The 72089-nt window shown below is 34.1% G+C and overlaps 5 protein-coding genes across 5 annotated transcripts; 2 read left to right on the top strand and 3 right to left on the bottom strand.

The window, feature by feature from the left end:
• Window positions 1-16501: 16501 nt before the first annotated feature.
• Window positions 16502-18285, bottom strand: LOC136042621 (zinc finger protein 665-like). Its single transcript, XM_065727588.1, has one exon. The coding sequence runs from the start codon at window positions 18237-18239 to the stop codon at window positions 17007-17009; it is 1233 nt and encodes a 410-aa protein (XP_065583660.1). The 5' UTR covers window positions 18240-18285; the 3' UTR covers window positions 16502-17006.
• Window positions 18286-23291: 5006 nt separating this feature from the next.
• LOC136042619 (zinc finger protein 239-like) lies at window positions 23292-24338 on the top strand. Its single transcript, XM_065727585.1, has one exon. It carries the CDS (start codon window positions 23292-23294, stop codon window positions 24336-24338), a length of 1047 nt encoding a protein of 348 aa, XP_065583657.1.
• A 6831-nt stretch (window positions 24339-31169) lies between these two features.
• Window positions 31170-33422, bottom strand: LOC136042620 (zinc finger protein OZF-like). The gene has a single exon (XM_065727587.1). The coding sequence runs from the start codon at window positions 33396-33398 to the stop codon at window positions 31827-31829; it is 1572 nt and encodes a 523-aa protein (XP_065583659.1). The 5' UTR covers window positions 33399-33422; the 3' UTR covers window positions 31170-31826.
• Window positions 33423-46820: 13398 nt separating this feature from the next.
• Window positions 46821-48211, bottom strand: LOC136042618 (zinc finger protein 182-like). The gene has a single exon (XM_065727584.1). The coding sequence runs from the start codon at window positions 48000-48002 to the stop codon at window positions 46821-46823; it is 1182 nt and encodes a 393-aa protein (XP_065583656.1). The 5' UTR covers window positions 48003-48211.
• A 7504-nt stretch (window positions 48212-55715) lies between these two features.
• Window positions 55716-56762, top strand: LOC136042622 (zinc finger protein 239-like). The gene has a single exon (XM_065727589.1). The coding sequence runs from the start codon at window positions 55716-55718 to the stop codon at window positions 56760-56762; it is 1047 nt and encodes a 348-aa protein (XP_065583661.1).
• The last annotated feature ends 15327 nt before the right edge of the window (window positions 56763-72089 follow it).

The following is a 72089-nucleotide window of genomic DNA, read 5'->3' as shown; positions in this document are numbered from 1 at the left end:
TTGGCAATTGCGTCGTCCGGAATAGCCGCAACATTGCTGCCTGGTGGAAGAACTGCTCATTCCGCTTTGAAATTGCCTCTGAACTTGCATTCTACAGAAACTCCCACGTGCATGTAGAGGTCTCATGGTACGACCTATATAGGTATCACCACAACTGCAATTCCAAACTCACTAAACTTGGCTTTAAGGTGTTTTTTCCGTCTGGAAAGACTATTTCCTCCTTCTTGAACAAAGGCAAGGATAAGATTACTTCAAATCCACCAGGGGTATATGAGATTCCTTGCAGTTGTGGTGATACCTATATAGGTCGTACCATGAGACCTCTACATCACCGATTAAAAGAACATGCTGATTCCATTGATGCCTGCCTTAAAAAGACAAAGCTAAAGGAGGAAGATAATTTCTCTGCATTGGCCCATCATATCTTTGAAAACCCTTCCCACTCCATTAAGTTTGACCAAGCCCAACTTATTGCTATTGTCCCACAACTCTTAAAGCAGAAAATCAGAGAAGCTTTGGAAATTGCTAAAAATAAACCAGCCATCAATAAAGACAATGGTGAGTTTCATATTAGCGAAATTTGGGAACCAATCACCCATAAATTGAAAACTCACAAAAGACTCCACCCCTTTCCTAAAGGCCCAACCTCTTTAAGATCCACCAGGACAGCAGCCATCAACGCCTCTACCAAAATTCGGGCCATGGCACAACAATAACTCCAGGTTCGGCTCATAATTAGTGTTGTTCAGTGTTTTTAGTTTTATTTATTTAGTTATTTTACTTTCCGGCAAGAAATTTGAATTAACCTGATGATGACAGGCACAGGTCCTGTCGAAATTATCGTTAGAAGAAAAATCAGTAACCTGACATCCATAGCTTAGGTAAGCTTATTACCTTCTATCATCATTATGTATGAAAGTCAGGTTGGCCTCAGAGAATATATTATATATATATATATATCTATCTATATAAAAATAAGTTGTCTGTCTGTGGATGGATCAGGTGACGTCACCTGAAAAAACTGGATCAGGTGACGTCAAAACTGAAAAAACTAAAAAAAGGCAAAAACTACAAAAAAAACTAAAAACTAATAAAAAAAATAAAAAAGCTAAAAAACTAAAAAAACTAAAAAAAGGCAAAAACTACAAAAAAAACTAAAAACTAATAAAAAAGGAGAAAAACTAAAAAAACTAAAAAAAGGCAAAAACTACAAAAAAAACTAAAAACTAATAAAACAAATAAAAAAGCTAAAAAACTAAAAAAACTAAAAAACTAAAAAAAGGTAAAAAACTAAAAAAACTAAAAACTAAAAAAAACTAAAAAAAAAGGAAAAAAACTGAAAAATAAGCTAAAATAAAGGTAAAAACCAATAAAAAACTAAAAAAAAACTGAAAAAACTAAAAAAAGGCAAAAACTACAAAAAAAACTAAAAACTAATAAAAAAAGTAAAAAATCTAAAAAACTAAAAAAACTAAAAAAAACTAAAAAAAGGTAAAAAACTAAAAAAAAAAAATAAAAAAAAAATAAAAAAAAGGAAAAACTGAAAAATAAGCTAAAATAAAGGTAAAAACCAATAAAAAACTAAAAAGAAAAAAAAGAAAAAACTAAAAAAAATTTTCATCTAAAAAACTAAAAAAAACTAAAAAAGGTAGAAACTAAAAGAACTAAGAAAGAAAAAAATAAATGACGAAACTCAAAGAGAAAGCGACCAGGACAAAAGGAATGTTCGATTAGCAATCAACAAAGCACCGGGACACAGGGAGTATAAATGACGACCAGGACATAAGTAAAAAAAAAAACTATCTATATATATAAAAATAAGTTGTCTGTGGATCTGTGGATCGTGGATCAGGTGACGTCACCTGAAAAAACTGGATCAGGTGACGTCAAAACTGAAAAAACTAAAAAAAGGCAAAAACTACAAAAAAACTAAAAACTAATAAAAAAAATAAAAAAGCTAAAAAACTAAAAAAACTAAAAAAAGGCAAAAACTACAAAAAAAACTAAAAACTAATAAAAAAGCTAAAAAACTAAAAAAACTAAAAAAAGGCAAAAACTACAAAAAAAACTAAAAACTAATAAAAAAAATAAAAAAGCTAAAAAACTAAAAAACTAAAAAAACTAAAAAAAGGTAGACTAAAAAAACTAAAAACTAAAAAAAACTAAAAAAAAAGGAAAAAAACTGAAAAATAAGCTAAAATAAAGGTAAAAACCAATAAAAAACTAAAAAAAAAACTGAAAAAACTAAAAAAAGGCAAAAACTACAAAAAAACTAAAAACTAATAAAAAAAGTAAAAAAGCTAAAAAACTAAAAAACTAAAAAAACTAAAAAAACTAAAAAAAGGTAAAAAACTAAAAAAAATAAAAATAAAAAAAAACTAAAAAAAAAGAAAAAACTGAAAAATAAGCTAACATAAAGGTAAAAACCAATAAAAAACTAAAAAGAAAAAAAGGAAAAAACTAAAAAAAATTTTCATCTAAAAAACTAAAAAAAACTAAAAAAGGTAAAAACTAAAAGAACTAAAAAAGAAAAAAATAAATGACGACACTCAAAGAGAAAGCGACCAGGACACAGTCAACAAAGCACCGGGACACAGGGAGTATAAATGACGACCAGGACATAAGTAAAAAAAAAAATTAACAAAACTAAAAAGAAGGTAAAAACTACAAAAAAACTAAAAGAAAAAAAACTAAAAACTAATAAAAAAACTAAAAAATCTAAAATCTAAATAAACTAAAAAAGAAAAAAAAGGAAAAAAATAAAGGAGAAAAACAAAACTAAAAAACGAATGTATATACAGACCGGTACACCGGGATACAAATGACGACCGGGACACAGGGAATATAAATGACGACCGGGACACAGGGACACAACTACAACGGGGACACGGGGGAAACAGGGGGATATAAATGACGACCGGGACAAAAAAACTAAAAAGAAAAAAAAACTAAAAACTAATAAAAAAACTAAAAAATCTAAAAATCTAAATAAGCTAAAAAAGAAAAAAAAAGGAAAAAAATAAAGGAGAAAAACAAAACTAAAAAACGAATGTATATACAGACCGGGACACCGGGATACAAATGACGACCGGGACACAGGGAATATAAATGACGACCGGGACACAGGGACACAACTACAACGGGGACACCGGGGAAACAGGGGGATGTAAATGACGACCGGGACACCGGGACAGGGAATGGTCGATTAGCAATCACCATCAACAAAGCTCAAGGGCAATCATTAGAATCATGAGGTATAGATCTGAATACAGATTGTTTTCCCATGGACCATTATATGTTGCATGTTCAAGAGTCGGTAAACCTGACAATCTATTTATATGCAAAGACAATGGGACAGCAAAGAATGTTGTATATTCGCAAGTTTTACGTAGTTAAAACCATATATATATATATATATATATATATATATATATATATATATATATATATATATATATATATATATAATATATATATATATATATATATATATATATATATATATATATATATATATACATATATATATATATATATATATATATATATATATATATATATCTATCTATATTCACAGGTGGGACATAGGGACACAACTACAATGGCGCGTAACTATTATGGCGCGTAACGACTTACGCGCGCGGGGGGGCTTGGGGGGGCGCGAAGCGCCTCCACCAACTAGTTGTTGGGGTGGCGCGAAGCGCCACCCCAACAGCTAGTATATATATATATATATATATATATATATATATATATATATATATATATATATATATATATATATATATATATATATATATATATATATATATATATATATATATATATATATATATATATATATATATATATAATAAGTTGTCTGTGGATGTGTCTGTCAGGTGACGTCATGTTTGTGTGTTGACTAACGTCATGAAGTTAGTTGTCGTCATTTTTGTTATAACGGTGACGTCATTAAAAATATTTAAGACATTCGTTCACGTAGAAATCTATTAATGTTTAACTTTAAAATGACTGATGAACTTACAATGGCAACAGCCGAGGAAGATGCTCAAAGAGTCTATGCCAAAAAACTTAGTGCTGATAGAGAAAGTCAGAAAAGAAAGCGTGCCGAGGAATCAAAAGAACAGCAAGGAAACAGGCTTGAGGCTGATAGAAAAAGAAAGAAAGAACAGAAAGCGTGCCGAGGAACTACCAGATCAACGCGAAAGCAGACTTGCTGCTAAAAGAGAAAGTGAAAAAAGAAGGCGTGCCGAGGAACTAACAGAGCACCATGAAACCAGACTTGCTGCTAAAAGAGAAAGTGAAAAAAGAAGGTGTGCCAAGGAATCACAAGAACAGCAAGAAATCAGGCTTGCTGCTGATAGAGAAAGTAAGAAAAGAAAGCGTACCGAGGAATCAGAGCAACCTGAAAGTTATCGCCTGGCATTCAGGTACAGCCCAGTCGATGATTATAGCTTGAGTAGATGTGTTCAAATCGGGACTATTTCTGAAATTTGTCCCTATTGCAAGGCCTTGAAATTCAATGGTGAAACAATGGGAATGTGTTGCGCCGCAGAAAAAGTTAAACTTCCTATATTGGCTGCACCACCAGAGCCACTGAAGACTTTCCTTACTGGAACTACGTCAGAATCTAAGCGTTTTTGGTCACAAATCAGAAAATATAACTCATGTTTCCAAATGACGTCTTTTGGAGCCCAAATCGAAAATCCAGATCAATTTATGTCTACTTTCAAAGTAAAAGGGCAAATTTATCATAGAACAGGGTCCCTTCTACCATTCTCAGGCGAGAATCATAAATTTTTAGAATTGTACTTCATCAGTGATAGAAATTCTGAATTGAATGCACGTTGCGAAATTTCTCCCAACGTTGAAAGGACAATCGTTTCCCAATTGCAGCATCTTTTTCCACGAAAATAATAATTTAGTGCGTCTGTTCAAAACAGCCATCGATTTGATGCCTACTGATACGCATAAAATTGTTATTTCCGCTGACAAAACGCCTCCTGGCCAACAAGTGCGTAGATACAATGTTCCAACTATCGACGAAGTGGCAATCGTTAAGGTCGGTGATCAGTTTTTACCTCGAGATATTATTCTTCATAAGCGAAACGCTCAGTTGTTAAGAATTGCTGAGCCTCATCGATGCTACGATGCCCTACAATATCCTATCATTTTTTGGGATGGAGCCGACGGCTATCACTTTAATATTAAATTGATGAATCCAGCCACTAACAAAGAAATGAATAAGAAATGCAGTGCAATGCATTATTATTCCTATAGACTAATGATTTGGCAGTATGAAGAAAATTATATTTTAAAATGCCGTGAATCGTTTCACCAATTCGTCGTTGATATGTATGCTAAAATTGAATCAGAATGTTTGCTATATATCCGCCTGAATCAGACCAAGCTCCGCTCTGAACAATACATTCATTTGCGAGATGCAGTTATAAATGACGGTAATACCACAAACGTTGGAAGATTAGCAATTTTACCTTCGTCATATGCTGGCAGTCCCCGTCATATGCATGAATATGCTCAAGATGCTATTGCGTATGCTCGTCTCTATGGTCGTCTAGATTTATTTATTACATTTACTAGTACATACGGCTTTGTATATGCACAGACAATAGGAAAGCCAAGAATGATGACGACCGGAACACCGAGATATAGGGAATATAAATGACGACCAGGACACTCAAAGAGAAAGCGACCGGGACACAAGGAATGTTCGATTAGCAGTCACCATCAACAAAGTACCGGGACTCAAATTAAGACCGGGACACAGGAAATATAAATGACGACCAGAACACTCAAAGAGAAATTACAGACCGGGACACCGGAACACAAATGACGACCGGGACAAAAATGACGACCGGGAAAAAATGACGACCGGGACACAAGGAAACAACTATAACGGGGACGCCGGGGGGCACAGGGGGATATATAAATGACGACGGGGACACAGGGAATGTTCGATTAGTAATCACCATCAACATGGCTCAAGGGCAATCATTAGAATAATGTGGTATAGATCTGAACACACAAACATGACGTCACCCGACAGACCCACACACACACAGACAACTTATTTTTATATATATATATACTAGCTGTTGGGGTGGCGCTTCGCGCCACCCCAACACCTAGTTGGTGGGGGCGCTTCGCGCCCCCCCCAAGCCCCCCCGCGCGCGTAAGTCGTTACGCGCCATAATAGTTACGCGCCATTGTAGTTGTGTCCCTATGTCCCACCTGTGAATATAGATAGATATATATATATATATATATATATATATATATATATATATATATATATATGGTTTTAACTACGTAAAACTTGCGAATATACAACATTCTTTGCTGTCCCATTGTCTTTGCATATAAATAGATTGTCAGGTTTACCGACTCTTGAACATGCAACATATAATGGTCCATGGGAAAACAATCTGTATTCAGATCTATACCTCATGATTCTAATGATTGCCCTTGAGCTTTGTTGATGGTGATTGCTAATCGACCATTCCCTGTCCCGGTGTCCCGGTCGTCATTTACATCCCCCTGTTTCCCCCGGTGTCCCCGTTGTAGTTGTGTCCCTGTGTCCCGGTCGTCATTTATATTCCCTGTGTCCCGGTCGTCATTTGTATCCCGGTGTCCCGGTCTGTATATACATTCGTTTTTTAGTTTTGTTTTTCTCCTTTATTTTTTTCCTTTTTTTTTCTTTTTTAGCTTATTTAGATTTTTAGATTTTTTAGTTTTTTTATTAGTTTTTAGTTTTTTTTTCTTTTTAGTTTTTTTGTCCCGGTCGTCATTTATATCCCCCTGTTTCCCCGTTGTAGTTGTGTCCCTGTGTCCCGGTCGTCATTTATATTCCCTGTGTCCCGGTCGTCATTTGTATCTCGGTGTACCGGTCTGTATATACATTCGTTTTTTAGTTTTGTTTTTCTCCTTTATTTTTTTCCTTTTTTTTTCTTTTTTAGTTTATTTAGATTTTTAGATTTTTTAGTTTTTTTATTAGTTTTTAGTTTTTTTTTTCTTTTTAGTTTTTTTGTAGTTTTTAACTTCTTTTTAGTTTTGTTAATTTTTTTTTTTACTTATGTCCTGGTCGTCATTCATACTCCCTGTGTCCCGGTGCTTCCCGGTGCTTTGTTGATTGCTAATCGAACATTCCTTTTGTCCTGGTCGCTTTCTCTTTGAGTTTCGTCATTTATTTTTTTCTTTTTTAGTTCTTTTAGTTTTTACCTTTTTTAATTTTTTTTAGTTTTTTAGATGAAAATTTTTTTTAGTTTTTTCCTTTTTTTCTTTTTAGTTTTTTATTGGTTTTTACCTTTATTTTAGCTTATTTTTCAGTTTTTTCCTTTTTTTTAGTTTTTTACCTTTTTTTAGTTTTTTTAGTTTTTTTAGTTTTTTAGCTTTTTTACTTTTTTTATTAGTTTTTAGTTTTTTTTTGTAGTTTTTGCCTTTTTTTAGTTTTTTCAGTTTTTTTTTTTAATTTTTTATTGGTTTTTACCTTTATTTTAGCTTATTTTTCAGTTTTTTCCTTTTTTTTTAGTTTTTTTTAGTTTTTAGTTTTTTTCGTTTTTTACCTTTTTTTTAGTTTTTTTAGTTTTTTTAGTTTTTTAGCTTTTTTATTTTTTTTATTAGTTTTTAGTTTTTTTTGTAGTTTTTGCCTTTTTTTAGTTTTTTTAGTTTTTTAGCTTTTTTATTAGTTTTTAGTTTTTTTTTGTAGTTTTTGCCTTTTTTTAGTTTTTTTAGTTTTTTAGCTTTTTTATTTTTTTTATTAGTTTTTAGTTTTTTTGTAGTTTTTGCCTTTTTTAGTTTTTTCAGTTTTGACGTCACCTGATCCAGTTTTTTCAGGTGACGTCACCTGACACATCCACACACCCGCAGACAGACAACTTATTTTTATATATATAGATATATATCTATATATATAAAAATAAGTTGTGTGTCTGTGGATGGATGGATGGATGTGTCAGGTGACGTCACCTGAAAAAACTGGATTAGGTGACGTCAAAACTGAAAAAACTAAAAAAAGGCAAAAACTACAAAAAAAACTAAAAACTAATAAAAAAAATAAAAAAGCTAAAAAACTAAAAAAACTATAAAGGTAAAAACCAATAAAAAACTAAAAAAAAAACTGAAAAAACTAAAAAAAGGCAAAAACTACAAAAAAAAACTAAAAACTAATAAAAAAAGTAAAAAAGCTAAAAAACTAAAAAAACTAAAAAAACTAAAAAAAGGTAAAAAACTAAAAAAAATAAAAAATAAAAAAAAACTAAAAAAAAGGAAAAAACTGAAAAATAAGCTAAAATAAAGGTAAAAACCAATAAAAAACTAAAAAAAAAGGAAAAAACTAATAAATGACGACACTCAAAGAGAAAGCGACCAGGACAAAAGGAATGTTCGATTAGCAATCAACAAAGCACCGGGACACAGGGAGTATAAATGACGACCAGGACATAAGTAAAAAAAAAAAAACTATCTATATATATAAAAATAAGTTGTCTGTGGATCTGTGGATCGTGGATCAGGTGACGTCACCTGAAAAAACTGGATCAGGTGACGTCAAAACTGAAAAAACTAAAAAAAGGCAAAAACTACAAAAAAAACTAAAAACTAATAAAAAAAATAAAAAAGCTAAAAAACTAAAAAAACTAAAAAAAGGCAAAAACTACAAAAAAAACTAAAAACTAATAAAAAAGCTAAAAAACTAAAAAAACTAAAAAAAAGGCAAAAACTACAAAAAAACTAAAAACTAATAAAAAAAATAAAAAAGCTAAAAAACTAAAAAAACTAAAAAAACTAAAAAAAGGTAAAAAACTAAAAAAACTAAAAACTAAAAAAAAACTAAAAAAGGTAAAAACTAAAAGAACTAAAAAAGAAAAAAATAAATGACGACACTCAAAGAGAAAGCGACCAGGACAAAAGGAATGTTCGATTAGCAATCAACAAAGCACCGGGACACAGGGAGTATAAATGACGACCAGGACACAAGTAAAAAAAAAAATTAACAAAACTAAAAAGAAGGTAAAAACTACAAAAAAACTAAAAAGAAAAAAAAACTAAAAACTAATAAAAAAACTAAAAAATCTAAAAATCTAAATAAACTAAAAAAGAAAAAAAAAGGAAAAAAATAAAGGAGAAAAACAAAACTAAAAAACGAATGTATATACAGACCGGTACACCGGGATACAAATGACGACCGGGACACAGGGAATATAAATAACGACCGGGACACAGGGACACAACTACAACGGGGACACCGGGGGAAACAGGGGGATATAAATGACGACCGGGACAAAAAAACTAAAAAGAAATAAAAACTAAAAACTAATAAAAAAAACTAAAAAATCTAAAAATCTAAATAAGCTAAAAAAGAAAAAAAAAGGAAAAAAATAAAGGAGAAAAACAAAACTAAAAAACGAATGTATATACAGACCGGGACACCGGGATACAAATGATGACCGGGACCCGGGACACAGGGAATATAAATGACGACCGGGACACAGGGACACAACTACAACGGGGACACCGGGGGAAACAGGGGGATGTAAATGACGACCGGGACACCGGGACAGGGAATGGTCGATTAGCAATCACCATCAACAAAGCTCAAGGGCAATCATTAGAATCATGAGGTATAGATCTGAATACAGATTGTTTTCCCATGGACCATTATATGTTGCATGTTCAAGAGTCGGTAAACCTGACAATCTATTTATATGCAAAGACAATGGGACAGCAAAGAATGTTGTATATTCGCAAGTTTTACGTAGTTAAAACCATATATATATATATATATATCTATATTCACAGGTGGGACATAGGGACACAACTACAATGGCGCGTAACTATTATGGCGCGTAACGACTTACGCGCGCGGGGGGGCTTGGGGGGGGGGGGCGCGAAGCGCCCCCACCAACTAGGTGTTGGGGTGGCGCGAAGCGCCACCCCAACAGCTAGTATATATATATATATATATATATATATATATATATATATATATATATATATATACATATATATATTTATATATATATAGATGTATTTTCTTTTTATATTTCGTCTATATTCTTTTCTCCCCTGCTTCTTCCTGGAGATGGGGCCTTGTATGGGAAATTATGTTGATTTATTTTTCTGTTGAAAATTTGGTTTTGAATGAACAAACACTGAATATATATAAAAAAAAGTTGTTGAATCTCGTGTTTGTAATAAGTTTTTAGATCTTCTAACAGATTTTTAAAAACTTCAGGATAATCTGTCTTTTCGTCACAAAAGTATAACAAACGCTAGAAATTGTTCTATTTCTTCATTCCAGTGTTTAAAATGGCCTTAATTTTGATTTATGTCTGAATCATGACCTTAGCAAAGTCATGTACAACCGTCACCCCTGACCTTTTGAAACATATTTAAACAGATATTTCATGCCCCTCACAGAGCCACGACTTTCGCCGTTTATATGGTAATTCTATTTTTACTAAAAAGAGATATATGCTACAATTTGAAAATTATTTATAGTTCTTGTACACATTACTGCAGTTCGACTATTGTTTTATCGACTATATTTAAGATATCCATCGTAATTTTGAATGTATTCCTCGTGAAATGATTTTTAAAAGCCCTTTAGACATTTAATATCAGCCATGCACAGTGAATGGAAGTTTTGACCCCGTAAGGATTAGAATAGAATATAATATGATTTATTGGCTAAAATAGCACACAAGGTAGCATAAGCACGTCAGAGAAATTACAATAATTGACTATGGGGTTTTTTCATAGTTACAATAGCATGCACTGTTGGGCTGATTTCTATATCCAGGGTTTCTTAGCTATTCCGAGTCCAGAACAGAGCTGTCGAAGAAGAAGACATTTGTTGAAAGAAGTAACACCCTCCAGGTACTAAGCTTCAGTTGATATCTTTCAATTTCTAAGAAAGCGGAGGAAATTTCTATATAAGAGGTGCTATGGAATATTAGAGAATTACCGAAATTGCGAGATTTTAGGGAAAGAATCCTCATCCTCCAGCTACTAAGGGTCAGTTGATGCCTTCCAAGCTCTCCTTCTTTTGTTGTTTGGATTAGTATCGATTCTTTCGCATAATCTCATCATCAGAATAAAATTATGGGCCTTGCAGGTGGTGAGATTGATCTCCAGGTCCCGTATTATCAAGCAGCAATTAGTACCACTGCGCCACTACATGATTATCTTCCAAGGTCTATGAAAGTGGGTGAAACGTCTGTAGGATGTGCTATAAAAGTGCCCTATGTGCACTTTTATAGACATCCTGTAGGATGTCTATAAAAGTGCCCTATGTGCTAATACCAAAGTGTATACCATGAATTTTCCGGAAAATTAAATTGCCGGAATAGTGACATTTTGTTGAAAGAAGACACCCTCCAGGTACTAAGCTTCAGTTGATATCTTTCAATTTCTAAGAAAGCGGAGAAAATTTCTATATAATAGGTGCTATGGAATATTAGAGAACTATGTGGAAAACTGAATTGCCGAAATTGTGAGATTTTAGGGAAAGAATTCACATCCTCCAGCTACTAAGGGTCAGTTGATGCCTTCCAAGCTCTCCTTCTTTTGTTGTTTGGATTAGTATCGATTCTTTCGCATAATCTCATCATCAGAATAAAATTATGGGCCTTGCAGGTGGTGAGATTGATCTCCAGGTCCCGTATTATCAAGCAGCAATTAGTACCACTGCGCCACTACATGATTATCTTCCAAGGTCTATGAAAGTGGGTGAAACGTCTATAGGATATGCTAAGAAACATTAGTCTATAAAAGTGCCCTATGTGCTAATACCAAAGTGTATACCATGAATTTTCCGAAATCAGGCTGTTACCAGGAGGCAATCCAACCAAAAAAGCTCGGTTTTGCCTGTGATTCATTAAGTGTGTTTAATTTTCGACGCTTTGGAAATTTTTACTCAGCGTATATTGCCGAAGTTTACTTGCTTTTATCTTTAACTCAATAAACCACGGTAATTTAGCTGTGGAAGGAGCTAATTAAGTACATTTTTTATGGATAATCAGTGCTTCTGGTATTTCATTTGTGTTTTATGGGTTCTGGGCATTATAGAGATTGGTCTTCTTATGTTATGAACTGTCAAATCATCATAAACTTACTGCAACACCAAGCTGCCTAAGACCATCACAGCCGTGCAAGCTTAATCTGCACCCCAATCAATTCAAACTTTCAGCCTTTACCTCCTTTCATGGAGTCCACGATTAACACGATTTATACAAGTGCGTATATTCACTATTTAACCAAAAAGCTGTACAATTTTAAAAATCATGTACAGCAGGTGTTGTGTGTAGCGGAAAATAATGTTACGAGTCTAATCAAGGTTTTTAAATAAGAATCGTTCCACCCTCCTTTTCAAACACTCGACGTTGCATGAATTTTATTTGTGTTAAAGCTAATTGTTACACAGCGAAATCAGTATCGATTGTTGAAATCTATTAATTTCGAAAAAGATGATAGCAAGTCTATAAACTCCGGCTACTTGACCCTAAATAAAATCTAATACTACCTTAACTATTAATAACTGTACGCACTCTTCACCCGACCCAGTCTGTTCAAAGCTTCAGTTCCCCTTTCCATAAAGTAACAGTTTCTTTTAAACGGTTTCTTACGACTTCTTCCCCTTCTCATTTGGGGACGACCTGTTTTTCGTTTAGTCCAAAATTAATGGCCAAACAACGCATCTTCGTAACCTGTCAACCATCAAGCGCGGCATAGCCACGTCAACTATTTAATATAAATTGTATAACCCTAATCCATCTTATGAAGGACATGGTGACTGAAAACACTATGGTGTTTCTGAAAACCGAAAAGATTTTAGTGGTTGCTAATGAAAAAACCAAAGTTTATCCCTCTTTATAAATCATACATCAATATGATTTTACATTTTTATTGTTAAGGTCGAAGATGGCGCTGTACTATTTGTAGCAGAATTAATTCAGGCTTTGTTATTCTATAATTTCACTATGGTTGCTTCAAGCGAAAGATTTAAATGTTAAGCTTCAACATATTTCACAGTACTTTTGTCCTGTGGTGGCGCAGTGGATTTGACCTTAGCTTGGTAATACGGGACCCAGAGATCGAATCACGCTGCAGGAGTGCACTGCAGGGCCGACGTAAGGACCTTAGTAGTCAAGAAGCGTCGTTAATTCTTAAATAATAATAATCATAGTACTGTTCTTCGTCTAAGGCTGCGTCCGTTAATTCTTAAATTTTTATTGAATCTTGAATTAAGTTTTGCTCTCCTTTCAGTGATTCAAGGTAGTTGTTATTTTCCAGAATTTTGAAAGTCCTATGTTCTTAAGGATTTCTAACATAATGTGCATACTCGGCTTTAATTGTGCAAAGTGTTGAGATTGAGAATTTCTTCTTTTAAGTACAGATTAAAAAAGGAAAACTCAAGTCCCTTCCCAAAAGCCTCAATGAATTTCAACACAGGAAAACAAACAACATTTGGAAAAAATGTTACTCGGAAAAAAATGATATTTCCACTGGAAACTCAATTATTTGTAATATGCCAGGTTTAACTGGCGGAGAAAAAATCAAACGAATTTTAGATAGTCATTCCAAGGGTGCCGGCAGAAATTTATCCAGGGGGAGGGAAGGAGCGTCAGACTGACTGTATGGTATGCGACAGACCGCATCTCACACTGTAAGCTAGACAAAAAACACCTTTAAATCAAGCTTTCTAGGGCTACAATGCGAGAGAAGATGAGATGGCTAGGACATGTTCCATGAATGAAGGATGACAGATTGCCAAAGATGGTCCTTGTCAGCCAGACGAAAACCATGTTGTTGCCAAAATTGGGTCGGTGGATGTCGTAAGGAAAGATTTAAAAAGAATAAGAACTTCTAGGGAGGGTGAAAGAAGGAAGCTTGAATAGGTTGGGATGGAGTAAGAGCGTTTGCAACTGTGTTGGCCTCAGGTGGCTTGGTCTTGCAGTGACTTTGTAGTAGCAATAATAGTAGAAGCGAATTTCCTTGTCAGTCTAGATTTGGTGCTTAGAATTAGATAACCTGGTTTTAAAAAGCTAGGCCTATTTTTCTTTCCTGGAATAAGCAGTAATTTGATTTACTAATTTGAAAATACGTCGCATAAATAGATCGATGGAATTTCAACAGACTTTTTAGTATGGTACTACAAACACTAGTCTCTATTTTCTCTTTGAATTGACTACTACTTTTACTACAACTAAAAATAACTTTTGGTTGCTCCTTGGTTATACATAAGTCTCACCTTTTTCTCAATTCAATACAGTTCCAATATTCTTTAAATCATTTCGTACGACCGCTTACCACCCGAGTTTTAGACAGCTTACTTTTCATTTGACCCCAGATAAAAGGCCAAAAAGTAGAATCTTTGACAATCTGTTATTCGTCACCCGTAGAACTGGCCTAGCCGTCTTAATCTTTCTTTAAAATCTGAGATAAAGCCAGATTTTCCGTGCAACATATTGTTCAATACAGATTCATAGTGAAGGTTTCATAGTGAAGAACGAACTCAAGTCTAAAGAAACTGAACTCTGTGGCTCATTCATATTATCTTCACTTTTTTAAGTAGGATGAACCTAAATCCCGGTTGCAGCGGTAGCTAGCAATCTAGTAGGAGACGATCACGTCCCATAGTTACATTATAGAGCGAAGTGTAGTCCATACTAATACTAATTGAAATATTATAAAGAATCGTTACATAGATGATGATGCAACACACACTTATCTTTAGATAACATAGTATAAACAAATTTACTTTGCAATTCGGATTCAAACTCGGGTAAATCTGATGAAAGCCAGCCTTCCTAACTACTTCCTAACGAACATATAGGATATATTAAATATATGATTAATGAAGTTTATCTTATAGATCCGGGTTATAGCGGTAGCTAGCAACCTAGTAAGAGACGATTAAGCTTCATAGTAAAAACTAAAATAATCCATAAATCCCAAAAAAATCTGATCAAATAAGAAGTACACTATTAGTACCGCCTTTTCCAATGCCTCTTTATAGAAATTTTACCGTCTCTTGGCCTGAACAACGATGAAACTAATTGGCTTGAAAATCAAGAAAAAGTGGATGCAACCACGACAATCTGCATATGTGGGATCTTTTTTCTTTCCTTTTTTTCTCCTAAGCAACTGGGCACTGGAAAATCATAGAAAGCTGTATAATGACTGACTTTAAAGGAAACCGCTACATCTTGAACCTTTTGTAATTAAAAACAAAATAGTTTTTAAAATAGAATAAATCTTGACAAAAAAAACTACATTTTCCTGTAAAAACTTGATGAAGGATGTTATAATCATATAGCTTATAACCATGTTTGGTAACAAGTGAATACAATATTTATACAAGTTAACCATTGGACAAGATAATAATACAAGAAATGCATAATTAGAGGAATCAATTTTTTATGAAAATCATAAGAAAGAACAAACTCTAGAATATTATAACTTGCATAGGCAACATAAAAATAGTATAGGCTTGTATGGTTATATTTAGAGTCAATGTATTAAAAATTTCTTCCAACAGGGAAATTAACCCTGGTCTCCTACGTGACAAGCGAGTTTGCTTACCACAGTACCATCGGGGACTTGAAGTCAATATGTTAATAAATTGTCTCCAAGGAGAAATCGAACCCCGGTCACCCACGTGACAAGCGGGTATGCTTACCATTGTTAATCACAGACATATGAATAATGATTTATGAATAGGCCATGACAATAAATTCGCTAAGACACTAAAAAATTACACAAAAATCGGGCTGGTTAACTCCAAATGGGGATTATGTAAGTCCCATCGGTATCGTGGCTGTAGAGATAGCTGAAATCTATTGAAGAACAAACCATGGCACATATAGGGTTTATTTTAATACCTCCCTCTCTGAAGTTCTTCCTCTTACTATTCCAAATAAGAAAAAGCCATAGGCTTTTCCTGTTTGTAACAGGAAAGGGCATGTTTAAAATATTATATTAAATTCATTTTTACGGCGGTAGCTAGTAGCCTAGTCCGGGTTGCAGCGGTAGGTAGAAGCCTTGTAAGAGATGATCACCCCTTGTAGTAAAAAACAAATGTCCCACAACACCTAAAACTAGAGTCAGATAAAAAAAAAAGTACACCAATAGACCCGCCTTGCCCAATACCCCTATTTAGGAAACTAAGTGTACCTTTTCTTGAATAACAAGTAAAAAATATTGGTTTGAAAATCAAGAAAAGTGGCAACCAGGATATTCTGCATCCACGGCATTTTTTTCCGTTTTTCACCTCAGGTAGCTCGGCACTGGAAAATCATAGAGGTGTTGAATAACTCATTTGATAGGAAACTGATGTATTTTAATACCTTTCAGAATTAAAAAAAATATATTTAAAAAAAATTGCATTTTAATGTAATTTAATGCGTTTTAATGTACAAGGAATTACTTTCAACGAGTCCTAGTTGAACTTCGTTGAAGTAAGGATGCTAGGGCTGTTTTTAAAAAGTTTTTAACATTATTAGTTTTAATTTTCGCATTTTAATGTAAGTTTATTCATATATACATAGTTTTTGTCTCTCTTTCTCGTATTGTGCTGAAGACAGCCCTTGGACATAGGGCCGAAATATTCACAGAATTGATTTTCACTGTCTTGAAAATATTTTCCCTATTGTTTCGACTTTTTATTTGTTTGGTTCTCATGTACATGACAAATTTAACCTTGACATTAAAACTGCGCTTGCATACATCACACTTGAATGACTTTTAACAAGTGTGGGTTCTCATGCCTATGACAAGAACATTCTTCTAGTTAGAACTGTGCTTACATACATCACACTTGAATGGATTTTCCCAAGTGTGAGTTCTCATGCGTATGGCAAGAGTGGGTTCTCATGTGTATGGCAAGATTGCTCTTCTGATTAAAACTGCGCTTGCATGCATCACACTTGAATGACTTTTCACCGAGGTGGGTTCTCATGTGTATGGCAAGATTCTTGTCCCAATTAAAACTGCTTACCTATTTCAGAGTTGAATGGCTTTTCACCGGTGTGTGTTCTCATGTGTATAGAAAGATAAGCCTTCTGATTAAATCTGTGCTTGCATACATCACACTTGAATGGCTTTTCCCCGGTGTGTGTTCTCGTGTGGTTGGCAAGATGAATCTTCTGATTAAAACTGTGCTTGCATACATCACACTTGAATGGCTTTTCCCCAGTGTGGATTCTCATATGTATGGCAAGATTACTCTTCTGATTAAAACTGTGCTTGCATACATCACACTTGAATGGCTTTTCACCGGTGTGGATTCTCATGTGTATTGCAAGATTACCCTTGACATTGACACTGTGCTTACATACGTTACACTTGAATGAATTTTCCCCGGTGTGTGTTCTCATGTGTATGGCAAGTGTACTCTTCTGATTAAAACTGTGCTTGCATACATCACACTTGAAGGGCTTTTCCCCGGTGTGTGTTCTCATGTGGTTGGCAAGATGAATCTTCTGATTAAAACTGTGCTTGCATACATCACACTTGAATGGCTTTTCCCCAGTGTGGATTCTCATATGTATGGCAAGATTACTCTTCTGATTAAAACTGTGCTTGCATACATCACACTTGAATGGCTTTTCACCGGTGTGGATTCTCATGTGTATTGCAAGATTACCCTTGACATTGACACTGTGCTTACATACGTTACACTTGAATGACTTTTCCCCGGTGTGGGTTCTCATGTGTATGGCAAGAGCATGCTTCCAATTAGAGCTGTACTTACATATGTCACACTTGAATGGCTTTTCCCCGGTGTGGATTCTCATGTGTTTGGCAAGATTACCCTTCAGATTAAAACTTTTCTTGCATACATCACACTTGAATGGCTTTTCCCCGGTGTGGATTCTCATGTGTATGGCAAGCGTACTCTTCTGTTTAAAACTGCGCTTGCATACATCACACTTGAATGGCTTTTCACCTGTGTGGGTTTTCATGTGTACGGCAAGAGCACTCTTCCAATTAGAGCTGTACTTACATATGCTACACTTGAATGGGTTTTCCCCGGTGTGGATTCTCATGTGTATGTTAAGATTACCCTTCTGATTAAAAGTTTTCTTGCATACATCACACTTGAATGGCTTTTCCCCGGTGTGGGTTCTCATGTGTATGGCATGAGCATTCTTCCAATTAGAGCTGTACTTACATATGTCACACTTGAATGGCTTTTCCCCGGTGTGGATTCTCATGTGTTTGGCAAGATTACCCTTCAGATTAAAACTTTTCTTGCATACATCACACTTGAATGGCTTTTCCTCGGTGTGGATCGTCTGGTGTTTACTAGTTTGAAGTGTCAGGTGTCTCATAAGATTATTGTTTATAGATCGTTTCTCATCATTTTGAAAAGATATTTCATTCTTCTGATTTTCCGCGTTCTCTTCTTTTTGTCTGGTGGTTTCTTCAGCTGATGAGACTATTGTATTCGATAGTTCAGCTTCAGTACAGTTCGTTTTTAACAGATTGGACTGATGGGTTTCTTTTGCGAAATTGATCGCATGATCAGAGGCTCCTTTATTCATTGAATTCATCTTTGACACTCAAACTTTGACTTGTATCTTTTTTTTCCAGCTTCAAACTAAAGCTGAGATGTAATGGCAAGCATGAATTAACATAAAAAAATGTCTGGTCAAACTGAGCCGTTGTACTAAACTGTTTTAGATTTTATGACAAACAGAAATAATTCTTTACTTTAAGGATTTTGATTATACATTGGTAAAAGCAAGAAAAGAAAAATACACAGTTGCTTGTTTAAAGAGAATTGATATGTTTGTTATATATTGAATTATTATATTGTTTCCAAGTCCCCGTTTTCTTTTTTTTAAGGAATGAGCTACACCTCTTATTAAGACACCTTATTATTATTCATATTGTAGACACTTTATTAAGACTCTTATTCCACACCTTTTATGAAAGAATGAGAAATAATTTAGAAAATGAAAAATAAAATAATAAATTTTTCGATATTAAAGGCAAACTGAAGGATAATCTTAAAGTATAAGCCCATTTAAAATAAGATTTTACTTATACCGAGATTTCATTAGCACTAATTAAGACGAATCAGAATTTTCGTAGAATTTTCCAATTGGCTGAAGAATACTGAGTGGTTCAAATTAGTTCAAGCCCATATCTCTATAATAATAAAATCTTATTATGAATAGCCTCAAGTACGAATTTCGTTGCTCTACTGTTTTTCTTTGGGGATTTTATACAAGTTTCATTAGAACCATGTATGACGTAAATAGAAAAACAAAAATGTTATGACATCACCTCTTATGACATCGCTTATCCGGGTTGCAGCGGTAGCTAGCAACCTAGCAAGAGACGATCAGGTCCAACTTTCACAGTAAAGAACGAACTAACTTATAAAAAGTTTACATTGAAGGACAAACTATAGCCCCAAGTGACTGAAGTATTATGCATTACTAGCAACCTAACTTACTTAGCTTCCTGATTGTCGGACGTTCGTCTCTTACTATTAAATTAAATTAAACTAACAAAAGGCCATAGTCTTTTCCTGTTTGTAATTCACTGCGTTGGCGGTAACCTTGTAAGAGACGATTACGCTCTATAGTAAGAAAAACATTAGCCTTAAGCTCCTATTACATCAAGGATCAAAATATTTCATTATACATGGGTACTATATAAGTGTCATTGGGTAAATCTGAAGTACGTACTTTGTTCACAAAGTAGCTACAAAGACCTTTGTGATATTTCCCCCTCCCTAAGAACTAGGATTCTTGCCACGCCAATGATTGTACGGCAGGGTTTACGATTTTCAGTGACAATAGTTTTTTGTGCCATCATCATTTTTGTATTCACTATGGAAAAATCTAATTACATTGGTTAGAGAAGGAGCAGTGAATAGGTTAGGAGTTAGTTGTTTTGACTAAATCGTTATAGAAGGGTTTCTTGCTCTTTTTCGCATGTTAAAAAAATATAATTGTACTTAGAAACTGCTGTTCGATTGAATCTGAGCAAAGATTACTATTTAGTTACGTAATAAACAGGTATACAATAGCATCACTCAACAATCAGATATGCTATACAATAGCATACAGGTGTAGTATAGTGTTGTGTAAGACCCAGGTATGTGTAATAACGTCTTGAGGGGTCAGTAGCCCCAATAGTATATTCCGTATCTATCGGTTTTAAAGCCTTATGCCGTCACTGCTGACTTTCTGTATTCTAGTGTGTGTTCTCTCTCTCTTTTGTTAATGTAATAGTTATTGTATTTCAAATCGCATTTTAGGCCCAAAAGAACTTGGGTCAAGTCTTATTGGGTCAAAAAACCTTTAGCAGGACTTATTAAACATTTCACAATATTAATAGATTGATTGATTTGTGTATTAGATACTAGCTTTCATTGTCGATTGTAAATATAATAAAATTAGTTCTAATGAAATTGACGATGTGATTTCCGCTGAAATTCCTTTTGAAAATGTCGATAAGGGCTTATATGATTTGTGGTTAAAAATTTGATACGTGGACCTTGCGGTGCACTGAATGAAAAATCACCATACATGGCCAAAGGAAGGTGCACAAAGAAATATACTCGACTTTTAGTACCCAACAAAATTACTGGCAATGATGGTTACCCACAATATAGAAGATCTACTGAAAATGGTGGTAAAACAGCAATAATAAAGAAGCATCACGGTACCACCATCGAAGTATATATTCAGTGGGTTGTTCCATATTCACCTTTATTGTCAAAAACATTTAATATACACATAAATGTTAGATACTGTAACTCCGTAAAGGCAATCAAATACATATGTAAATACGTCACCAAATGCAGCTACATGGCAGTTTTTGGCTTGCAGTTCGAAATCAGTGATGTTGATGAAATCGCGCAATATCAGGCTGGAAGATAAATAAGCAGTTTTGAAGCTGTTTGGCGAACTCTTTCATTTACGATACATGAACGAAGTCCAGCTGTTTTTCACTTAGCGGTACACTTACAGAATAGGCAACGTGTTTATTTTTTGGAATCCAACGTGCAACAAAGAGCCCTGAATCCACCGGATAAATCGTTAACTGCTTTCTTTTCGTTATGTCAAAATGCTTCTTTTGCAAAAAAAACTGCTGTATACTGAAATACCTTCGTATTACACGTGGAATGCTGAAAAATGAATCATTTTACCGTCGAAAACAGGGTAAGTCAGTCGACGGCCAACCAACCATCTTAAAAGATACCACGATAGGAAGACTCTACACCATTCACCCCAATCAACATACCCTTTATTACCGTTATTACCGTTATTACTTTATTACCTTTATACCGTAGTGCAAGCCAAGCTCTGAATTTATTGGAGAATGACCAACACTGGGATAACTGCATCAATGACAAGTGCGAAACGTCAACTTCAAGTCAGATTCGTGCATTGTTTGGAATCATACTAACTTCATGCTATCCTTCAGCTCCTACAGAGCTATGGGGAAAATATAAATCGAAAATGGCCGAGGATATACTCCATCGAAAACGGTTATATGACTCTTGATTTTACATCAGAAATTAATAGCTACATTTTAGTTATTATTGAAGATATGTGCTTATGTATGGCAAAAAAACCTCTTCAGGATTTGGGAATGCCTTCACCTAATCGTAAAGCTGCTGTTTCGACATGTGTAGAATTGGATCGTGAACAAAGTTACAACACGAGTGATCCATTGTCGTAGGTACAAAATAATATTTCTAAGTTAACGTCTGAGCAAAAGGACATTTATGATAAAATAATACATTGTGTCGATAACAACTTTGGAGAAATCTTCTTTTTGGATGCGTCAGGCGGTACTGGTAAAACGTTTCTGTTAAAATTGATTCTGGCATCAATTCGATCAAAAATGACATAGCGTTGGCAATTGCGTCGTCCAGAATAGCCGCAAGGTTGCTGCCTGGTGAAAGAACTGCTCATTCTGCTTTGAAATTGCCTCTGAGTTTGTATTCTACAGAAACTTCCACATGCAATATTTCCAAATCATCTGGGATGGGTAAAGTATTGCGTCAATGCAGACTTATTATTTGGGACGAGTGCACAATGGGAAAAAAAACAATAGAAAACGTAATAGAGGCAACAATCTTGACAAGGCCTGTTGAGGGTGAGGCTGTTCTTATTCCTCGCATACCCATGATTCCAATGGATCTGCCTGTTCAATTTAAAAGATTACAATTTCCAATTCGATTAGCATTTGCAATCACCATCAACAAAGCTCAAGGGCAATCATTAGAAAAATCCGGTATAGATCGTAATACGGATTGTTTTTCCCATGGACAATTGTATGTAGCATGTTCGAGGGTCGGTAAACCTGACAATCTATCTATATGGACAGACAATGAGACAGCGAAGAATGTTGTATATTCGCAAGTTTTACGTAGTTAATTTGTATTGTATATTTATATCTACCTATATATCTGTCTATATAAAAATAAGTTGTATATATGCATGTTTGTTTGTTTGTAAAAAGAGCGTTTGTATATGGCGTCATTATAAGTATATAAGGCTTTGTATATGCACTGACAATGGGACAGCGAAGAATGTTGTATATTAACAAGTTTTACGTAGTTAAAAACACACACACATATATATATATACACACACACATATATATATATATATATATTTATCTATTTTCACAGGTGGAAAACAGGGACACGAACTACAATGGCGCGTAACGACTTACGCGCGCGGGGGGGGGGGCTGGGGAGGGGCGCGAACCCCCCCCCACCAACTAAGTGTTGGTGTTGCGTGAAGAGCCACACCAACAGCTAGTTGGTGGGGGCGATTCGTGCGGGGGCGTTTCGTGAAAAACAGCTGGACTTCGTTTATGTACCGGAAATGAAAGAGTTCGCCAAACAGCTTCAGAACTGCTTATTTATTTTCCAGCCTGATATTGCATGATTTCATCAACATCACTGATTTCGAACTGCAAGCCAAAAAGTACCATGTAGCTGCATTTGGTGACGGCTTCGGAGACAATGTAATAATTCAATATATAACACATATATCTACTCTCTTTAAACGAGTAACTGTGTATTTTCTTTTCTTGCTTTTACCAACGTATAATCAAAATCCTTAAAGTAAAGAATTATTTCTGTTTGTCGTGAAATCTGAAACAGTTTAGCACAACTGCTCAGTTTGAGCACACATTTTTTAATGTTAATTCATAATTGCCATGGCATTTCAGCTTTAGTTTGAAGCTTGAAGATATAAGTCAAATTTTTTTTGTCCAAGATAAATTCAATGAATGAAGAAGCCACTGATCTTGCGATCATTTTTGCAAATGAGACCCATCAGTCAAAGCTGTTAAAAACGGACTATACTGAAACTGAACTATCGAATACAATTGTCTCATCAGCTGAAGAAACCACCAGACAAAAAGGAGAGGACGCAGAAAATCAAAAGAATGAAACATCTTTTCAAAATGATGAGAAACGATCTATAAGCAATAATCTTATGAGACACCTAATAGTTCAAACTAGTAAAAACCAGACGATCCACACCGGTGAAAAACCATTCAAATGTGACATATGTAAGCACAGCTCTAATTGGAAGAATGCTCTTGCCATAAACATGAGCACCCACACAGGTGAAAAGCCATTCAAATGTGATGTATGTAAACACAATTTTAATCAGAAGAGTAAGCTTGCCATACACATGAGAACCCACACCGGGGAAAAGCCATTCAAATGTGATGTATGCAAGCGCACTTTTAATCAGAAGGGTAATCTTCCCATACACATGAGAACCCACACCGGGGAAAAGCCATTTAAGTGTTGTGTATGCAAGCACAGTTTTAATCAGAAGGGTAATCTTGCCATACACATGAGAACACACACCGGGGAAAAGCCATTCAAGTTTGACGTATGTAAGTACAGCTCTAAATGGAAGAATGCTCTTGCCATACACATGAGAACCCACACCGGGGAAAAGCCATTCAAGTGTGACATATGTAAGTACCGCTCTAAATGGAAGAATTCTCTTGCCATACACATGAGAACCTACACCGGTGAAAAGCCATTCAATTGTGATGCATGCGAGCGCAGTTTTAATCAGAAGAGTAATCTTGTGAGACACATGAGAACACACACCGGGGAAAAGCCATTCAAGTGTGACGTATGTAAGTACAGCTCTAAATGGAAGAATGCTCTTGCCATACACATGAAAACCCACACCGGTGAAAAGCCATTCAAGTGTGATGCATGCGAGTGCAGTTTTAAGCAGAAGAGTAATCTTGCCAGACACATGAGAATCCACTCTTGCCATGCACATGAGAACCAACACCGATGAAAAGCCATTCAAGTGTGACATATGCAAACAAAGTTTTTATCGGAAGAATGCTCTTGCCATGCACATGAGAACCCTCGCCAGTGAAAAGCCATTCAACTGTTACGTAGGTAAGCACAGTTTTATTTGGGACAAGAATCTTGCCATGCACTTGAGAACCCACACCGTTGAAAAGCCATATAACTGTGACATTGGTAAGCACAGTTTTAATTGGGACAAGAATCTTACCATACACATGAGAACCCACACCGATAAAAAGCCATTCAAGTGTGATGCATGCAAGCGCAGTTTTAATCAGAAGAGCAATCTTGCCATACACATGAGAACCTACCCTTGCCATACATATGAGAACCCACACCGGTGAAAAGACATTCAAGTGTAATATATGCAAGCGCGGTTTTAATCAGACGAGTAATCTTGCCATACACATGAGAACCCATACTGGGGAAAAGCCATTCAAGTGTGATGCATGTAAGCACAGTTCTAATTAGAAGAATGCTCTTGCCATAGATATGAGAACCCACACTCGTTAAAAGCCATTCAAGTGTAACGTATGCAAGCTCCACCCCAACAGCTAGTAATCTATATACATAAAAATAAGTTGTCTATCTGTTATGTCTGTTACACTATGTCTGTTACGCCAGATTATATCTTATAAATATATATAAAAATAAGTTGTATGTATTTTTTTGTTGAGGGTTTGCATATGACGTCTGAAAAATAAAGAAGAAAAAGCAAACTGAAAAAATAAAAATGGTAAAAAACTAAAAAAAAAACTGAAAAGAAAAAACTAAAAAAAAATGAAAAATAAAAAAAAATAAAAAAAGATAAAACCTAAGCCCAATACCTGTTAGAACACAGTACACAATACCATAATTATGTATTAACTAGCCCTTAGCTCTAACCCACACAAAATCATCTAGCAAGAGTAATTGTGAGAAAACTTCAACTACTGGTATGTGTTGGTATAAAACTCTCAGTATTTATAGTTCTTCATTATATGAATAGCCTATATTAAAAGATAAGATATATACATACGTCTATAAATTTAGTTACCATTTTAGTGACCCAGTGCTATTAATAATTAGAATCATAATAATCTATATATATAAAAATAAGTTGTTTGTCTGTCTGTCCGCATATGACGTCTGAATTATTTCATCATATACCAATTGAAAAACGAGTATTCAAGCCGAAGTAGCTGAATCGGTAATGCGTTATGTTCCAGGTTCTAAGTCCGAGAGGTTCCAGGTTTGAACCTTGGCTTTAGCATTAATACCAAAGAAGAAAAAAACTAAAAAAGGTAAAAACTGCAAAAAAAAACTAAAAAGAAAATACTAAAAAACCAAAAAAGCTAAAACAACTAAAAAAACTAAAAAAGGTAAAAAACTAAAAACTGAAAAAGAGAAAAAACTAAAAAAAGGTAAAAACTACAAAAAAACTAAAAAGAAAAAAACTAAAAACTAATAAAAAAATTAAATAAACTAAAAACTGAAAAAGAAAAAAAAATAAAAAAAGGAAAAAATTGAAAAATAAAAGAGAAAAAGAAAATAAAAAAAATTAAATAAAAAAACTAAAAAGGTAAAAACTACAAAAAAAACTAAAAAGAAAAAAAAGGTAAAAACCAAGAAAAAAAAACTAAAAAGAAAAAACTGAGACTGGGACACAAATGAAGACCGGGATACAGGGAATATAAATGACGACCGGGACACTCAAAGAGATATTACAGACTGGGACACCGGGACACAAATAACGACCGGGACACAGGGAATATAAATGACGACTGGGACACAGGGATACAACTACAACGGGGACGCCGGGGGCACAGGGGGGATATATAAATGACGATGGGGACACAGGGAATGTTTGATTAGCAATCACCATCAACAAAGCTCAAGGGCAATCATTAGAATAATGAGGTATAGATCTGAATCCGGATTGTTTTTCCCATGGACAATTATATGTTGCATGTTCAAGAGTCGATAAACCTGACAATTTATTTATATGTACAGACAATGGGACAGCGAAGAATGTTGTATATTCGCAAGTCTTACGTAGTTAAAACATACATATATATATCTATCTATATTCACAGGTGGGACACAGGGACACAACTATAATGTCGCGTAACTAATATGGCGGGTAGCAACTTACGCGCACGGGGGGGGGGGGCACTACTAGCTGTTGGGATGGCACTTAGCGCCATCCCAACAGCTAGTATTACAATATGTTTGTTATTATATAGATGTAACAATAATAAAGGCTCATATTCAGTGAGCCATTACCATCATTAACAATAAGTCAAGGAGCTTTTCAGAAATACTTTGCACTTTTTATATAGAATTTGGGACAGAGATGAGGAATTTTATTTCAAATTCATAATTTTCTGCATCATTGGTTTTTCATTTGTCTCAATAATCTACACCTGTAAGCTTGCGCAGCACCTTGTTTTGACACCAACACACCCTGTTGGAGAATAGATCCGTCAATTAAAACGAAGAAATATTTTCAATTCCTGCATAATATAATATTGATAAAACCAAATAAAATAAGTTCGAACCGTAAAAACTGCGCAAGTTGGCAAGTAAATAGCAACGAAAACCACACTACCTTTCCATACAAAAAAAAACACAACGTAGAAACAATAGCAAAGATTTTTCAAGACAGTGAAATTCAATTCAGTGAATATTTCAGCCCTATGTCCATGGGCTGTCTTCAGCACAACACCAGAAAAAAAAAATGTATATATGAAATTACATTAAAATGCGAAAATTAAAACTAAGTTTTAATGTAAGTTTATGCATATTAATGTAAGCATTTTAATATATATATATATCTATATATATAAAAATAAGTTGTCTGTGTGTGGATCTGTGGATGGATCAGGTGACGTCACCTGAAAAAACTGGATCAGGTGACAAAACTGAAAACTGAAAAAAAACTAAAAAAAGGCAAAAACTACAAAAAAAACTAAAAACTAATAAAAAAAATAAAAAGCTAAAAAACTAAAAAAACTAAAAAAAGGCAAAAACTACAAAAAAAACTAAAAACTAATAAAAAAGCTAAAAAACTAAAAAAACTAAAAAAAGGCAAAAACTACAAAAAAACTAAAAACTAATAAAAAAAATAAAAAAGCTAAAAAACTAAAAAAACTAAAAAAACTAAAAAAAGGTAAAAAACTAAAAAAACTAAAAACTAAAAAAACTAAAAAAAAGGAAAAAACTGAAAAATAAGCTAAAATAAAGGTAAAAACCAATAAAAAACTAAAAAAAAAAACTGAAAAAACTAAAAAAAGGCAAAAACTACAAAAAAAACTAAAAACTAATAAAAAAATTAAAAAAGCTAAAAAACTAAAAAAACTAAAAAAACTAAAAAAAGGTAAAAAACTAAAAAAAACTAAAAAAGGTAAAAACTAAAAGAACTAAAAAAGAAAAAAATAAATGACGACACTCAAAGAGAAAGCGACCAGGACAAAAGGAATGTTCGATTAGCAATCAACAAAGCACCGGGACACAGGGAGTATAAATGACGACCAGGACATAAGTAAAAAAAAAACTAACAAAACTAAAAAGAAGGTAAAAACTACAAAAAAACTAAAAAGAAAAAAAACTAAAAAAAGGCAAAAACTACAAAAAAAACTAAAAACTAATAAAAAAGCTAAAAAACTAAAAAAACTAAAAAAAGGCAAAAACTACAAAAAAACTAAAAACTAATAAAAAAAATAAAAAAGCTAAAAAACTAAAAAAACTAAAAAAACTAAAAAAAAGTAAAAAACTAAAAAAACTAAAAACTAAAAAAAAATAAAAAAAAGGAAAAAACTGAAAAATAAGCTAAAATAAAGGTAAAAACCAATAAAAAACTAAAAAAAAAACTGAAAAAACTAAAAAAAGGCAAAAACTACAAAAAAAACTAAAAACTAATAAAAAAAGTAAAAAAGCTAAAAAACTAAAAAAACTAAAAAAACTAAAAAAAGGTAAAAAACTAAAAAAAAATAAAAAATAAAGAAAAACTAAAAAAAGGAAAAAACTGAAAAATAAGCTAAAATAAAGGTAAAAACCAATAAAAAACTAAAAAGAAAAAAAGGAAAAAACTAAAAAAAATTTTCATCTAAAAAACTAAAAAAAAACTAAAAAAGGTAAAAACTAAAAGAACTAAAAAAGAAAAAAATAAATGACGACACTCAAAGAGAAAGCGACCAGGACAAAAGGAATGTTCGATTAGCAATCAACAAAGCACCGGGACACAGGGAGTATAAATGACGACCAGGACATAAGTAAAAAAAAAAAACTAACAAAACTAAAAAGAAGGTAAAAACTACAAAAAAAAAAGAAAAAAAACTAAAAACTAGTATAAAAACTAAAAAATCTAAAAATCTAAATAAACTAAAATAGAAAAAAAAAGGAAAAAAATAAAGGAGAAAAACAAAACTAAAAAAAGAATGTATATACAGACCGGGACACCGGGATACAAATGACGACTGGGACACAGGGAATATAAATGACGACCGGGACACAGGGACACAACTACAACGGGGACACCGGGGGAAACAGGGGGATATAAATGACGACCGGGACACCGGGACAGGGAATGGTCGATTAGCAATCACCATCAACAAAGCTCAAGGGCAATCATTAGAATCATGAGGTATAGATCTGAATACAGATTGTTTTCCCATGGACCATTATATGTTGCATGTTCAAGAGTCGGTAAACCTGACAATCTATTTATATGCAAAGACAATGGGACAGCAAAGAATGTTGTATATTCGCAAGTTTTACGTAGTTAAAACCATATCTATATATATAAAAATAAGTTGTCTGTGGATGGATGTGTGGATGGATGTGTGGATGGATGTGTCAGGTGACGTCACCTGAAAAAACTGGATTAGGTGACGTCAAAACTGAAAAAACTAAAAAAAGGCAAAAACTACAAAAAAAACTAAAAACTAATAAAAAAAATAAAAAAGCTAAAAAACTAAAAAAACTATAAAGGTAAAAACCAATAAAAAACTAAAAAAAAACTGAAAAAACTAAAAAAAGGCAAAAACTACAAAAAAAAACTAAAAACTAATAAAAAAAGTAAAAAAGCTAAAAAACTAAAAAAACTAAAAAAACTAAAAAAAGGTAAAAAACTAAAAAAAATAAAAAATAAAAAAAAACTAAAAAAAAGGAAAAAACTGAAAAATAAGCTAAAATAAAGGTAAAAACCAATAAAAAACTAAAAAAAAAAAGGAAAAAACTAATAAATGACGACACTCAAAGAGAAAGCGACCAGGACAAAAAACTAAAAAAAAAGGCAAAAACTACAAAAAAACTAAAAACTAATAAAAAAAATAAAAAAGCTAAAAAACTAAAAAAAACTAAAAAAAGGTAAAAAACTAAAAAAACTAAAAACTAAAAAAAAACTAAAAAAGGTAAAAACTAAAAGAACTAAAAAAGAAAAAAATAAATGACGACACTCAAAGAGAAAGCGACCAGGACAAAAGGAATGTTCGATTAGCAATCAACAAAGCACCGGGACACAGGGAGTATAAATGACGACCAGGACACAAGTAAAAAAAAAAATTAACAAAACTAAAAAGAAGGTAAAAACTACAAAAAAACTAAAAAGAAAAAAAAACTAAAAACTAATAAAAAAACTAAAAAATCTAAAAATCTAAATAAACTAAAAAAGAAAAAAAAAGGAAAAAAATAAAGGAGAAAAACAAAACTAAAAAACGAATGTATATACAGACCGGTACACCGGGATACAAATGACGACCGGGACACAGGGAATATAAATAACGACCGGGACACAGGGACACAACTACAACGGGGACACCGGGGGAAACAGGGGGATATAAATGACGACCGGGACAAAAAAACTAAAAAGAAATAAAAACTAAAAACTAATAAAAAAAACTAAAAAATCTAAAAATCTAAATAAGCTAAAAAAGAAAAAAAAAGGAAAAAAATAAAGGAGAAAAACAAAACTAAAAAACGAATGTATATACAGACCGGGACACCGGGATACAAATGATGACCGGGACCCGGGACACAGGGAATATAAATGACGACCGGGACACAGGGACACAACTACAACGGGGACACCGGGGGAAACAGGGGGATAACCTGACAATCTATTTATATGCAAAGACAATGGGACAGCAAAGAATGTTGTATATTCGCAAGTTTTACGTAGTTAAAACCATATATATATATATATATATCTATATTCACAGGTGGGACATAGGGACACAACTACAATGGCGCGTAACTATTATGGCGCGTAACGACTTACGCGCGCGGGGGGGCTTGGGGGGGGGCGCGAAGCGCCCCCACCAACTAGGTGTTGGGGTGGCGCGAAGCGCCACCCCAACAGCTAGTATATATATATATATATATATATATATATATATATATATATATATATATATATATATATATATATATATATATATATATATATATATATCTATCTATCTATATTCACAGGTGGGACATAGGGACACAACTACAATGGCGCGTAACTATTATGCAGCGGTAGGTTATTGCAGCGGTAGGTAGAAGCCTTGTAAGAGATGATCACCCCTTGTAGTAAAAAACAAATGTCCCACAACACCTAAAACTAGAGTCAGATAAAAAAAAAGTACACCAATAGACCCGCCTTGCCCAATACCCCTATTTAGGAAACTAACTGTACCTTTTCTTGAATAACAAGTAAAAAATATTGGTTTGAAAATCAAGAAAAGTGGCAACCAGGATATTCTGCATCCACGGCATTTTTTTCCGTTTTTCACCTCAGGTAGCTCGGCACTGGAAAATCATAGAGGTGTTGAATAACTCATTTGATAGGAAACTGATGTATTTTAAGACCTTTCAGAATTAAAAAAAAATATATTTAAAAAAAATTGCATTTTAATGTAATTTAATGCGTTTTAATGTACAAGGAATTACTTTCAACGAGTCCTGGTTGAACTTCGTTGAAGTAAGGATGCTAGGGCTGTTTTTAAAAAGTTTTTAACATTATTAGTTTTAATTTTCGCATTTTAATGTAAGTTTATTCATATATACATAGTTTTTGTCTCTCTTTCTCGTATTGTGCTGAAGACAGCCCTTGGACATAGGGCCGAAATATTCACAGAATTGATTTCCACTGTCTTGAAAATATTTTCCCTATTGTTTCGACTTTTTATTTGTTTGGTTCTCATGTACATGACAAATTTAACCTTGACATTAAAACTGCGCTTGCATACATCACACTTGAATGACTTTTAACAAGTGTGGGTTCTCATGCCTATGACAAGAACATTCTTCTAGTTAGAACTGTGCTTACATACATCACACTTGAATGGATTTTCCCAAGTGTGAGTTCTCCTGCGTATGGCAAGAGTGGGTTCTCATGTGTATGGCAATATTGCTCTTCTGATTAAAACTGCGCTTGCATGCATCACACTTGAATGACTTTTCACCGAGGTGGGTTCTCATGTGTATGGCAAGATTCTTGTCCCACTTAAAACTGCTTACCTATTTCAGAGTTGAATGGCTTTTCACCGGTGTGTGTTCTCATGTGTATAGAAAGATAAGCCTTCTGATTAAATCTGTGCTTGCATACATCACACTTGAATGGCTTTTCCCCGGTGTGTGTTCTCGTGTGGTTGGCAAGATGAATCTTCTGATTAAAACTGTGCTTGCATACATCACACTTGAATGGCTTTTCCCCAGTGTGGATTCTCATATGTATGGCAAGATTACTCTTCTGATTAAAACTGTGCTTGCATACATCACACTTGAATGGCTTTTCACCGGTGTGGATTCTCATGTGTATTGCAAGATTACCCTTGACATTGACACTGTGCTTACATACGTTACACTTGAATGAATTTTCCCCGGTGTGTGTTCTCATGTGTATGGCAAGTGTACTCTTCTGATTAAAACTGTGCTTGCATACATCACACTTGAAGGGCTTTTCCACGGTGTGTGTTCTCATGTGGTTGGCAAGATGAATCTTCTGATTAAAACTGTGTTTGCATACATCACACTTGAATGGCTTTTCCCCAGTGTGGATTCTCATATGTATGGCAAGATTACTCTTCTGATTAAAACTGTGCTTGCATACATCACACTTGAATGGCTTTTCACCGGTGTGGATTCTCATGTGTATTGCAAGATTACCCTTGACATTGACACTGTGCTTACATACGTTACACTTGAATGACTTTTCCCCGGTGTGGGTTCTCATGTGTATGGCAAGAGCATGCTTCCATTTAGAGCTGTACTTACATATGTCACACTTGAATGGCTTTTCCCCGGTGTGGATTCTCATGTGTTTGGCAAGATTACCCTTCAGATTAAAACTTTTCTTGCATACATCACACTTGAATGGCTTTTCCCCGGTGTGGATTCTCATGTGTATGGCAAGCGTACTCTTCTGTTTAAAACTGCGCTTGCATACATCACACTTGAATGGCTTTTCACCTGTGTGGGTTCTCATGTGTACGGCAAGAGCACTCTTCCAATTAGAGCTGTACTTACATATGCTACACTTGAATGGGTTTTCCCCGGTGTGGATTCTCATGTGTATGTTAAGATTACCCTTCTGATTAAAAGTTTTCTTGCATACATCACACTTGAATGGCTTTTCCCCGGTGTGGGTTCTCATGTGTATGGCAAGAGCATTCTTCCAATTAGAGCTGTACTTACATATGTCACACTTGAATGGCTTTTCCCCGGTGTGGATTCTCATGTGTTTGGCAAGATTACCCTTCAGATTAAAACTTTTCTTGCATACATCACACTTGAATGGCTTTTCCTCGGTGTGGATCGTCTGGTGTTTACTAGTTTGAAGTGTCAGGTGTCTCATAAGATTATTGCTTATAGATCGTTTCTCATCATTTTGAAAAGATATTTCATTCTTCTGATTTTCCGCGTCCTCTTCTTTTTGTCTGGTGGTTTCTTCAGCTGATGAGACTATTGAATTCGATAGTTCAGCTTCAGTACAGTTCGTTTTTAACAGATTGGACTGATGGGTTTCTTTTGCGAAATTGATCGCATGATCAGAGGCTCCTTTATTCATTGAATTCATCTTTGACACTCAAACTTTGACTTGTATCTTTTTTTTCCAGCTTCAAACTAAAGCTGAGATGTAATGGCAAGTATGAATTAACATAAAAAAATGTCTGCTCAAACTGAGCCGTTGTACTAAACTGTTTTAGATTTTATGACAAACAGAAATAATTCTTTACTTTAAGAATTTTGATTATACATTGGTAAAAGCAAGAAAAGAAAAATACACAGTTGCTTGTTTAAAGAGAATTGATATGTTTGTTATATATTGAATTATTATATTGTCTCCCAAGTCCCCGTTTTCTTTTTTTTAAGGAATGAGCTACACCTCTTATTAAGACACCTTATTATTATTCATATTGTAGACACTTTATTAAGACTCTTATTCCACACCTTTTATGAAAGAATGAGAAATAATTTAGAAAATGAAAAATAAAATAATAAATTTTTCGATATTAAAGGCAAACTGAATTACAAGGAATTACAAGAACAGCAAGAAATCAGGCTTGCTGCTGATAGAGAAAGTAAGAAAAGAAAGCGTGCCGAGGAATCACAAGAACAGCAAGAAATCAGGCTTGCTGCTGATAGAGAAAGTAAGAAAAGAAAGCGTGCCGAGGAATTACAAGAACAGCAAGAAATCAGGCTTGCTGCTGATAGAGAAAGTAAGAAAAGAAAGCGTGCCGAGGAATCAGAGCAATCTGAAAGTTATCGCCTGGCATTCAGGTACAACCCAGTCGATGATTATAGTTTGAGTAGATGTGTTCAAATCGGGACAATGTCTAAAATTTGTCCCTATTGCAAGGCCTTGAAATTCAATGGTGAAACAATGGGAATGTGTTGCGCCTCAGGAAAAGTTAAACTTCCTCTATTGGCTGCACCACCAGAGCCATTGAAGACTTTCCTTACTGGAACTACGTCAGAATCTAAGCGTTTTTTGTCAAAAATCAGACAATACAACTCATGTTTCCAAATGACGTCGTTTGGAGCCCAAATCGAAAATCCAGATCAATTTATGTCTACTTTCAAAGTAAAAGGGCAAATTTATCATAAAGCAGGGTCCCTTCTACCATTCTCAGGCGAGAATCATAAATTTTTACAATTGTACTTCATCAGTGATAGAAATTCTGAATTGAATGCACGTTGCAAAATTTCTCCCAACGTTGAAAGGACAATCGTTTCCCAAGTGCAACATCTTTTCCACGAAAATAATAATTTAGTGCGTCTGTTCAAAACAGCCATCGATTTGATGCCTACTGATACTCATAAAATTGTTATTTCCGCTGACAAAAGGCCTCCTGGCCAACATGTGCGTAGATACAATGCTCCGACTATGAAAAACAATGGAAAACCTAATAGAGGCCACAATCCTGACAGGGCCTTTTGAGGGTGAGACTGGTCTTATTCCTCGCATTCCCATGATTCCAACAGATCTGCCTTTTGAATTTAAAAGATTGCAATTCCCAATTCGATTAGCATTTGCAATCACCATTAACAAAGCTCAAGGTCAATCATTAGAAAAATGTGGTATTGATCTTAATACTGATTGTTTTTCCCATGGACAATTGTACGTTGCATGTTCGAGGGTCGGTAAACCTGACAATCTATTTATATGCAGCGAGAATTGGACAGCGAAGAATGTTGTATATTCGCAAGTTTTACGCATTTAATTTGTATTTCGGAACCAAATGAAGCGGTTAATTATCCATCTGAATTTTTAAATTCCATAGATCCTTCAGGGTGTCCACCACACCTGCTACAACTAAAAATAGGCGTACCAATAATACTTTTAAGAAATATCAACCCACCAAAGCTTTGCAATGGCACGCGACTTGCCGTAAAAAAAAAACAATGGAAAACCTAATAGATGCCACAATCTTGACAGGGCCTTATGAGGGTGAGGCTGTTCTTATTCCTCGCATTCCCATGATTCCAACGGATCTGCTTTTTCAATTTAAAAGATTGCAATTCCCAATTCGATTAGCATTTGCAACCACCATCAACAAAGCTCAAGGGCAATCACTAGAAAAATGCGGTATAGATCTTAATACAGATTGCTTTACCAATGTACAATTGTATGTTGCATCTTTGAGGGTCGGTAAACCTGACAATCTATTTATACGCACAGACAATGGGACAGCGAAGACTGTTGTATATTCACAAATTTTACGTAGTTAATTTGTATTGTATCTATCTATCTATCTATCTATATAAAAACGAGTTGTGTGTATGCATGTTTGTTTGTTTGTAAAAAGAGCGTTTGCATATGACGCCATTATTAGTACATACGGCTTTGTATATGGACAGACAATGGGAAAGCCAAGAATGTTGTATATTCGCAATTTTTACGTAAGTTGAAACACATATATAAATCTATCTATATTCACAGGTGGGACACGGGGACACAACTACAATGGCGCGTAACTAATATGGCGCGTAACTAATATGGCGCGTAACGACTTACGCGCGCGTGGGGGCTTGGGGGGGCGCGAAGCGCCCCACCAACTAGGTGTTGGGGTGGCGCGAAGCGCCACCCCAACAGCTAGTATATATATATAAATATATATATATATATATATATATATATATATATATATATATATATATATATATATATATATATATATATATATATAATAAGTTGTCTGTGGATGTGTCTGTCAGGTGACGTCATGTTTGTGTGTTGACTGACGTCATGAAGTTAGTTGTCGTCATTTTTGTTATAACGGTGACGTCATTAAAAATATTTAAGACATTCGTTCACGTAGAAATCTATTAATGTTTAACTTTAAAATGACTGATGAACTTACAATGGCAACAGCCGAGGAAGATGCTCAAAGAGTCTATGCCAAAAAACTTAGTGCTGATAGAGAAAGTCAGAAAAGAAAGCGTGCCGAGGAATCAAAAGAACAGCAAGGAAACAGGCTTGAGGCTGATAGAAAAAGAAAGAAAGAACAGAAAGCGTGCCGAGGAACTACCAGATCAACGCGAAAGCAGACTTGCTGCTAAAAGAGAAAGTGAAAAAAGAAGGCGTGCCGAGGAACTACCAGAGCACCATGAAACCAGACTTGCTGCTAAAAGAGAAAGTGAAAAAAGAAGGTGTGCCAAGGAATCACAAGAACAGCAAGAAATCAGGCTTGCTTCTGACAGAGAAAGTAAGAAAAGAAAGCGTGCCGAGGAATCAGAGCAACCTGAAAGTTATCGCCTGGCATTCAGGTACAGCCCAGTCGATGATTATAGCTTGAGTAGATGTGTTCAAATCGGGACTATTTCTGAAATTTGTCCCTATTGCAAGGCCTTGAAATTCAATGGTGAAACAATGGGAATGTGTTGCGCCGCAGAAAAAGTTAAACTTCCTATATTGGCTGCACCACCAGAGCCACTGAAGACTTTCCTTACTGGAACTACGTCAGAATCTAAGCGTTTTTGGTCTCAAATCAGAAAATATAACTCATGTTTCCAAATGACGTCTTTTGGAGCCCAAATCGAAAATCCAGATCATTTTATGTCTACTTTCAAAGTAAAAGGGCAAATTTATCATAGAACAGGGTCCCTTCTACCATTCTCAGGCGAGAATCATAAATTTTTACAATTGTACTTCATCAGTGATAGAAATTCTGAATTGAATGCACGTTGCGAAATTTCTCCCAACGTTGAAAGGACAATCGTTTCCCAATTGCAACATCTTTTTCCACGAAAATAATAATTTAGTGCGTCTGTTCAAAACAGCCATCGATTTGATGCCTACTGATACGCATAAAATTGTTATTTCCGCTGACAAAACGCCTCCTGGCCAACATGTGCGTAGATACAATGTTCCAACTATCGACGAAGTGGCAATCGTTAAGGTCGGTGATCAGTTTTTACCTCGAGATATTATTCTTCATAAGCGAAACGCTCAGTTGTTAAGAATTGCTGAGCCTCATCGATGCTACGATGCCCTACAATATCCTATCATTTTTTGGGATGGAGCCGACGGCTATCATTTTAATATTAAATTGATGAATCCAGCCACTAACAAAGAAATGAATAAGAAATGCAGTGCAATGCATTATTATTCCTATAGACTAATGATTCAGCAGGATGAAGAAAATTATATTTTAAAATGCTGTGAATTGTTTCACCAATTCGTCGTTGATATGTATGCTAAAATTGAATCAAAATGTTTGCTATATATCCGCCTGAATCAGACCAAGCTCCGCTCTGAACAATACATTCATTTGCGAGATGCAGTTATAAATGACGGTAATACCACAAACGTTGGAAGATTAGCAATTTTACCTTCGTCATATGCTGGCAGTCCCCGTCATATGCATGAATATGCTCAAGATGCTATTGCGTATGCTCGTCTCTATGGTCGTCCAGATTTATTTATTACATTTACTAGTACATACGGCTTTGTATATGCACAGACAATAGGAAAGCCAAGAATGATGACGACCGGAACACCGAGATATAGGGAATATAAATGACTACCGGGACACTCAAAGAGAAAGCGACCGGGACACAAGGAATGTTCGATTAGCAGTCACCATCAACAAAGTACCGGGACTCAAATTAAGACCGGGACACAGGGAATATAAATGACGACCAGAACACTCAAAGAGAAATTACAGACCGGGACACCGGAACACAAATGACGACCGGGACAAAAATGACGACCGGGAAAAAATGACGACCGGGACACAGGGAAACAACTATAACGGGGACGCCGGGGGCACAGGGGGATATATAAATGACGACGGGGACACAGGGAATGTTCGATTAGTAATCACCATCAACAAGGCTCAAGGGCAATCATTAGAATAATGTGGTATAGATCTGAACACACAAACATGACGTCACCCGACAGACCCACACACACACAGACAAATTATTTTTATATATATAGATATATATATATATATATATATATATATATATATATACTAGCTGTTGGGGTGGCGCTTCGCGCCACCCCAACACCTAGTTGGTGGGGGCGCTTCGCGCCCCCCCCAAGCCCCCCCGCGCGCGTAAGTCGTTACGCGCCATAATAGTTACGCGCCATTGTAGTTGTGTCCCTATGTCCCACCTGTGAATATAGATATATATATATATATATATATATGGTTTTAACTACGTAAAACTTGCGAATATACAACATTCTTTGCTGTCCCATTGTCTTTGCATATAAATAGATTGTCAGGTTATCCCCCTGTTTCCCCCGGTGTCCCCGTTGTAGTTGTGTCCCTGTGTCCCGGTCGTCATTTATATTCCCTGTGTCCCGGGTCCCGGTCATCATTTGTATCCCGGTGTCCCGGTCTGTATATACATTCGTTTTTTAGTTTTGTTTTTCTCCTTTATTTTTTTCCTTTTTTTTTCTTTTTTAGCTTATTTAGATTTTTAGATTTTTTAGTTTTTTTTATTAGTTTTTAGTTTTTATTTCTTTTTAGTTTTTTTGTCCCGGTCGTCATTTATATCCCCCTGTTTCCCCCGGTGTCCCCGTTGTAGTTGTGTCCCTGTGTCCCGGTCGTTATTTATATTCCCTGTGTCCCGGTCGTCATTTGTATCCCGGTGTACCGGTCTGTATATACATTCGTTTTTTAGTTTTGTTTTTCTCCTTTATTTTTTCCTTTTTTTTTCTTTTTTAGTTTATTTAGATTTTTAGATTTTTTAGTTTTTTTATTAGTTTTTAGTTTTTTTTTCTTTTTAGTTTTTTTGTAGTTTTTACCTTCTTTTTAGTTTTGTTAATTTTTTTTTTTTACTTGTGTCCTGGTCGTCATTTATACTCCCTGTGTCCCGGTGCTTTGTTGATTGCTAATCGAACATTCCTTTTGTCCTGGTCGCTTTCTCTTTGAGTGTCGTCATTTATTTTTTTCTTTTTTAGTTCTTTTAGTTTTTACCTTTTTTAGTTTTTTTTTAGTTTTTAGTTTTTTTAGTTTTTTACCTTTTTTTAGTTTTTTTAGTTTTTTAGCTTTTTTATTTTTTTTATTAGTTTTTAGTTTTTTTGTAGTTTTTGCCTTTTTTTTTAGTTTTTTGTCCTGGTCGCTTTCTCTTTGAGTGTCGTCATTTATTAGTTTTTTCCTTTTTTTTTTTAGTTTTTTATTGGTTTTTACCTTTATTTTAGCTTATTTTTCAGTTTTTTCCTTTTTTTTAGTTTTTTTTTATTTTTTATTTTTTTTAGTTTTTTACCTTTTTTTAGTTTTTTTAGTTTTTTTAGTTTTTTAGCTTTTTTACTTTTTTTATTAGTTTTTAGTTTTTTTTTGTAGTTTTTGCCTTTTTTTAGTTTTTTCAGTTTTTTTTTTAGTTTTTTATTGGTTTTTACCTTTATAGTTTTTTTAGTTTTTTAGCTTTTTTATTTTTTTTATTAGTTTTTAGTTTTTTTTTGTAGTTTTTGCCTTTTTTTAGTTTTTTCAGTTTTGACGTCACCTAATCCAGTTTTTTCAGGTGACGTCACCTGACACATCCATCCACACATCCATCCATCCATCCATCCACAGACAACTTATTTTTATATATATAGATATATATATATATATATATATATTTATATATATATATAGATGTATTTTCTTTTTATATTTCGTCTATATTCTTTTCTCCCCTGCTTCTTCCTGGAGATGGGGCCTTGTATGGGAAATTATGATGATTTATTTTTCTGTTGAAAATTTGGTTTTGAATGAACAAACACTGAATATAAATAAAAAAAAGTTGTTGAATCTCGTGTTTGTAATAAGTTTTTAGATCTTCTAAACGATTTTTAAAAACTTCAGGATAATCTGTCTTTTCGTCACAAAAGTATAACAAACGCTAGAAATTGTTCTATTCCTTCATTCCAGTGTTTAAAATGGCCTTAATTTTGATTTATGTCTGAATCATGACCTTAGCAAAGTCATGTACAACCGTCACCCCTGACCTTTTGAAACATATTTAAACAGATATTTCATGCCCCTCACAGAGTCATGACTTCGCCGTTTATATGGCAATGCTATTTTTACTAAAAAGATATATATGCTACAATTTGAAAATTATTTATAGTTCTTGTACACATTACTGCAGTTCGACTATTGTTTTATCGACTATATTTAAGATATCCATCGTAATTTTGAATGTATTCCTCGTGAAATGATTTTTAAAAGCCCTTTAGACATTTAATATCAGCCATGCACAGTGAATGGAAGTTTTGACCCCATAAGGATTAGAATAGAATATAATATGATTTATTGGCTAAAATAGCACACAAGGTAGCATAAGCACGTCAGAGAAATCACAATAATTGACTATGGGCTTTGTCATAGTTACAATAGCATGCAGTGTTGGGCTGATTTCTATATCCAGGGTTTCTGAGCTATTCCGAGTCCAGAACAGAGCTGTCGAAGAAGAAGACATTTGTTGAAAGAAGAAACACCCTCCAGGTACTAAGCTTCAGTTGATATCTTTCAATTTCTAAGAAAGCGGAGGAAATTTCTATATAAGAGGTGCTATGGAATATTAGAGAATTACCGAAATTGCGAGATTTTGGGAAAGAATCCTCATCCTCCAGCTACTAAGGGTCAGTTGATGCCTTCCAAGCTCTCCTTCTTTTGTTGTTTGGATTAGTATCGATTCTTTCGCATAATCTCATCATCAGAATAAAATTATGGGCCTTGCAGGTGGTGATATTGATCTCCAGGTCCCGTATTATCAAGCAGCAATTAGTACCACTGCGCCACTACATGATTATCTTCCAAGGTCTATGAAAGTGGGTGAAACGTCTGTAGGATGTGCTATAAAAGTGCCCTATGTGCTAATACCAAAGTGTATACCATGAATTTTCCGGAAAATTAAATTGCCGGAATAGTGACATTTTGTTGAAAGAAGACACCCTCCAGGTACTAAGCTTCAGTTGATATCTTTCAATTTCTAAGAAAGCGGAGAAAATTTCTATATAATAGGTGCTATGGAATATTAGAGAACTATGTGGAAAACTGAATTTCCGAAATTGTGAGATTTTAGGGAAAGAATTCACATCCTCCAGCTACTAAGGGTCAGTTGATGCCTTCCAAGCTCTCCTTCTTTTGTTGTTTGAATTAGTATCGATGCTTTCGCATAATCTCATTATCAGAATAAAATTATGGGCCTTGCAGGTGGTGAGATTGATCTCCAGGTCCCGTATTATCAAGCAGCAATTAGTACCACTGCGCCACTACATGATTATCTTCCAAGGTCTATGAAAGTGGGTGAAACGTCTATAGGATGTGCTAAGAAACATTAGTCTATAAAAGTGCCCTATGTGCTAATACCAAAGTGTATACCATGAATTTTCCAAAATCAGGCTGTTACCAGGAGGCAATCCAACCAAAAAAGCTCGGTTTTGCCTGTGATTCATTAAGTGTGTTTAATTTTCGACGCTTTGGAAATTTTTACTCAGCGTATATTGCCGAAGTTTACTTGCTTTTATCTTTAACTCAATAAACCACGGTAATTTAGCTGTGGAAGGAGCTAATTAAATACATTTTTTATGGATAATCAGTGCTTCTGGTATTTCATTTGTGTTTTATGGGTTCTGGGGATTATAGAGATTGGTCTTCTTATGTTATGAATTGTCAAATCATCATAAACTTACTGCAACACCAAGCTGCCTAAGACCATCACAGCCGTGCAAGCTTAATCTGCACCCCAATCAATTCAAACTTTCAGGCTTTACCTCCTTTCATGGAGTCCACGATTAACACGATTTATACAAGTGCGTATATTCACTATTTAACCAAAAAGCTGTACAATTTTAAAAATCATTTACAGCAGGTGTTGCGTGTAGCGGAAAATAATGTTACGAGTCTAATCAAGGTTTTTAAATAAGAATCGTTCCACCCTCCTTTTCAAACACTCGACGTGGCATGAATTTTATTTGTGTTAAAGCTAATTGTTACACAGCGAAATCAGTATCGATTGTTGAAATCTATTAATTTCGAAAAAGATGATAGCAAGTCTATAAACTCCGGCTACTTGACCCTAAATAAAATCTAATACTACCTTAACTATTAATAACTGTACGCACTCTTCACCCGACCCAGTCTGTTCAAAGCTTCAGTTCCCCTTTCCATAAAGTAACAGTTTCTTTTAAACGGTTTCTTACGACTTCTTCCCCTTCTCATTTGGGGACGACCTGTTTTTCGTTTAGTCCAAAATTAATAGCCAAACAACGCATTTTCGTAACCTGTCAACCATCAAGCGCGGCATAGCCACGTCAACTATTTAATATAAATTGTATAACCCTAATCTATCTTATGAAGGACATGGTGACTGAAAACACTATGGTGTTTGAAAAGATTTTAGTGGTTGCTAATGAAAAAACCAAAGTTTATCCCTCTTTATAAATCATACATCAATATGATTTTACATTTTTATTGTTAAGGTCGAATATGGCGCTGTACTATTTGTAGCAGAATTAATTCAGGCTTTGTTATTCTATAATTTCGCTATGGTTGCTTCAAGCGAAAGATTTAAATGTTAAGCTTCAACATATTTCACAGTACTTTTGTCCTGTGGTGGCGCAGTGGATTTGACCTTAGCTTGGTAATACGGGACCCAGAGATCGAATCACGCTGCAGGAATGCACTGCAGGGCCGACGCAAGGACCTTAGTAGTCAAGAAGCGTCGTTAATTCTTAAATAACAATAATCATAGTACTGTTCTTCGTCTAAGGCTGCGTCCGTTAATTGTTAAATTTTTATTGAATCTTGAATTAAGTTTTGCTCTCCTTTCAGTGATTCAAGGTAGTTGTTATTTTCCAGTATTTTGAAAGTCCTATGTTCTTAAGGATTTCTAACATAATGTGCATACTCGGCTTTAATTGTGCAAAGTGTTGAGATTGAGAATTTCTTCTTTTAAGTACAGATTAAAAAAGGAAAACTCAAGTCCCTTCCCAAAAGCCTCAATGAATTTCAACACAGGAAAACAAACAACATTTGGAAAAAATGTTACTCGGAGAAAAATGATATTCCCACTGGAAACTCAATTATTTGTAATATGCCAGGTTTAACTTGCGGAGAAAAAATCAAACGAATTTTAGATAGTCATTCCAAGGGTGCCGGCAGAAATTTATCCAGGGGGAGGGAAGGAGCGTCAGACTGACTGTATGGTATGCGACAGACCGCATCTCACACTGTAAGCTAGACAAAAAACACCTTTAAATCAAGCTTTCTAGGGCTACAATGCGAGAAAAGATGAGATGGCTAGGACATGTTCCATGAATGAAGGATGACAGATTGCCAAAGATGGTCCTTGTCAGCCAGACGAAAACCATGTTGTTGCCAAAATTGGGTCGGCGGATGTCGTAAGGAAAGATTTAAAAAGAATAAGAACTTCTAGGGAGGGTGAAAGAAGGAAGCTTGAATAGGTTGGGATGGAGTAAGAGCGTTTGCAACTGTGTTGGCCTCAGGTGGCTTGGTCTTGCAGTGACTTTATAGTAGCAATAATAGTAGAAACGAATTTCCTTGTCAGTCTAGATTTGGTGCTTAGAATTAGATAACCTGGTTTTAAAAAGCTAGGCCTATTTTTCTTTCCTGGAATAAGCAGTAATTTGATTTACTAATTTGAAAATACGTCGCATAAATAGATCGATGGAATTTCAACAGACTTTTTAGTATGGTACTACAAACACTAGTCTCTATTTTCTCTTTGAATTGACTACTACTTTTACTACAACTAAAAATAACTTTTGGTTGCTCCTTGGTTATACATAAGTTTCACCTTTTTCTCCATTCAATACAGTTCCAATATTCTTTAAATCCTTTCTTACGACCGCTTACCACCCGAGTTTTAGACAGCTTACTTTTCATTTGACCCCAGATAAAAGGCCAAAAAGTAGAATCTTTGACAATCTGTTATTCGTCACCCGTAGAACTGGCCTAGCCGTCTTAATCTTTCTTTAAAATCTGAGATAAAGCCAGATTTTCCGTGCAACATATTGTTCAATACAGATTCATAGTGAAGGTTTCATAGTGAAGAAAGAACTCAAGTCTAAAGAAACTGAACTCTGTGGCTCATTCATATTATCTTCACTTTTTTAAGTAGGATGAACCTAAATCCCGGTTGCAGCGGTAGCTAGCAATCTAGTAGGAGACGATCACGTCCCATAGTTACATTATAGAGCGAAGTGTAGTCCATACTAATACTAATTGAAATATTATAAAGAATCGTTACATAGATAATGATGCAACACACACTTATCTTTAGATAAGATAGTATAAACAAATTTACTTTGCAATTCGGATTCAAACTCGGGTAAATCTGATGAAAGCCAGCCTTCCTAACTAATTCCTAACGAACATATAGGATATATTAAATATATGATTAATGAAGTTTATCTTAAAGATCCGGGTTATAGCGGTAGCTAGCAACCTAGTAAGAGACGATTAAGCTTCATAGTAAAAACTAAAATAATCCATAAATCCCAAAAAAAATCTGATCAAATAAGAAGTACACTATTAGTACCGCCTTTTCCAATGCCTCTTTATAGAAATTTTACCGTCTCTTGGCCTGAACAACGATGAAACTAATTGGCTTGAAAATCAAGAAAAAGTGGATGCAACCACGACAATCTGCATATGTGGGATCTTTTTTCTTTCCGTTTTTTCTCCTAAGCAACTGGGCACTGGAAAATCATAGAAAGCTGTATAATGGCTGACTTTAAATGAAACCGCTACATCTTGAACCTTTTGTAATTAAAAACAAAATAGTTTTTAAAATAGAATAAATCTTGACAAAAAAAACTACATTTTCCTGTAAAAACTTGATGAAGGATGTTATAATCATATAGCTTATAACCATGTTTGGTAACAAGTGAATACAATATTTATACAAGTTAACCACTGGACAAGATAATAATACAAGAAATGCATAATTAGAGGAATCAATTTTTTATGAAAATCATAAGAAAGAACAAACTCTAGAATATTATAACTTGCATAGGCAACATAAAAATAGTATAGGCTTGTATGGTTATATTTAGAGTCAATATATTAAAAATTTCTTCCAACAGGGAATTTAACCCTGATCTCCTACGTGACAAGCGAGTTTGCTTACCACAGTACCATCGGGGACTTGAAGTCAATATGTTAATAAATTGTCTCCAAGGAGGAATCGAACCCCGGTCACCCACGTGACAAGCGGGTATGCTTACCATTGTTAATCACAGACATATGAATAATGATTTATGAATAGGCCAAGACAATAAATTCGCTAAGACACTAAAAAATTACACAAAAATCGGGCTGGTTAACTCCAAATGGGGATTATTTAAGTCCCATCGGTATCGTGGCTGTAGAGATAGCTGAAATCTATTGAAGAACAAACCATGGCACATATAGGGTTTATTTTAATACCTCCCTCTCTGAAGTTCTTCCTCTTACTATTCCAAATAAGAAAAAGCCATAGGCTTTTCCTGTTTGTAACAGGAAAGAGCATGTTTAAAATATTATATTAAATTCATTTTTACGGCGGTAGCTAGTAGCCTAGTCCGGGTTGCAGCGGTAGGTAGAAGCCTTGTAAGAGATGATCACCCCTTGTAGTAAAAAACAAATGTCCCACAACACCTAAAACTAGAGTCAGATAAAAAAAAAGTACACCAATAGACCCGCCTTGCCAAATACCCCTGTTTAGGAAACTAACTGTACCTTGTCTTGAATAAAAAGTAAAATATATTGGTTTGAAAATCAAGAAAAGTGGCAACCAGGATATTCTGCATCCACGGCATTTTTTTCCGTTTTTCACCTCAGGTAGCTCGGCACTGGAAAATCATAGAGGTGTTGAATAACTCATTTGATAGGAAACTGATGTATTTTAAAACCTTTCAGAATTAAAAAAAATATATTTAAAAAAAATTGCATTTTAATGTAATTTAATGCGTTTTAATGTACAAGGAATTACTTTCAACGAGTCCTGGTTGAACTTCGTTGAAGTAAGGATGCTAGGGCTGTTTTTAAAAAGTTTTTAACATTATTAGTTTTAATTTTCGCATTTTAATGTAAGTTTATTCATATATACATAGTTTTTGTCTCTCTTTCTCGTATTGTGCTGAAGACAGCCCTTGGACATAGGGCCGAAATATTCACAGAATTGATTTCCACTGTCTTGAAAAGATTTTCCCTATTGTTTCGACTTTGTATTTGTTTGGTTCTCATGTACATGACAAATTTAACCTTGACATTAAAACTGCGCTTGCATACATCACACTTGAATGACTTTTAACAAGTGTGGGTTCTCATGCCTGTGACAAGAACATTCTTCTAGTTAGAACTGTGCTTACATACATCACACTTGAATGGATTTTCCCAAGTGTGAGTTCTCATGCGTATGGCAAGAGTGGGTTCTCATGTGCATGGCAAGATTGCTCTTCTGATTAAAACTGCGCTTGCATGCATCACACTTGAATGACTTTTCACCGAGGTGGGTTCTCATGTGTATGGCAAGATTCTTGTCCCAATTAAAACTGCTTACCTATTTCAGAGTTGAATGGCTTTTCACCGGTGTGTGTTCTCATGTGTATCGAAAGATAACCCTTCTGATTAAATCTGTGCTTGCATACATCACACTTGAATGGCTTTTCCCCGGTGTGTGTTCTCATGTGGTTGGCAAGATGAATCTTCTGATTAAAACTGTGCTTGCATACATCACACTTGAATGGCTTTTCCCCAGTGTGGATTCTCATATGTATGGCAAGATTACTCTTCTGATTAAAACTGTGCTTGCATACATCACACTTGAATGGCTTTTCACCGGTGTGGATTCTCATGTGTATTGCAAGATTACCCTTGACATTGACACTGTGCTTACATACATTACACTTGAATGACTTTTCCCCGGTGTGTGTTCTCATGTTTATGGCAAGTGTACTCTTCTGATTAAAACTGTGCTTGCATACATCACACTTGAATGGCTTTTCCCCGGTGTGGATTCTCATTGGTATGGCAAGCGTACTCTTCTGTTTAAAACTGCGCTTGCATACATCACACTTGATTGGCTTTTCACCTGTGTGGGTTCTCATGTGTACGGCAAGAGCACTCTTGCAATTAGAGCTGTACTTACATATGCTACACTTGAGTGGGTTTTCCCCGGTGTGGACTCTCATGTGTATGTTAAGATTACCGTTCTGATTAAAAGTTTTCTTGCATACATCACACTTGAATGGCTTTTCCCCGGTGTGGGTTCTCATGTGTATGGCAAGAGCATGCTTCCAATTAGAGCTGTATTTACATATGTCACACTTGAATGGCTTTTCCCCGGTGTGGATTCTCATGTGTTTGGAAAGATTACCCTTCAGATTAAAACTTTTCTTGCATACATCACACTTGAATGGCTTTTCCCCGGTGTGGATTCTCATGTGTATGGCAAGCGTACTCTTCTGTTTAAAACTGCGCTTGCATACATCACACTTGAATGGCTTTTCACCTGTGTGGGTTCTCATGTGTACGGCAAGAGCACTCTTCCAATTAGAGCTGTATTTACATATGTCACACTTGAATGGCTTTTCCCCGGTGTGGATTCTCATGTGTTTGGCAAGATTACCCTTCAGATTAAAACTTTTCTTGCATACATCACACTTGAATGGCTTTTCCTCGGTGTGGATCGTCTGGTGTTTACTAGTTTGAAGTGTCAGGTGTCTCATAAGATTATTGCTTATAGATCGTTTCTCATCATTTTGAAAAGATATTTCATTCTTCTGATTTTCCGCGTCCTCTTCTTTTTGTCTGGTGGTTTCTTCAGCTGATGAGACTACTGTATTCGATAGTTCAGCTTCAGTACAGTTCGTTTTTAACAGATTGGACTGATGGGTTTCTTTTGCGAAATTGATCGCATGATCAGAGGCTCCTTTATTCATTGAATTCTTCTTTGACACTCAAACTTTGACTTGTATCTTTTTTTTCCAGCTTCAAACTAAAGCTGAGATGTAATGGCAAGTATGAATTAACATAAAAAAATGTCTGCTCAAACTGAGCCGTTGTACTAAACTGTTTTAGATTTTATGACAAACAGAAATAATTCTTTACTTTAAGGATTTTGATTATACATTGGTAAAAGCAAGAAAAGCAAAATACACAGTTGCTTGTTTAAAGAGAATAGATATGTTTGTTATATATTGAATTATTATATTGTCTCCCAAGTCCCCGTTTTCTTTTTTTTAAGGAATGAGCTACACCTCTTATTAAGACACCTTATTATTATTCATATTGTAGACACTTTATTAAGACTCTTATTCCACACCTTTTATGAAAGAATGAGAAATAATTTAGAAAATGAAAAATAAAATAATAAATTTTTCGATATTAAAGGCAAACTGAAAGATAATCATAAAGTATAAGCCCATTTAAAATAAGATTTTACTTATACCGAGATTTCATTAGCACTAATTAAGACGAATCAGAATTTTCGTAGAATTTTCCGATTGGCTGAAGAATACTGAGTGGTTCAAATTAGTTCAAGCCCATATCTCTGTAATAATAAAATCTTATTATGAATAGCCTCAAGTACGAATTTCGTTGCTCTACTGTTTTTCTTTGAGGATTTTATACAAGTTTCATTAGAACCATGTATGACGTAAATAGAAAAACAAAAATGTTATGACATCACCTCTTATGACATCGCTTATCCGGGTTGCAGTGGTAGCTAGCAACCTAGCAAGAGACGATCAGGTCCAACTTTCACAGTAAAGAACGAACTAACTTATAAAAAGTTTACATTGAAGGACAAACTATAGCCCCAAGTGACTGAAGTATTATGCATTACTAGCAACCTAACTTACTTAGCTTCCTGATTGTCGGACGTTCGTCTCTTACTATTAAATTAAATTAAACTAACAAAAGGCCATAGTCTTTTCCTGTTTGTAATTCACTGCGTTGGCGGTAACCTTGTAAGAGACGATTACGCTCTATAGTAAGAAAAACATTAGCCTTAAGCTCCTATTACATCAAGGATCAAAATATTTCATTATACATGGGTACTATATAAGTGTCATTGGGTAAATCTGAAGTACGTACTTTGTTTACAAAGTAGCTACAAAGACCTTTGTGATATTTCCCCCTCCCTAAGAACTAGGATTCTTGCCACGCCAATGATTGTACGGCAGGGTTTACGATTTTTAGTGACAATAGTTTTTTGTGCCATCATCATTTTTGTATTCACTATGGAAAAATCTAATTACACTGGTTAGAGAAGGAGCAGTGAATAGGTTAGGAGTTTAACTAAATCGTTATAGAAGGGTTTCTTACTCTTTTTCGCATGTTAAAAAAATATAATTGTACTTAGAAACTGCTGTTCGATTGAATCTGAGCAAAGATTACTATTTAGTTACGTAATAAACAGGTATACAATAGCATCACTCAACAATCAGATATGCTATACAATAGCATACAGCTGTAGTATAGTGTTGTGTAAGACCCAGGTATGTGTAATAACGTCTTGAGGGGTCAGTAGCCCCAATAGTATATTCCGTATCTATCGGTTTTAAAGCCTTATGCCGTCACTGCTGACTTTCTGTATTCTAGTGTGTGTTCTCTCTCTCTTTTTTTAATGTAATAGTTATTGTATTTCAAATCGCATTTTAGGCCCAAAAGAACTTGGGTCAAGTCTTATTGGGTCAAAAAACCTTTAGCAGGACTTATTAAACATTTCACAATATTAATAGATTGATTGATTTGTGTATTAGATACTAGCTTTCATTGTCGATTGTAAATATAATAAAATTAGTTCTAATGAAATTGACGATGTGATTTCCGCTGAAATTCCTGATGAAAATGTCGATAAGGGCTTATATGATTTGTGGTTAAAAATATGATACATGGACCTTGCGGTGCACTGAATGAAAAATCACCATACATGGCCAAAGGAAGGTGCACAAAGAAATATACTCGACTTTTAGTACCCAAGAAAATTACTGGCAATGATGGTTACCCACAATATAAAAGATCTACTGAAAATGGTTGTAAAACAGCAATAATAAAGAAGCATCACGGTACCACCATCGAAGTAGATATTCAGTGGGTTGTTCCATATTCACCTTTATTGTCAAAAACATTTAATATACACATAAATGTTAAGTACTGTAACTCCGTAAAGGCAATCAAATACATATGTAAATACGTCACCAAATGCAGCTACATGGCAGTTTTTGGCTTGCAGTTCGAAATCAGTGATGTTGAGGAAATCGCGCAATATCAGGCTGGAAGATAAATAAGCAGTTTTGAAGCTGTTTGGCGAACTCTTTCATTTACGATACATGAACGAAGTCCAGCTGTTTTTCACTTAGCGGTACACTTACAGAATAGCCAACGTGTTTATTTTTTGGAATCCAACGTGCAACAAAGAGCCCTGAATCCACCGGATAAATTGTTAACTGCTTTCTTTTCGTTATGTCAAAATGCTTCTTCTGTAAAAAAAAACTGCTGTATACTGAAATACCTTCGTATTACACGTGGAATGCTGAAAAATGAATCATTTTTACCGTCGAAAACAGGGTAAGTCAGTCGACGGCCAACCAACCATCTTAAAAGATACCACGATAGGAAGACTCTACACCATTCACCCCAATCAACATACCCTTTATTACCGTTATTACCGTTATTACTTTATTACCTTTATACCGTAGTGCATGCCAAGCTCTGAATTTATTGGAGAATGACCAACACTGGGATAACTGCATCAATGACAAGTGCGAAACGTCAACTTCAAGTCAAATTCGTGCATTGTTTGGAATCATACTAACTTCATGCTATCCTTCAGCTCCTACAGAGCTATGGGGAAAATATAAATCGAAAATGGCCGAGGATATACTCCATCGAAAACGGTTATATGACTCTTGATTTTACATCAGAAATTAATAGCTACATTTTAGTTATTATTGAAGATATGTGCTTATATATGGCAAAAAAACCTCTTCAGGATTTGGGAATGCCTTCACCTAATCGTAAAGCTGCTGTTTCGACATGTGTAGAATTGGATCGTGAACAAAGTTACAACACGAGTGATCCATTGTCGTAGGTACAAAATAATATTTCTAAGTTAACGTCTGAGCAAAAGGACATTTATGATAAAATAATACATTGTGTCGATAACAACTTTGGAGAAATCTTCTTTTTGGATGCGTCAGGCGGTACTGGTAAAACGTTTCTGTTAAAATTGATTCTGGCATCAATTCGATCAAAAATGACATAGCGTTGGCAATTGCGTCGTCCAGAATAGCCGCAAGGTTGCTACCTGGTGAAAGAACTGCTCATTCCGCTTTTAAATTGCCTCTGAGTTTGTATATATATATATATATATATATATATATATATATATATATATATATATATATATATATCTATATATCTTCTATCTATATAAAAATAAGTTGTCTGTGGATGGATGGATGGATGGATGTGTCAGGTGACGTCACCTGAAAAAACTGGATCAGGTGACGTCAAAACTGAAAAAACTAAAAAAAGGCAAAAACTACAAAAAAACTAAAAACTAATAAAAAAAAATAAAAAAGCTAAAAAACTAAAATACTATAAAGGTAAAAACCAATAAAAAACTAAAAAAAAAACTGAAAAAACTAAAAAAAAGGCAAAAACTACAAAAAAAACTAAAAACTAATAAAAAAAAGTAAAAAGCTAAAAAACTAAAAAACTAAAAAAAGGTAAAAAACTAAAAAAAATAAAAAAACTAAAAAAAAAGGAAAAAACTGAAAAATAAGCTAAAATAAAGGTAAAAACCAATAAAAAACTAAAAAAAAAAAGGAAAAAACTAATAAATGACGACACTCAAAGAGAAAAAAAAGGCAAAAACTACAAAAAAAACTAAAAACTAATAAAAAAAATAAAAAAGCTAAAAAACTAAAAAAACTAAAAAAAGGCAAAAACTACAAAAAAAACTAAAAACTAATAAAAAAGCTAAAAAACTAAAAAAACTAAAAAAAAGGCAAAAACTACAAAAAAACTAAAACTAATAAAAAAAATAAAAAAGCTAAAAAACTAAAAAAAACTAAAAAAACTAAAAAAAGGTAAAAAACTAAAAAAACTAAAAACTAAAAAAAACTAAAAAAGGTAAAAACTAAAAGAACTAAAAAAGAAAAAAATAAATGACGACACTCAAAGAGAAAGCGACCAGGACAAAAGGAATGTTCGATTAGCAATCAACAAAGCACCGGGACACAGGGAGTATAAATGACGACCCGGGGGAAACAGGGGGATATAAATGACGACCGGGACAAAAAAACTAAAAAGAAAAAAAAACTAAAAACTAATAAAAAAACTAAAAAATCTAAAAATCTAAATAAGCTAAAAAAGAAAAAAAAGGAAAAAAATAAAGGAGAAAAACAAAACTAAAAAACGAATGTATATACAGACCGGGACACCGGGATACAAATGACGACCGGGACCCGGGACACAGGGAATATAAATGACGACCGGGACACAGGGACACAACTCCGGTACACCGGGATACAAATGACGACCGGGACACAGGGAATATAAATGACGACCGGGACACAGGGACACAACTACAACGGGGACACCGGGGGAAACAGGGGGATATAAATGACGACCGGGACAAAAAAAACTAAAAAGAAAAAAAAACTAAAAACTAATAAAAAAACTAAAAAATCTAAAAATCTAAATAAGCTAAAAAAGAAAAAAAAGGAAAAAAATAAAGGAGAAAAACAAACTAAAAAACGAATGTATATACAGACCGGGACACCGGGATACAAATGACGACCGGGACCCGGGACACAGGGAATATAAATGACGACCGGGACACAGGGACACAACTACAACGGGGACACCGGGGGAAACAGGGGATGTAAATGACGACCGGGACACCGGGACAGGGAATGGTCGATTAGCAATCACCATCAACAAAGCTCAAGGGCAATCATTAGAATCATGAGGTATAGATCTGAATACAGATTGTTTTCCCATGGACCATTATATGTTGCATGTTCAAGAGTCGGTAAACCTGACAATCTATTTATATGCAAAGACAATGGGACAGCAAAGAATGTTGTATATTCGCAAGTTTTACGTAGTTAAAACCATATATATATATCTATCTATATTCACAGGTGGGACATAGGGACACAACTACAATGGCGCGTAACTATTATGGCGCGTAACGACTTACGCGTGCGGGGGGGCTTGGGGGGGGCGCGAAGCGCCCCACCAACTAGGTGTTGGGGTGGCGCGAAGCGCCACCCCAACAGCTAGTATAAAATAAGTTGTCTGTCTGTGGATGTGTGGATGGATGTGTGGATGGATGTGTCAGGTGACGTCACCTGAAAAAACTGGATTAGGTGACGTCAAAACTGAAAAAACTAAAAAAAGGCAAAAACTACAAAAAAAACTAAAAACTAATAAAAAAAATAAAAAAGCTAAAAAACTAAAAAAACTATAAAGGTAAAAACCAATAAAAAACTAAAAAAAAAACTGAAAAAACTAAAAAAAGGCAAAAACTACAAAAAAAAAACTAAAAACTAATAAAAAAAGTAAAAAAAGCTAAAAAACTAAAAAAAATAAAAAACTAAAAAAAGGTAAAAAACTAAAAAAAATAAAAATAAAAAAAACTAAAAAAAGGAAAAAACTGAAAAATAAGCTAAAATAAAGGTAAAAACCAATAAAAAACTAAAAAAAAAAGGAAAAAACTAATAAATGACGACACTCAAAGAGAAAGCGACCAGGACAAAAGGAATGTTCGATTAGCAATCAACAAAGCACCGGGACACAGGGAGTATAAATGACGACCAGGACATAAGTAAAAAAAAAAAAACTATCTAAAAGGCAAAAACTACAAAAAAAACTAAAAACTAATAAAAAAGCTAAAAAACTAAAAAAACTAAAAAAAAAGGCAAAAACTACAAAAAAACTAAAAATACACCGGGATACAAATGACGACGGGGACACAGGGAATATAAATAACGACCGGGACACAGGGACACAACTACAACGGGGACACCGGGGGAAACAGGGGGATATAAATGCACGACCGGGACAAAAAAACTAAAAAGAAATAAAAACTAAAAACTAATAAAAAAAACTAAAAAATCTAAAATCTAAATAAGCTAAAAAAGAAAAAAAAAGGAAAAAAATAAAGGAGAAAAACAAAACTAAAAAACGAATGTATATACAGACCGGGACACCGGGATACAAATGATGACCGGACCCGGGACACAGGGAATATAAATGACGACCGGGACACAGGACACAACTACAACGGGGACACCGGGGGAAACAGGGGGATAACCTGACAATCTATTTATATGCAAAGACAATGGGACAGCAAAGAATGTTGTATATTCGCAAGTTTTACGTAGTTAAAACCATATATATATATATATATCTATATTCACAGGTGGGACATAGGGACACAACTACAATGGCGCGTAACTATTATGGCGCGTAACGACTTACGCGCGCGGGGGGCTTGGGGGGGGCGCGAAGCGCCCCCACCAACTAGGTGTTGGGTGGCGCGAAGCGCCACCCCAACAGCTAGTATATATATATATATATATATATATATATATATATATATATATATATATATATATATATATATATATATATATATTTGTATATATATATATGTGTATATATATATATATATGTTTGTATATATATATATATATATAAATATATATATATTATATATATATATATATATATATATATATATATATATATATATATATATATATATATATATATATATACATATTTATCTATTTTCACAGGTGGAAAACAGGGACACGAACTACAATGGCGCGTAACGACTCTCGCGCGGGGGGGGGGGGGGTTGGTTGGGGGGGGATCTGGGGAGGGCCGCGAACCCCCCCCCACCAACTAAGTGTTGGTGTTGTGTAAAAAGCCACACCAACAGCTAGTTGGTGGGGGCGATTCGTGCGGGGGCGCTTCGTGAAAAACAGCTGGACTTCGTTCATGTACCGGAAATGAAAGAGTTCGCCAAACAGCTTCAGAACTGCTTATTAATTTTCCAGCCTGATATTGCATGATTTCATCAACATTACTGATTTCGAACTGCAAGCCAAAAAGTACCATGTAGCTGCATTTGGTGACGGCTTCGGAGACAATGTAATAATTCAATATATAACACATATATCTACTCTCTTTAAACGAGTAACTGTGTATTTTCTTTTCTTGCTTTTACCAACGTATAATCAAAATCCTTAAAGTAAAGAATTATTTCTGTTTGTCTTGAAATCTGAAACAGTTTAGCACAACTGCTCAGTTTGAGCACACATTTTTTAATGTTAATTCATAATTGCCATGGCATTTCAGCTTTAGTTTGAAGCTTGAAGATATAAGTCAAATTTTTTTTGTCCAAGATAAATTCAATGAATGAAGAAGCCTCTGATCATGCGATCATTTTTGCAAATGAGACCCATCAGTCAAATCTGTTAAAAACGGACTATACTGAAACTGAACTATCGAATACAATTGTCTCATCAGCTGAAGAAACCACCAGACAAAAAGGAGAGGACGCAGAAAATCAGAAGAATGAAACATCTTTTCAAAATGATGAGAAACGATCTATAAGCAATAATCTTATGAGACACCTAATAGTTCAAACTAGTAAAAACCAGACGATCCACACCGGTGAAAAACCATTCAAATGTGACATATGTAAGCACAGCTCTAATTGGAAGAATGCTCTTGCCATACACATGAGCACCCACACAGGTGAAAAGCCATTCAAATGTGATGTATGTAAACACAATTTTAATCAGAAGAGTAAGCTTGCCATACACATGAGAACCCACACCGGGGAAAAGCCATTCAAATGTGATGTATGCAAGCGCACTTTTAATCAGAAGGGTAATCTTCCCATACACATGAGAACCCACACCGGGGAAAAGCCATTTAAGTGTGATGTATGCAAGCACAGTTTTAATCAGAAGGGTAATCTTGCCATACACATGAGAACACACACCGGGGAAAAGCCATTCAAGTGTGACGTATGTAAGTACAGCTCTAAATGGAAGAATGCTCTTGCCATACACATGAGAACCCAAACCGGGGAAAAGCCATTCAAGTGTGACATATGTAAGTACCGCTCTAAATGGAAGAATTCTCTTGCCATACACATGAGAACCTACACCGGTGAAAAGCCATTCAAGTGTGATGCATGCGAGCGCAGTTTTAATCAGAAGAGTAATCTTGTGAGACACATGAGAACACACACCGGGGAAAAGCCATTCAAGTGTGACGTATGTAAGTACAGCTCTAAATGGAAGAATGCTCTTGCCATACACATGAGAACCCACACCGATGAAAAGCCATTCAAGTGTGATGCATGCGAGTGCAGTTTTAATCAGAAGAGTAATCTTGCCAGACACATGAGAATCCACTCTTGCCATGCACATGAGAACCAACACCGATGAAAAGCCATTCAAGTGTGACATATGCAAACAAAGCTTTTATCGGAAGAATGCTCTTGCCATGCACATGAGAACCCTCGCCAGTGAAAAGCCATTCAACTGTGACGTAGGTAAGCACAGTTTTATTTGGGACAAGAATCTTGCCATGCACTTGAGAACCCACACCGTTGAAAAGCCATATAACTGTGACATTGGTAAGCACAGTTTTAATCGGGACAAGAATCTTGCCATACACATGAGAACCCACACCGATGAAAAGCCATTCAAGTGTGATGCATGCAAGCGCAGTTTTAATCAGAAGAGCAATCTTGCCATACACATGAGAACCTACCCTTGCCATACATATGAGAACCTACACCGGTGAAAAGACATTCAAGTGTAATATATGCAAGCGCGGTTTTAATCAGACGAGTAATCTAGCCATACACATGAGAACCCATGCTGGGGAAAAGCCATTCAAGTGTGATGCATGTAAGCACAGTTCTAATTAGAAGAATGCTCTTGCCATAGATATGAGAACCCACACTCGTTAAAAGCCATTCAAGTGTAACGTATGCAAGCTCCACCCCAACAGCTAGTAATCTATATACATAAAAATAAGTTGTCTGTCTGTTTTGTCTGTTACACTATGTCTGTTACGCCAGATTATATCTTATAAATATATATAAAAATAAGTTGTATGTATTTTTTTGTTGAGGGTTTGCATATGATGTCTGAAAAATAAAGAAGAAAAAGCAAACTGAAAAAATAAAAATGGTAAAAAACTAAAAAAAAAAACTAAAAAGAAATAAAAAAAAATGAAAAATAAAAAAAAATAAAAAAAGATAAAACCTAAAAAGAAAAAATGTAAAAAAAAATAAAAAGGTAAAAAACTAAAAAGAAAAAAAAACTAAAAAAAAGAAAAAATAAAAAAAAACTGGGAATTGCATAAATATTTCAATATATTTTGACAAAAGATTAAAGTAATTCGAAAACCTTAAAACAGATACCCAAATGTTGAGGTTTATTATAAATTGTTGGAGCTTTAGCTTGCTTGGCACATAAAGATTTTTCCAAGTGTCAATGTTAGAATGAATATTGACAAATTGAAGAAAACAAATCAATAAAAAGAAGAAACTTAAAAAAGAAAAACTAAAAAAGAAAAAAAACTAAGAAAAGAAAAAACTAAAAAAGAAAAAAAACTGAAAAAGAAACTGTATCTATATATAGACTAGCTGTTGGGGTGGCGCTTTGCGCCACCCCAACCCCTAGTTGGAGGGGCGCTTCGCGCCCCCCCAAGCCCCCCCGCGCGCGTAAGTCGTTACGCGCCATATTAGTTACGCGCCATTGTAGTTGTGTCCCTGTGTCCCACCTGTGAATATAGATAGATTTATATATGTGTTTCAAACTACGTAAAAATTGCGAATATACAACATTCTTGGCTTTCCCATTGTCTGTCCATATACAAAGCCGTATGTACTAATAATGACGTCATATGCAAACGCTCTTTTTACAAACAAACAAACATGCATACACACAACTCGTTTTTATATAGATAGATAGATACAATACAAATTAACTGCGTAAAACCTGCGAATATACAACATTCTTCGCTGTCCAATTGTCGCTGCATATAAATAAATTGTCAGGTTTACCGACCCTCGAACATGCAACGTACAATTGTCCATGGGAAAAACAATCAGTATTGAGATCTATACCACATTTTTCTAATGATTGACCTTGAGCTTTGTTAATGGTGATTGCAAATGCTAATCGAATTGGGAATTGCAATCTTTTAAATTGAAAAGGCAGATCCGTTGGAATCATGGGAATGCGAGGAATAAGAACAGCCTCACCCTCAAAAGGCCCTGTCAAGATTGTGGCCTCTATTAGCTTTTCCATTGTTTTTTTTACGGCAAGTCGCTTGCCATTGCAAAGCTTTGGTGGGTTGATATTTCTTAAAAGTATTATTGGTACGCCTATTTTTAGTTGTAGCACGTGTGGTGGAAACCCCGAAAGATCCACGAAATTTAAAAAGTCAGATGGATAATTAACCGCTTCATTTGTTTCCAAAACTGTGTCGACTGACTTGTAAAGGACTGCCTGGTCTCGAATCTTGGTCAAAACAATATTGTTGATTTCGTGGACGTCTATATTTTTGGGTGCGAGAATCGCTCTTTCACTTAGCCATTTATTATTTTTATAATTTTTTAGAATATTCGGAAATACTTTTCAATCAATTCATTTTTGGACGTCACTAAATTACAGAAATCAGCAGGTAGTTGTATACGTCCTGAAATTGAGTCTACTGGGAGCTTTCCGTTTCCCATTGCCAGCAATTGATCTGAAAATGTTTGACCAGAGTCATCGTTTTGCAATCGGACACGCACATTTGTAGTTAATTTTAATGTTTTTACGTGTGCCCAAAAATTAGAATTTTTCAGGCAAGCATTCATTTCGTCTGCAGGAGTTGATCTAGGTATTATAGGTAATGTTTGCGTGAAATCTCCCGCAAGCAATATTAATGTGCTAGGGTTTCGACTTCCCTCGCAAATCTTTCAAGCATTGATCCAGAGCCACGAGTGATTTTTTGTGTGCCATTGTGCACTCATCCCAAATAATAAGTTTGCATTGCTGCAATACTTTACCCATCCCAGATGATTTGCAAATATTGCACGTGGGAGTTTCTGTAGAATGCAAGTTCAGAGGCAATTTCAAAGCGGAATGAGCAGTTCTTCCACCAGGCAGCAATGTTGCGGCTATTCCAGACGACGCAATTGCCAACGCTATATCATTTTTTGATCGAATTGATGCCAGAATCAGTTTTATCACAAACGTTTTACCAGTACCTCCTGGCGCATCCAAAAGAAAATTTCTCCAACGTTGTTATCGACACAATGCATTATCGTATCATAAATGTCTTTTTGTTCCGACGTTAACTTGGAAATGTATTTTGTACATACGACAATAGATCACTCGTACTGTAACTTTGTTCACGATCCAATTCTACACATGTCGAAACAGCAGCGATACGGTTAGGTGAAGGCATTCCCAAATCCTGAAGAGGTTTGTTTGCCATACGTACGCACAAATCTTCTATAACAACTAAAGTGTAGTTATAAATTTCTGATGTAAAATCAAAAGTCATATCTGACGTCTCTAACTGTTTTCGATGGAGTATATCTTCGGACATTTTTGACTTATATTTTTCCCATAACTCTGTAGGAGCTGATGGAGAGCAAGTTGTTAAAATGATGCCAAACAATGCACGAATTTGACTTGGGGTTGACGTTTCGCACGCGTCATTGATGCAGTTATCCCAGTGTTGGTCATTCTCCAATATATTCAGAGCTTGGCATGCACTACGGTAAGTGTCATGTATAGTACCATTTACAGTCCTCAAATAATCAAAGGATGTCGGACCGGGCACATTCACCAAAAGCAGGCGTAGAAAGAAGCATTCATGTTGATTGGGGTGAACGGTGTAGAGTCTTCCTATCGTGGTATCTTTGAAGATGGTAGGTTGGCCGTCGACTGACTTACCCTGTTTTCGACGTTCAAATACTTTATTTTTAGTATTCCACGTGTAATACGAAGGCACTTCAGTATACAGCAGATTTTTTGCAAAAGAATCATTTTTGCAAAGCGAAAAGAAAGCGGTTAACTTTGTATCCGGTGGATTCAGGGCTCTTTGTTGCACGTTGGTTTCCGAGAAATAAACACGTTGACCATTCTGTAAATGTACCGCTAAGTGAACAACAGCTGGACTACGTTCATGTATCGGAAATGAAAGAATTCGCCTAACAGCTTCATTACTGCTTATGTATCTTCCAGCCTGATATTGTACGATTTCGTCGATATCCTTGATTTCGGGCTGCAAGCCAAAAACTGCCATGTCACTGCCTTTGTTGACGTATTTACATATGTATTTGATTGCCTTTACGGAGTTACAGTATTCAACGTTTATGTGTGCATTAAATGTTTTTGATAATAATGGAGAATATGGAACAACCCACTGGTTATTTACTTCGATGGTGGTACCGTTACGCTTCTTTATTATTGCTGTTTTACCGCCATCTTCAGTAGATCTTCTCCTATATTTTGGGTAACCATCATTGCCAGTAATTGTGTTGGATACTAAAAGTCAAGGATATTGCTTTGTACACCTTCCTTTGGCCATGCTTGGTGAATTTTCGTTCAGTGCACCGCAAGGTCCATGTATCATATTTTCTACAATAATATCATGTAACCCCTTATCGACATTTTCATTAGGTATTTCAGCGGAAATCACATCATCAATTTCATTCGAAGTAATTTTTTTATGTAGCCAGATCAGTATATGTGCGTATGGCAAACCTCGTTTTTGCCATTCCACTGAGTACATCCAGCATCGCACTGACCCAAATACTTCAAGTTTTACTATGTAGTTTATCAGTGATTTCAACTTTTGCCGGAAGACACGGGCCGTAATATCATGTCTATGAACCGCCGATTGTCCTTGAAGTAAAAGCTGCAGTATCTCGTCCCAAGATTGATTACATGTAAATATAATAAATAAATCTGGACGACCATAGTGACGAACATACGCAATAGCATCTTGAGTATATTCATGCATGTGACGGGGACTGCTAGCATATGACGAAGGTAAAATTGTTAATCTTCCAACGTTTGTGATATTACCGTCATTTATAACTGCATCTCGCAAAGCTGGACTCATCAATTTAATATTAAAGTGATAGCCGTCGGCTCCATCCCAAAAGATGATAGGATATTGTAGGGCATCGTAGCATCGATGAGTTTCAGCAATTCTTAACAACTGAGCGTTTCGCTTCTGAAGAATAATATCTCGAGGTAAAAACTGATCACCGACCATAACGATTGCCACTTCGTCGATAGTTGGAGCATTGTATCTACGCACATGTTGGCCAGGAAGCGTTTTGTCAGCGGAAATAACAATTTTATGCGTATCAGCAGGCATCAAATCGATGGCTGTTTTGAACAGACGCACTAAATTATTATTTTCGTGGAAAAGATGTTGCAATTGGGAAACGACAGTCCTTTCAACGTTGGGAGAAATTTCGCAACGTGCATTCAATTCAGAATTTCTATCACTGATGAGGTACAATTGTAAAAATTTATGATTCTCGCCTGAAAATGGTAGAAGGGACCCTGCTCTATGATCAATTTGCCCTTTTACTTTGAAAGTAGACATAAATTGATCTGGATTTTTCATTTGGGCTCCAAACGACGTCATTTGGAAACATGAGTTATATTTTCTGATTTTTGACAAAAAACACTTAGATTCTGACGTAGTTCCAGTATGGAAAGTCTTCAATGGCTCTGGTGGTGCAGCCAATAGAGGAAGTTTAACTTTTCCTGAGGCGCAACACATTCCCATTGTTTCACCATTGAATTTTAAGGCCTTGCAATAGGGACAAATTTTAGACATAGTCCCGATTTGAACACATCTACTCAATCTATAATCATCGACTGGGCTGTACCTGAATGCCAGGCGATAATTTCCAGGTTGCTCTGATTCCTCAGCACGCTTTCTTTTGGCATTATCTTTTGAAGCCGCAAGCCTGTTTTCACGTTGCTCTTGTGATTCCTCGGCACGCTTTCTGTTCTTACCTTCTCTATCAGCCGCAAGCCTGTTTTCTCGCTGTTCTTGTGATTCCTCGGCAGCTTTCTTCTCTTAATTTCTCTATCAGCCGCAAGCCTGTTTTCTTGCTGTTCTTGAGATTCCTCGGCACGCTTTCTTTTCTTACTTTCTCTATCAGCCGCAAGTTTTTTGGCATAGACTCTTTGAGTAGCTCTTTGAGCACTTTCAACATAATTATTCCAAGTAGACATCTTATAATTTTCACTAATTCGTGACGAGTTGAAGTCACGCGTTGAATAGCAGAAACCTAACAAAAAACAAAACTAATTCTAAAATATTCAGGTAATTTTCTATTTTGAAATAAAAACTAAAAATTATTGCTCAGACAACATAAATATTTTTGATGTTTACATAATAGCTTTATTGGTTCTGGACTGAAAACTATATATATATATATATATATATATATATATATATATATATATATATATATATATATATATATATATATATATATATATATATATATATATATATATATATATATATATATATATATATATATACTAGCTGTTGGGGTGGCGCTTCGCGCCACCCCAACACCTAGTTGGTGGGGGCGCTTCGCGCCCCCCCAAGCCCCCCCGCGCGCGTAAGTCGTTACGCGCCATATTAGTTACGCGCCATTGTAGTTGTGTCCCTATGTCCCACCTGTGAATATAGATATATATATATATATATATATATATATATATATATATATATATATATATATATATATATATATATATATATATATATATATATATATATATATATATATATATATATATATATATATTATATATATGTTTTTAACTACGTAAAACTTGCGAATATACAACATTCTTTGCTGTCCCATTGTCTGTGCATATAAATAGATTGTCAGGTTTACCGACTCTTGAACATGCAACATATAATGGTCCATGGGAAAACAATCCGTATTCAGATCTATACCTCATGATTCTAATGATTGCCCTTGAGCTTTGTTGATGGTGATTGCTAATCGACCATTCCCTGAGTCGCCATCGTCATTTATATATCCCCCTGTGCACCCCGGCGTCCCCTTTGTAGTTATGTCCCTGTGTCCCGGTCGTCATTTATATTCCCTGTGTCCCGGTCGTCATTTGTGTCCCGGTGTTCCAGTCTGTGATTTCTCTTTGAGTGTCCGGGCGTCATTTATATTCCTTGTGTCCCGGTGTCCCGGTCATCATTTATATCCCCCTGTGCCCCCCGGCGTCCCCATTGTAGATGTGTCCCTGTGTCCCGGTCGTCATTTATATTCCCTGTGTCCCGGTCGTCATTTGTATCCCGGTGTCCCGGTCTGTATGTACATTCGTTTTTTAGTTTTGTTTTTCTCCTTTATTTTTTTCATTTTTTCTTTTTTTTTCTTTTTTAGTTTATTTAGATTTTTAGATTTTTTAGTTTTTTATTAGTTTTTAGTTTTTTTGTAGTTTTTACCATTTTTTTAGTTTTTTTAGTTTTTTTTTTACTTATGTCCTGGTCGTCATTTATACTCCCTGTGTCCCGGTCGTCATTTGTGTCTCGGTGCTTTGTTGATTGCTAATTTATATTATATTTATATTTATATTTTTTATATTTATTAATATTTTTTTAGTTTTCTTTTTCTCTTATTTTTCAGTTTTTTCCTTTTTTTTAGTTTTTTCTTTTTTAGTTTTTAGTTTTTTTTTTGTTTTTTACCTTTTTTTAGTTTTTTTAGTTTTTTTAGTTTTTTAGCTTTTTTAGTTTTTTTATTAGTTTTTAGTTTTTTTTTAGTTTTTGCCTTTTTTTAGTTTTTTCAGTTTTTTTAGTTTTTAGTTTTTTACCTTTTTTTAGTTTTTTTAGTTTTTTAGCTTTTTTAGTTTTTTTTCTTTTTAGTTTTTTTTGTAGTTTTTACCTTTTTTTAGTTTTTTTTCTTCTTTTGTATTAGTGTGAAATAATTCAGACGTCATATGCGGACAAACACGACGTCACTCGACAGACAGACAGACAGACATAACCCACAAACAACTTATTTTTATATATATTTATTCATATTTTTTTAGTTTTCTTTTTCTCTTTTATTTTTCAGTTTTTTTCCTTTTTTTTTTAGTTTTTTTCTTTTTTAGTTTTTAGTTTTTTTTAGATTTTTACCTTTTTTTAGTTTTTTTTTAGTTTTTTTAGTTTTTTAGCTTTTTTAGTTTTTTTATTAGTTTTTATTTTTTTTTTTTAGTTTTTGCCTTTTTTTATTTTTTTCAGTTTTTTTTAGTTATTAGATTTTTACCTTTTTTTAGTTTTTTTTAGTTTTTTAGCTTTTTTAGTTTTTTTTTCTTTTTAGTTTTTTTGTAGTTTTTACCTTTTTTAGTTTTTTTCTTCTTTTGTATTAGTATGAAATAATTCAGACGTCATATGCGAACAAACATGACGTCACCTGATCCATCCACAGATCCACACACAGACAACTTATTTTTATATATAGAGATATATATATATATATATATATATATATATATATATATATATATATATATATATATATATATATATATATATATATATATATATATATATATACTAGCTGTTGGGGTGGCGCTTCGCGCCACCCCAACACCTAGTTGGTGGGGGCGCTTCGCGCCCCCCCCAAGCCCCCCCGCGCGCGTAAGTCGTTACGCGCCATAATAGTTACGCGCCATTGTAGTTGTGTCCCTATGTCCCACCTGTGAATATAGATATATATATATATATATATGGTTTTAACTACGTAAAACTTGCGAATATACAACATTCTTTGCTGTCCCATTGTCTTTGCATATAAATAGATTGTCAGGTTATCCCCCTGTTTCCCCCGGTGTCCCCGTTGTAGTTGTGTCCCTGTGTCCCGGTCGTCATTTATATTCCCTGTGTCCCGGGTCCCGGTCATCATTTGTATCCCGGTGTCCCGGTCTGTATATACATTCGTTTTTTAGTTTTGTTTTTCTCCTTTATTTTTTTCCTTTTTTTTTCTTTTTTAGCTTATTTAGATTTTTAGATTTTTTAGTTTTTTTTATTAGTTTTTAGTTTTTATTTCTTTTTAGTTTTTTTGTCCCGGTCGTCATTTATATCCCCCTGTTTCCCCCGGTGTCCCCGTTGTAGTTGTGTCCCTGTGTCCCGGTCGTTATTTATATTCCCTGTGTCCCGGTCGTCATTTGTATCCCGGTGTACCGGTCTGTATATACATTCGTTTTTTAGTTTTGTTTTTCTCCTTTATTTTTTTCCTTTTTTTTTCTTTTTTAGTTTATTTAGATTTTTAGATTTTTTAGTTTTTTTATTAGTTTTTAGTTTTTTTTTCTTTTTAGTTTTTTTGTAGTTTTTACCTTCTTTTTAGTTTTGTTAATTTTTTTTTTTACTTGTGTCCTGGTCGTCATTTATACTCCCTGTGTCCCGGTGCTTTGTTGATTGCTAATCGAACATTCCTTTTGTCCTGGTCGCTTTCTCTTTGAGTGTCGTCATTTATTTTTTTCTTTTTTAGTTCTTTTAGTTTTTACCTTTTTTAGTTTTTTTTTAGTTTTTAGTTTTTTAGTTTTTTACCTTTTTTTAGTTTTTTTAGTTTTTTAGCTTTTTTATTTTTTTTATTAGTTTTTAGTTTTTTTGTAGTTTTTGCCTTTTTTTTTAGTTTTTTGTCCTGGTCGCTTTCTCTTTGAGTGTCGTCATTTATTAGTTTTTTCCTTTTTTTTTTTAGTTTTTTATTGGTTTTTACCTTTATTTTAGCTTATTTTTCAGTTTTTTCCTTTTTTTTAGTTTTTTTTTATTTTTTATTTTTTTTAGTTTTTTACCTTTTTTTAGTTTTTTTAGTTTTTTAGTTTTCTAGCTTTTTTACTTTTTTTATTAGTTTTTAGTTTTTTTTTGTAGTTTTTGCCTTTTTTTAGTTTTTTCAGTTTTTTTTTTTAGTTTTTTATTGGTTTTTACCTTTACAGTTTTTTTAGTTTTTTAGCTTTTTTATTTTTTTTATTAGTTTTTAGTTTTTTTTGTAGTTTTTGCCTTTTTTTAGTTTTTTCAGTTTTGACGTCACCTAATCCAGTTTTTTCAGGTGACGTCACCTGACACATCCATCCACACATCCATCCATCCATCCATCCACAGACAACTTATTTTTATATATATAGATATACATATATATATATATATATATATATATATATATATATATATATATATATATATATATATATATATATATATATATATATATATATATATCTATATATATAAAAATAAGTTGTCTGTCTGTGGATGTGTGGATGGATGTGTGGATGGATGTGTCAGGTGACGTCACCTGAAAAAACTGGATTAGGTGACGTCAAAACTGAAAAAACTAAAAAAAGGCAAAAACTACAAAAAAAACTAAAAACTAATAAAAAAAATAAAAAAGCTAAAAAACTAAAAAAACTATAAAGGTAAAAACCAATAAAAAACTAAAAAAAAAACTGAAAAAACTAAAAAAAGGCAAAAACTACAAAAAAAAACTAAAAACTAATAAAAAAAGTAAAAAAGCTAAAAAACTAAAAAAACTAAAAAAACTAAAAAAAGGTAAAAAACTAAAAAAATAAAAAATAAAAAAAAACTAAAAACAAGGAAAAAACTGAAAAATAAGCTAAAATAAAGGTAAAAACCAATAAAAAACTAAAAAAAAAAGGAAAAAACTAATAAATGACGACACTCAAAGAGAAAGCGACCAGGACAAAAAACTAAAAAAAAAGGCAAAAACTACAAAAAAACTAAAAACTAATAAAAAAAATAAAAAAGCTAAAAAACTAAAAAAACTAAAAAAAGGTAAAAAACTAAAAAAACTAAAAACTAAAAAAAAACTAAAAAAGGTAAAAACTAAAAGAACTAAAAAAGAAAAAAATAAATGACGACACTCAAAGAGAAAGCGACCAGGACAAAAGGAATGTTCGATTAGCAATCAACAAAGCACCGGGACACAGGGAGTATAAATGACGACCAGGACACAAGTAAAAAAAAAATTAACAAAACTAAAAAGAAGGTAAAAACTACAAAAAAACTAAAAAGAAAAAAAAACTAAAAACTAATAAAAAAACTAAAAAATCTAAAAATCTAAATAAACTAAAAAAGAAAAAAAAAGGAAAAAAATAAAGGAGAAAAACAAAACTAAAAAACGAATGTATATACAGACCGGTACACCGGGATACAAATGACGACCGGGACACAGGGAATATAAATAACGACCGGGACACAGGGACACAACTACAACGGGGACACCGGGGGAAACAGGGGGATATAAATGACGACCGGGACAAAAAAACTAAAAAGAAATAAAACTAAAAAACTAATAAAAAAAACTAAAAAATCTAAAAATCTAAATAAGCTAAAAAGAAAAAAAAAGGAAAAAAATAAAGGAGAAAAACAAAACTAAAAAACGAATGTATATACAGACCGGGACACCGGGATACAAATGATGACCGGGACCCGGGACACAGGGAATATAAATGACGACCGGGACACAGGGACACAACTACAACGGGGACACCGGGGGAAACAGGGGGATAACCTGACAATCTATTTATATGCAAAGACAATGGGACAGCAAAGAATGTTGTATATTCGCAAGTTTTACGTAGTTAAAACCATATATATATATATATATCTATATTCACAGGTGGGACATAGGGACACAACTACAATGGCGCGTAACTATTATGGCGCGTAACGACTTACGCGCGCGGGGGGGCTTGGGGGGGGCGCGAAGCGCCCCCCACCAACTAGGTGTTGGGGTGGCGCGAAGCGCCACCCCAACAGCTAGTATATATATATAAATAAGTTGTCTGTGGATCTGTGGATCGTGGATCAGGTGACGTCACCTGAAAAAACTGGATCAGGTGACGTCAAAACTGAAAAAACTAAAAAAAGGCAAAAACTACAAAAAAAACTAAAAACTAATAAAAAAAAATAAAAAAGCTAAAAAACTAAAAAAACTAAAAAAAGGCAAAAACTACAAAAAAACTAAAAACTAATAAAAAAGCTAAAAAACTAAAAAAACTAAAAAAAGGCAAAAAACTACAAAAAAAACTAAAAACTAATAAAAAAAATAAAAAAGCTAAAAAACTAAAAAACTAAAAAAACTAAAAAAAGGTAAAAAACTAAAAAAACTAACTACAAAAAAAACTAAAACTAATAAAAAAAATAAAAAAGCTAAAAAACTAAAAAAAACTAAAAAAGCAAAAACTACAAAAAAAAACTAAAAACTAATAAAAAAGCTAAAAAACTAAAAAAACTAAAAAAAGGCAAAAACTACAAAAAAAACTAAAAACTAATAAAAAAAATAAAAAAGCTAAAAAACTAAAAAAAAATAAAAAAAATAAAAAAAGGTAAAAAACTAAAAAAACTAAAAACTAAAAAAAACTAAAAAAAAGGAAAAAACTGAAAAATAAGCTAAAATAAAGGTAAAAACCAATAAAAAACTAAAAAAACTGAAAAACTAAAAAAAGGCAAAAACTACAAAAAAACTAAAACTAATAAAAAAAGTAAAAAAGCTAAAAAACTAAAAAAACTAAAAAAACTAAAAAAAGGTAAAAAACTAAAAAAAAATAAAAATAAAAAAAACTAAAAAAAAGGAAAAAACTGAAAAATAAGCTAAAATAAGGTAAAAACCAATAAAAAACTAAAAAGAAAAAAAGGAAAAAACTAAAAAAAATTTTAATCTAAAAACTAAAAAAGGTAAAAAACTAAAAGAACTAAAAAAGAAAAAAATAAATGACGACACTCAAAGAGAAAGCGACCAGGCCAAAAGGAATGTTCGATTAGCAATCAACAAAGCACCGGGACACAGGGAGTATAAATGACGACCAGGACATAAGTAAAAAAAAAACTAACAAAACTAAAAAGAAGGTAAAAACTACAAAAAAACTAAAAAGAAAAAAAACTAAAAACTAATAAAAAAACTACAAAATCTAAAAATCTAAATAAACTAAAAAAGAAAAAAAAGGAAAAAAATAAAGGAGAAAAACAAACTAAAAAACGAATGTATATACAGACCGGGACACCGGGATACAAATGACGACCGGGACACAGGGAATATAAATGACGACCGGGACACAGGGACACAACTACAACGGGGACACCGGGGGAAACAGGGGGATATAAATGACGACCGGGACAGGGAATGGTCGATTAGCAATCACCGTCAACAAAGCTCAAGGGTAATCATTAGAATCATGAGGTATAGATCTGAATACAGATTGTTTTCCCATGGACCATTATATGTTGCATGTTCAAGAGTCGGTAAACCTGACAATCTATTTATATGCAAAGACAATGGGACAGCAAAGAATGTTGTATATTCGCAAGTTTTACGTAGTTAAAACCATATATATATATATATATATATATATATATATATATATATATGTATATATATATATATATATATATATATATATATATATATATATATATATATATATATATATATATATATATATATATATATATATATATATATATATATATATATATATATATATCTATCTATATTCACAGGTGGGACATAGGGACACAACTACAATGGCGCGTAACTATTATGGCGCGTAACGACTTACGCGCGCGGGGGGCTTGGGGGGGGGCGCGAAGCGCCCCCACCAACTAGGTGTTGGGGTGGCGCGAAGCGCCACCCCAACAGCTAGTCTATATATATAAAAATAAGTTGTCTGTGGATCGTGGATCAGGTGACGTCATGTTTCGGCTGACGTCATGAAATTAGTTGCCATCATTTTTGCTTTGAAGGTGACGTCATTAACGGTATTTAAGACATTTGTTCACGGAAAAATGTTTAATTGTAAAATAGACTGAAGAACCTATTGGGTTTGGATTTTGACTTGGATAAGGTCATCAATGCCTACCAGATTACAGTTAAAAAAACAAAGGTTCGTCGATATGTACTTCATAGTGACGCTGAAAATAAAGAAGAAAAAGAAAACTGAAAAAAGAAAAAAGGTAAAAAACTAAAAAAAAACTAAAATGAAAAAACACTCAAAGAGAAATTACAGACCGGGACACAAATGACGACCGAGACAGAGGGAATATAAGTGACGACCGGGAACCTCAAAGAGAAATTACACACTGGGACACCCAGACACAAATCACGACCGGGACACAGGGAATATAAATGACGACCGGGACACAGGGACACAACTACAACGGGGACGCCGGGGGCACAGGCAGGATATATAAATGACGACCGGGACACAGGGATTGTTCGAATAGAAATTACAGACCGGGACACCGGGACACAAATGACGACCGGGAAGCAGGGAATATAAATGACGACCGGGACACTCAAAGAGAAATTACAAACTGGGACACCGGGACACAAATGACGACCGGGACACAGGGAATATAAATGACGACCAGGACACAGGGACACATCATTAGAATAATGAGGTATAGATCTGAATACGGATTGTTTTTCCCATGGACAATTATATGTTGCATGTTCAAGAGTCAGTAAACCTGACAATCTATTTATATGCACAGACAATGGGACAGCGAAGAATGTTGTATATTTGCATGTTTTACGTAGTTAAAAACATATATTTATATCTATCTCTATTCACAGATGGGACACAGGGACACAACTACAATGGCGCGTAACTAATATGGCGCGTAACGACTTACGCGCGCGGGGGGGCTTGGGGGGCGCGAAGCGCCCCACCAACTAGGTGTTGGGGTGGCGCGAAGCGCCACCCCAACAGCTAGTATATATATATATATATATATATATATATATATATATATATATATATATATATATATATATATATCCTTCTTTATTTTTCAGTTTTTTTCCTTTTTTTAGTTTTTTTGTTTTTCAGTTTTTAGTTTTTTTTTATGTTGCATGTTCAAGAGTCGGTAAACCTGACAATCTATTTATATGTCCCCCAACGGTAGTTTTTATATATATAGATAGATTCGGTCGTTATTTGTGTCCCGGTGTCCCTGTCTATAATTTCTCCTTGAGTGTCCCGGTCGTCATTTATATTCCCTGTTTCCTGGTGTCCTGGTCGTCATTTGTGTCCCGGTGTCAGTTGACAAACATGACGTCGTCATAACAAACATGACGACAACTAACTTCATGACGACATACAGCTCAATCCTAATGACGTCAGTCGACATACAGACAAACAACTTATTTTTATATATATAGAAGATATATATATATATATATATATATATATATATATATATATATATATATATATATATATATATATATATATATATATATATATATATATATATATATATATATATATATATATATATATATATATATATATATATATATATATATATATATATATATATATATATTATATATATATATATATATATATATATATATATATATATATATATAAATATATATATATATATATATATATATATATATATATATATATATATATATATATATATATATATATATATATATATATATATATATATATATATATATATATATATATATATATATATATATATATATATATATATATATATATTATATATATATATATATATATATATATATATATATATATATATATATATATATATATATATATATATATATATATATATATATATATATATATATATATATATATATATATATATATATATATATATATATATATATATATATATATATATATATATATATATATATATATATATAT

The sequence above is a fragment of the Artemia franciscana genome, unplaced genomic scaffold (genome assembly GCF_032884065.1).
Source record: "Artemia franciscana unplaced genomic scaffold, ASM3288406v1 Scaffold_1606, whole genome shotgun sequence".
NCBI classification, from domain to species: Eukaryota; Metazoa; Arthropoda; class Branchiopoda; order Anostraca; family Artemiidae; genus Artemia; species Artemia franciscana.
The sequence above is the reverse complement of the archived record's forward strand: the minus strand, read 5'-3'. Positions and strand labels throughout refer to the sequence as shown.

Coding starts and splice junctions, on each gene's coding strand:
- LOC136042621 (XM_065727588.1), bottom strand. CDS start 18,239: ATGAGAATCCACACCGGGGAAAAGCCATTCAAGTGTGACATATGTAAG.
- LOC136042619 (XM_065727585.1), top strand. CDS start 23,292: ATGAATGAAGAAGCCACTGATCTTGCGATCATTTTTGCAAATGAGACC.
- LOC136042620 (XM_065727587.1), bottom strand. CDS start 33,398: ATGAATTCAATGAATAAAGGAGCCTCTGATCATGCGATCAATTTCGCA.
- LOC136042618 (XM_065727584.1), bottom strand. CDS start 48,002: ATGAGACACCTGACACTTCAAACTAGTAAACACCAGACGATCCACACC.
- LOC136042622 (XM_065727589.1), top strand. CDS start 55,716: ATGAATGAAGAAGCCTCTGATCATGCGATCATTTTTGCAAATGAGACC.